Source organism: Carassius carassius, chromosome 34 (assembly GCF_963082965.1).
Source record: "Carassius carassius chromosome 34, fCarCar2.1, whole genome shotgun sequence".
Taxonomy (NCBI): domain Eukaryota; kingdom Metazoa; phylum Chordata; class Actinopteri; order Cypriniformes; family Cyprinidae; genus Carassius; species Carassius carassius.
In genome coordinates this window covers 2,349,921-2,422,009 of record NC_081788.1, presented here as the reverse complement: position 1 = coordinate 2,422,009, position 72,089 = coordinate 2,349,921, and the positions used below count along the sequence as shown (strand labels likewise).

At 39.8% G+C, this 72,089-nt stretch overlaps 2 protein-coding genes across 4 annotated transcripts; both read right to left on the bottom strand.

The window, feature by feature from the left end:
- Window positions 1–17,436: 17,436 nt before the first annotated feature.
- On the bottom strand, window positions 17,437–40,201 carry LOC132115317 (rabenosyn-5-like). 3 transcript variants are annotated; one of them, XM_059523713.1, is made up of 12 exons: window positions 39,974–40,201; window positions 38,810–39,066; window positions 36,422–36,553; window positions 36,194–36,294; window positions 23,188–23,233; window positions 22,943–23,104; window positions 21,442–21,695; window positions 20,499–20,569; window positions 20,292–20,378; window positions 20,092–20,194; window positions 19,834–19,938; window positions 17,437–18,808 (listed from the first exon to the last, which is right to left on the bottom strand). In XM_059523713.1, the coding sequence occupies exons 2-12, from the start codon at window positions 38,970–38,972 to the stop codon at window positions 17,780–17,782; spliced, it is 2,253 nt and encodes a 750-aa protein (XP_059379696.1). In that variant the 5' UTR covers window positions 38,973–39,066; window positions 39,974–40,201; the 3' UTR covers window positions 17,437–17,779. The 3 variants fall into 3 exon arrangements, with proteins under 3 accessions (XP_059379696.1, XP_059379697.1, XP_059379698.1); XM_059523714.1 differs by lacking the exon at window positions 39,974–40,201 and having other exon boundaries at window positions 38,810–39,149; XM_059523715.1 differs by lacking the exons at window positions 22,943–23,104; window positions 23,188–23,233; window positions 36,194–36,294; window positions 36,422–36,553 and having other exon boundaries at window positions 39,974–40,197.
- A 7,643-nt stretch (window positions 40,202–47,844) lies between these two features.
- LOC132115315 (cytosolic sulfotransferase 2-like) lies at window positions 47,845–62,226 on the bottom strand. Its single transcript, XM_059523712.1, has 8 exons — window positions 61,994–62,226; window positions 60,768–60,906; window positions 60,468–60,596; window positions 49,797–49,903; window positions 49,059–49,185; window positions 48,735–48,832; window positions 48,478–48,652; window positions 47,845–48,394 (listed from the first exon to the last, which is right to left on the bottom strand). The coding sequence occupies exons 1-8, from the start codon at window positions 62,015–62,017 to the stop codon at window positions 48,285–48,287; spliced, it is 909 nt and encodes a 302-aa protein (XP_059379695.1). The 5' UTR covers window positions 62,018–62,226; the 3' UTR covers window positions 47,845–48,284.
- Between the last annotated feature and the right edge of the window lie 9,863 nt (window positions 62,227–72,089).

The window sequence follows — 72,089 nt, the reverse complement described above, 5'->3', positions numbered from 1 at the left end:
TATATATATATATATATATATATATATATATATATATATATATATATATATATATATATATATATATATATATATATATATATATACACACACATTGTGCATTCAGAATGTACTCTGAACCCTTTATTAAATTAAGACCCCTTAATTTCTTTTCTTTTTACTGATTTTTATGCTGTAACCTTATGCAGCATATAAAATAAGACAATTTATTCAGTAATGTCATCATTCATGGTATTTGGATCTAAGATCTAATCTTTTTTCTATTGATCTAAGAAAAAAGCTTTACATTTTTATTATCACTGGAGAAAATTTTATAAAAGATAAAATACCACATAAAATTCTAAATCAAGGTAAACTGAGCCAATTAATTTTAAATGTGTTATAAGTATTGAAATTTGGAGACCCCATCTGAAATCCAAAAATGGTACTCTAAAAGGGAGCTAATTCTTCCCCTAGTGAGCATTTTCAAGTGTCATATTACAAAAATTACTATATTTTATAATCCAAATTTTCTAATCTTGAAACACATATGGGGTGAATCCTAAACAGCTTTTTGTGCACACTTGAAGGGCACTTTGGGAGGGGGATGTCATTTGTAGGGACAAAACGAAAGTGAACAACTAAATCCCTTCCAGAAGTCCGCTAGCGAAGGGACAATGCGATGATGGTCACTTCACGGAAGTTATTTCCGTTTGTGATCACGTGATCTTCAGTTGGGAGATCTTGCAATGCTTTTTAAAGCAAAGTTGGGATTGATTTTGAGTTTATATACAAACGAAAATAGAATAGGCTAATTCAATTTGTCTATTTTAGTGTAAGACAAAATATTGTTCATCAGGGATACAAATATGCTTTAAAATGGTAATGTAAGCAAGTTTAGTTTGAAAAAGTTTAATCGAAAATGAAATAAATATTTATTTGCAACAATTGACTGCTTAATGCTACATGCACACGCAGTGTTTTCAAGGTTACATTTGGTCTGTCATTTCCTTCGTCAAGGGAGTTCCAAACGCTTACAGGAGACAGTAATGCCCTAGACCCGTCAAAGAACACACTTCGAGGGCTCTGTAGGGATAGGGATGCTCACTTCCGTTTGGAATTCGCCCGTGGTTGAAAAGGTCTGAGTCTCAATAGTCAGAATAGTGTGACAGAAAAAAATAATAATAATTGGGAGTTTGTCTTTTTTTGAACAACACCTACACAAAATCTTACAGGAACCTCAAATGATGTGAAATCAACTTTAAATTGTGATCATAACTTATTTAGACATATGGCTTTAATTTTATAGCAATTTATATATTCCAAAACTTCTATAACATTTACATTTTAATTTTTAAAATGCTTTCACATTATTTCTTGATGGTCTTTGTTAAAAAGAGACAAACCTTAGGTCCATATTCCAAAGCGTACATGAGAAAGAGAAAAAGAAGTTGTTAAAACTACTGCACTATTAAGATTAGGTAACAAGAAACAACTTATGTAAAAAATGAAAATAATAATAATAAAAAGAGAGAGAGAGAGAATTTTAAAAAAGAATAATAATAATAAAAATCAGTGAGGAACAACAATGTTGCTTTGCTTCATAAGTCCACATTGCACCTTGACCAGATGCTACAGTTTAGCTCTAGCATCAATGTCTTGTTTAAGAGTCCTTTGTTGCTCACCACATCCTGTCTGTAAAGATCAGCATGGTAAAGCACATGGTTATATTACGGTGCGTTCCAACAGATCGCCTTTGTCCCAGAAGGTTGTAGTCAAGTCACCTTTATTTATATAGCGCTTTATACAATACAGATTGTGTTAAAGGAGCTTAACAGTGATATACAGGAAAATTATGTGCTTGATAATCCAAGAGGACAAAAGAAAACATTCAGTTTATCAGTTAAAGTCAGTTCATTGTTGATTCAGTGATGTCATCATCCAGCTCAGTTCAGTTCTCTTCCAACAGTGTCTGTGCAGTCAAGTCAACAATGCTGCCAGAAATTGTGTCTCCAACTAAGCAAGCCAAAGGCTACAGTGGGACGGAACCAAAACCAGTTACAGAAATGGAGAAAAAAATAATAATTTGGGAAAAAACAGTGGGGGGGGGGGCAGTTCTCCTCTGGCCAGGTGAAACCAGCATGGTGTGGTTTAATTCCAGGCTGCAACGCACATCAGATTGAGCTATACTAGTTTGGTTCTCTTGGTCTTGAGCCGACGGCTGACAAGGTTTACCAGGGGTTCTTTCTCGATTAATCTAGCAGTCATATGATCTCTGCTAACATTCAGGGCTGTAGAGGTCGTTTCTAGGTGGTGATCCTTCATCTGATCTGGTTACAAACTGGATCCGTATGGCTACGGTGACTTCGGAATAAGAATGAAAGAGACTAATTTAGCATAGATGTTACCCTTCTTATGATTTAACTAGTACATTGGATGTTATGGGAAGTGTTCCTGGGTTCCGGTTGACCTTATCAATGCTGTCTAACAATCCTTTAATGCAGTCGTTTTCAAATCGGTCCTTCGAGCACCCCCAGCACTGTACATTTTCTGTTTCTCCCTTATCTATCACACCTGATTCAAGTCACCAGTTCATTCAATTCATATTTTTAACTGGAAAAAGGTAGTTTTACAAATGCATTACAGTTTTTCAGCTATGCATTCTGTTGGTTTTGCGAACTGGTACAGTATGTTACATCAGGCCATAACGAAATATAGCGCTCATATAGAGATCATCAGCATAACAGCAAACGCTAACACCATGTTTTCCGCATGATATCTTTCAAGGATAGCATGTAAAGCGTGAAAAGCAACAGTTCTAGTACTGAGCTGTGTGGTACGCCATACTAAACTTGTGAACAATATTTCTTCATTCACTACTACAAATTGATAATGGTCAGATAATTATGATTTGAGCCATACTAATGCAATTCCACTAATGCCAACAAAATTTTCTAATCTAACCGCACAAGTTTGTTTGTTCGTTTGTTTATTTGTTCTATTTGAAGCTGCTCATTGAAGCTGATCATTGTATATAACACCAAAATACTGGGAGAGCAATTTGAAAGCATAAGGAGCCGTCTACTCTGCTCTCTATAGCACTTGTGAAATAATGTCATTAAACGATTGATCAGCACAGTGCATCCCAAAAAGTCGGAAGGGAGCTTCATCAGAGAAAATAACTTTGAACCAGTCTTCTGCTGTCCGGTCCTTGTACTTCCTGCAGAATTTCAGTCTGTCCTTGTACATTGTACATGTACATCGGGTGTTATGGGAAGTGTTCCCGGTTCCGGTTTACCTAATTAATGCAGCCTATAAATCCTTTAACTAATTTGGATATTAAAAGCATATTAGTATGTTATGTGTAAGCCAGGTTAAAGAGATGGGTCTTTAATCTAGATTTAAACTGCAAGAGTGTGTCTGCCTCCCGAACAATGTTAGGTAGGTTATTCCAGAGTTTAGGCGCCAAATAGGAAAAGGATCTGCCGCCCGCAGTTGATTTTGATATTCTAGGTATTATCAAATTGCCTGAGTTTTGAGAACGTAGCGGACGTAGAGGATTATAATGTAAAAGAAGCTCATTCAAATACTGAGGTGCTAAACCATTCAGGGCTTTATAAGCAGCAATATTTTAAAATCTTTACGATGTTTGATAGGGAGCCAGTGCAGTGTTGACAGGACCGGGCTAATATGGTCATACTTCCTGGTTCTAGTAAGAACTCTTGCAGCTGCTTTTTGGACTATCTGTAGCTTGTTTACTAAGCGTGCAGAAAACCACCCAATAAAGCATTACAATAATCTAACCTTGAGGTCATAAATGCATGGATTAACATTTCTGCATTTGACATTGAGAGCATAGGCCATAATTTAGATATATTTTTGAGATGAAAAAATGCAGTTTTACAAATTCTAGAAATGTGGCTTTCTAAGGAAAGATTGCGATCAAATAGCACACCTAGGTTCCTAACTGATGACGAAGAATTGACAGAGGAGCCATCAAGTCTTAGACAGTGTTCTAGGTTATTACATGCAGAGTTTTTAGGTCCTTTAATTAACACCTGTTTTTTCAGAATTTAGCAGTAAGAAATTACTCGTCATCCAGTTTTTTATATCAACTATGCATTCCATTAGTTTTTCAAATTGGTGTGTTTCACCGGGCCGCGAAGAAATATAGAGCTGAGTATCATCAGCATAACAGTGAAAGCTAACACCATGTTTCCTGATGATATCTCAAAAGGGTAACATATAAAGCGTGAAGAGTAGCGGCCCTAGTACTGAGCCTTGAGGTACTCCATACTGCACTTGTAATCGATATGATACCTCTTTATTCACTGCTACAAATTGATGGTGGTCATATAAGTATGATTTAAACCATGCTAATGCACTTCCATTAATGCCAACAAAGTGTTCAAGTCTATGCAAAAGAATGTTGTGGTCAACTGTGTCAAACGCAGCACTAAGATCCAATAGAACTAATAGAGAGATACAACCATGATCAGATGATAAGAGCAGGTCATTTGTAACTCTAAGGAGAGCAGTCTCAGTACTATGATACGGTCTAAATCCTGAATGGAAATCCTCACATATACCATTTTTCCCTAAGAAGGAATATAATTGTGAGGATACCACCTTTTCTAGTATCTTGGACAGAAAAGGGAGTTTCGAGATTGGTCTATAATTAACTAGTTCTTATGGGGTCAAATTGTGGTTTTTTGATGGTTTTGGGGACATATCCTAATGACAATGAAGAATTAATAATAGTCAGAAGAGGATCTATGACTTCTGGAAGCACCTCTTTTAGGAGCTTAGATGGTATATGGTCTAACATACATGTTGTTTGTTTAGATCAGGGTTGCCCAACCCTGCTCCTGGCGATCGACTGTCCTGCAAAGTTTGGCTCCAACCCTAATCAAACACACCTGGCTTTAATTTTTAAGTGAGCCTGAATACCTTAATTAGGTGTGTTTGATTAGGATTGGAGCTAAACTTTGCAGGACAGTCGATCGCCAGGAGCAGGGTTGGGCACCCCTGGTTTAGATGATTTAACAAGTTAATGGCTAAATGGTTAAAATTTTATCTCTAATAGTATCGATTTTAGAAGTAAAGTAGTTCATAAAGTCATTACTGCTGTGATGTTGGGAAATGTCAACACTTGTTGAGGCTTTATTTTTGTTAATTTAGCCACTGTATTGAATAAATACCTGGGGTTATGTTTGTTTTCTTCTAAAAGAGAAGAAAAGTAATCAGATCTAGCAGTTTTTAATGCTTTTCTGTAGGATAGGTTACTTTCCCGCCAAGCAATACGAAATACCTCTAGTTTAGTTTTCCTCCAGCTGTGCTCAATTTTTCGGGCTGCTCTCTTTAGGGTGCGATTATGCTCATTATACCGTGGTGTCAGACTGGTTTTCCTAACCTTCCTTAAGCATAAAGGAGCAACTGTATTTAAAATGCTAGAAAAGAGAGAGTCCATATTTTCTGTTACATCAGCAACTTGTTCTGAGGTTTTGGATATGGTAAGGAATTCAGATACATCAGGAAGATAACTTAAAAAGCAGTCTTTTGTGGTAGAAGTGATGGTTCTACCATACTTGTAACAAGAAGTAGAATTTACAATTTTGGCTATATGAAGTTTGCACAAATCTAAATAATGATCTGAGATATCATCACTTGGCTGCATAATTTCAACACTATCAACATCAATTCCATGTGACAGTATTAAATCTAGAGTATGATTTCGACAATGAGTACAGTAGGTCCTGAAACGTGTTGTCTAACTCCAATAGTGTTCAGAATGTCTATAAATGCTGATCCCAATGTATCTTTTTCATTATCAACATGGATATTAAAATCACCAACTGTTAAAACTTCTGCAGCCAGAACTAACTCGGATGTAAAATCAGCAAACTCTTTAATAAAGTCTGTATGGTGCCCTGGTGGCCTGTATACAGTAGCCAGTACAAACATAACAGGGGATTTATCATTAACATTTGTTTCTTTGGATAATGTTATATGAAGCACCATTACTTCAAACGAGTTATACTTGAAGCCTGCCCTCTGAGAAATCCTGAAAACGTTATAAATTGAAGCAACCCCTCCCCCTTTGTCTTTTAGACTCGGCTCATGTTTATAACAGGAATCTTGGGGGGTGGACTCATTTAAAATAATGTAATCATCAGGTTTTAGCCAGGTTTCTGTCAAACAGAGTACATCTGAATTATGATCAGGGATCTTATTATTTGCAAAAAGTGTTTTCGTAGAAAGGGATCTGATATTCAATAAGCCAAGCTTTATCATTTGTTTATCTGTATTGCATCTGTTTTTTGTTTGTTGAACCTCAATTAAATTGTTACTCTTAACTTGGTTTGGACGTTTTTTGTATTTTCTAGTGTAACGGATATGCAAGTCATCGATTCATGGGTTCTGAACTAATGAATCAAGGTTCGTTGAATCTAAAACAATGCAAACCCCAAAGTTTGTAGATTTTGAATCCAGGCATATAAACCCAACTCTTTATAAGCTAAAAGCCTGGCGCCAGCCTGGCTGGATTTAAATTATTTACGACACTGGACAAGACATTCCAAAGTCACGTGAGCAGCCTCAAAGAAGAAACGACCACATTCCTAAACACACACACACCCACAAATGTGTTTGGTATCTACTTAACCGTTTTGCTTTGAATCAAACATTCATAAATAGGAAATTACAGTAAAATGTATTATTCTGGAATTACCAACTTGCTGGAATAAAACTGCTGAAATCTTATAAGCCAGAACTTATTAGAGTGGGTGTCTCCCCAGAGACAAAGGAACTTTTCCCGCTTCAGATCTTTGGACATTCATTGGTTGTTCGCGCGAACAGAGGCCTGAACCAAGTCCCTCTATAAAAGGACTAACACGAAAAGTTCGGAGAGCACTTCATCTGAGAGAACAGCCATTCCCATGGCTCCTCCGGGAGCTTTTATTTCTTTCCTTTTCATTTCTTTTCTTTACTAAATTTTACTCTCATATTCGCATCCCTACAAGAAAGAACTCTGAATCACTTCTTTGAAGTGACTCGCACGCTCATCTTTCGCATACACAAAGAGAACCGTGCAAGTATCATTCTCTATGGAGATTTAAATGCTGCTTAAAGTTTGTCTATGATTTGATTCGTTGTTGTCTTTCAAGGGTTACTGTCTGTGAGTTTGCATAACTGAGCGCGTGATTCTGTGATCGCCTATTCTCTCATTCATCCTCTCTCACTCATTCTCTCTCTCTTTCTCCCTCTCTCTCTCTCTCTCCCTCTCCCTCATTTGAATTCAGTTATGTCTTGTACAAAGTTTACTGTCTATATTGTCGTACGCGTATTTACTCTGTATAAATCGTAGGTTTGATGTATTATTAGTTCAATTATTAAATTCCATATACTCCAGATTGTCTGTCTAAGTTGCTCATGTTACAAAGTCAATGAAATGTCGATCTTAGCTACAAAGCTTATTTGTTACTTTTAAGTAATCTAAATTTTATAAGGACAGGAGAATGGTTTCATGGCCAGAAACTATTTGTCCTGGAATTATAAGAAGTGATAGCGTTATTGAGAGTTAATAAGTTAATCTTACGGCCGTTTGCTGGATGAACCACGTTTGATATACATTAGTTTCTAGTAAAAGATATCACAATAATTGATATGAAGAATAGAATATTGAAATATTAATGAGTAAATTACAGTGCCTTGTGATGAGTTATTAATATATACAATTGACCTATTTTTCATCTTCAATAATTTTAATGCAACTGTAATATGATATATATATATTAATCATATTCCTGATTAATTATTAAAATTCCCTATATATCATTTGAGTTAATTATTATGTACAAGCCAGTGCGGCTACACTAGTTCGGGGAACAGACACAGTCTCTATAGTGTGATATCTAGGTGAAAGAGTCTCTATGTGCTGAGAATTAACTTACCTCTGTGACGTGAGGCAGCTAGCAGACGGTCGGTTTAGCCAGTCTGTCTGCTTCCTGACCTGGGCCACAGTTATTCAAGTGTAAACTCTAAGACTATTTGCCATATTTCTAGAGAGAAGAGCGGCGCCACCCCAGGAGGGATGAAGACCATCTCTTTTCAACAGGTCAGGTCTGCCCCAAAAGCTCGTCCAATTGTCTATGAAACCTATGTTATTCTGTTGGCACCACTTAGACATCCAGCCATTGAGTGATGACAATCTGCTATGCATCTCATCACCACGGTAAGCAGGGAGGGGACCAGAGCATATTACAGTGTCTGACATCATGCTTGCAAGTTCACACACCTCTTTAATGTTATTTTTAGTGATCTCCGACTGGCGAAGTCGAACATCATTAGCGCCGGCATGAATAACAATCTAAATGTATTTACGTTTAGCATTAGCCAGCACTTTTAAATTTGCCAAGATGTCAGGCGCTCTGGCTCCCGGTAAACATTTGGTGGTGTCTATGGTGGCTGGAATATCTATATTCACGTTCCGTACAATAGAATCACCAATAACTAGGGCACTTTCATCAGGTTTCTCAGTGGGTGCATCACTGAGTGGGGAGAACCTGTTTAATGTTTTGATCGGAATAGAAGAACGGTGTTTTGACCCACGACTACGCTGCCTCACTGTCACCAAGTTGCCCTGCTGCAGGGGCTCTGTTGCCAGAACCAAACAATTTGAACATTTGTAATGTCATTGATGCTATTACTTCCATTGCATATTTGTTAATATTACTTATGTAGCCTCATCTCAATTTGCACATCTGTTACTGTTGCTATTGTTATCATGTAGTTGCACTCAATTTGCATGTTACTGCATTATTGTTTTTTTGTTTGTTTTTTTGCACAAAATTTGATACTGTACATTCGCATATATGGATATACATAGTTAATATTTCTATTTAGCAGTTCTATTATAGTTTTTATTATGTTTATTGTGTTGGTATGCATGCATGTGTATGTGTGTATAGTTTTGCACTTGTCTTGGCATTCATTGAGGACAGCAAAATAAGAATGTCATTGCTTAGGGAAAGTTGTTTTCCATATTGGGCACATGACAATAAACGCTTTAAAACCTAAATCTTGAAGTTTTTTATTGAATCTGAATCTTTATTTTTTATTTTAATAGAATTAAATTATTTTACAAACAAATCTAAATTAACATATAAAATATATATTTTTACTGAGATTTGATGCAGACACACAATTTTGCGCCGTTATTACATGATGACATCATCACGCAATGACATCTAACAACTTTTAGCAACAAATCGAACTTCCTTTAGCAACTTCTCCCTAGATCACGTCTCTGGATCATTTAGTTACAATTGACTGAAATTAATAATTTAATAATGCTGAATTCCCAATATGGAGGACACTGGAGTTCCCTTTCAGTCGGTCACATTCTACATTATGTCAGAAAGAGACTGACGAATTGGGTCTTGCCCGAGAGCCCAATCAACTTTGAGTGGTAACAAAACAAGCAAATGGTACACAGAGTACCTTGGTCTGTGGAATTTGCATCGCGAGCTCCGCCCCGCTATGCGGGTATATAAGGAGCAGAGCGAGCAACTCGCACTCAAGCTTTCGCTTCGGAGCCGAGCACATCGCTTGCTGCTTTCACCGGAGTGTTTACAAGCGAGTCAGCTGGTGTTGCTGTGACGGCGCGATTCAGTGGTTTAACTGGGTTTCCTGCATTCAGCTCCCGCGTTCCCCTGAGTGATTCAGCACCACTGAAAGAGCTTTTTCCATCTCAAAAAGAGTAATCGGGCTGAGTTTGCGTCTTATTAAAGATGTCATTTTGCCCATGTGTTTCTGGGTGCGGTCGATATATGGCTCGGGAGGAAGACCTAATGTCGATCGCCGAATCACAATGCAGGCTTGAGTCCTCGGGAGAGGAGGATTCGGCTGCGTTGCCTCCTTCAAGAGTGCCAGCATTGCCCAAGTCTGATCCCGAGCTGACACCTGGCTTTCCCGGGTGGCTGAAAGCATCAGGCTTGAGTGGAATCCTCCACCCTGTCCCGAGTGCTCGAGGCTGGATGATTGGTTCCTGCTGATCCTGGATGATCGTGCTGATTGCCAGCACCCCCTGCTGGTTCCTTTCTTTCCGGAAGTGCACCAGGAAGTGACCAGTTCATGGAAGGCACCTTTAACTGCCCAAAACCGTTCTGGTGCTTCCTCCGCCTTCACAGCCCTCGATGGCGGAGCGGCTAAGGGGTATGCTGGGATTCCCCCAGTGGAGCGTTTTGTTGCGATGCAACTGTGTCCTCAGAGCACCTCCGCATGGCGTGGTGGTCCCAAGCTTCCCTCCAAGGCCTGTAAGTTCTCATCCACGCTTTTGACCCAGTCTTACAGAGCTGCGGGTCAGGTCGCTTCTGCCCTGCATGCCATGGCCACCCTTCAGGTCTACCAGGCCAAGGTGATCAAAGAGCTGCTGCATGGGGGTAGTGCTGACCCAGGAGTTTTGCAGGAGGCACGTAGTGCTACCAACCTCTCTCTGTGGGCGACGAAGGTTACTACGTGCTCCTTGGGTCAGGTGATGTCCACTTTGGTGGTCCAGGAGCACCACCTATGGCTAAACCTGGCAGACATGAGGGAGTCTGATTGCACTCAGCTCATCAACTCCCCAGTCTCCCAGGCTGGCCTCTTTGGTGACGCGGTGGAGAATTTTGCCTAGCAGTTCTCTGCCGCCCAGAAGCAGTCTGAGGCCATCAAACACATCATGCCCTGGCGGCCTGCTGCTGCCTCCACACTGCCACCGGTGCAGCCACCTCAGCCTGCTCATCGCTAAGGGTGCCCCCCTGTGGTCTCCTCCACTCCCGCTCGGCCACAGCAGCAGCCTTCACCCTGGCCATAGCGAGGAGATGGCGGCAGAAGGGCGGCACAGCCCATCTCTGCCCCTAAACCTCCCAAGCGTCAGGCCAAGTGGCGTTCCTGGGACAGAGTTAGGGATGTCAGCTCATCAGGTAGCAGGACCACTCCTTTCCCCGGAGGAGGGCCGAGGGAGAATCCTTTGTTCTCGTTTTCTTTTTGTTCAGCCAGTGGTACCCAAACCTTCACTAAAAGAGCTGTTTCCTCTACCTCCGGGTCCCAAGAGGCCGCGGACGACAGTTGGCAACGTGCTTCCTCGCCACTCTCGTTCCCCTCTCCCCTTGCAAGTTTCCATGCAGAGCCAGCTCGAGAACGCATTGCCTTCTCATGCCCTCTTTGCCACTTGGAATCAGACGAGTGCTTGCACTCTGCCCCCGCTAAGGGACTGGGGTTGTCTATTCCACCTCACTGCCCCACTGTGGGTACACCTGTAGTTCCCTTGACCCCGCTGGATCGGTTTCTGGGAGCCTGGCTAGAGCTCCCCAGGCCATCCCGCTGGCTCATCTGAACGATCAGGCTCGGCTATTTGATTCAGTTCACCCGGCTTCCCCGCAGGTTTTGGGATGTTCGCGTGACAATGGTGGGCAAAGATGCTCCTGTCATGCATGTGGAGGTCGCGACCCTACTGGTAAAGGGCGCGATAGAGCCAGTCCCTCCTCTTTTACAGCCCATACTTCATAGTACACAAGAAAACAGGTGGGTTACGGCCAATCTTGGACTTGCGTGCCTTGAACCGAGCTCTTCACAGACTTCTGTTCAAGATGCTGACACCCAAGTGCATTTTCGTATGCATTCGTCCATTGGATTGATTTGCAGCAATCGACCTGAAGGACGTGTACTTTCATGTCTCCATTTTTCCTCGTCACAGACCGAGCAGAGGGATCTGGTGCTCAGACACCTCGCCTGTCTGGCTCTTCGGGTCAACTGGGAAAAGAGCAAACTCTCCACTGTGCAGAGGATCTCTTTTCTCGGTATTGAAATACTGTGTCCAGACATGTTGTGGTGTCAACAGATGCCTCTGCCACAGGCTGGAGTGCCATGTGCAACAGGCATGCTGCGTCAGGTTCCTGGACAGGACCCCAACTTCAGTTGCATGTCAGTAGCCTTGAGTTGCTAGCAGTATGGCTTGCTCGGCACCGCTTCAGGGCCCTGCTGAAGGTCAAGCACGTTCTGGTCCGTACGGGCAACACTGCATCCGTAGTATACATCAACTGTCAGGGCAGTCTACGCTCCTGCCGCATGTCGCAGCTTGCTCGCCATCTCCTCTTGTGGAGTCAGAAGCATCTGAGGTCGCTTCGTGCCATTCACATCCCAGGCAGGCTCAATTGTGCAGCCAACGAGCTCTCACGCCAGCAGTCTCTTCCCGGGGGAATGTAGACTCCACCCCCAGTCGGTTTAGGTAATTTGGGAATGCTTTGGAGATGCTCAGGTAGACCTGTTTGCCTCTCCAGAAAATTCCCACTGCCAGTTGTTTTACTCCCTGACCGAGGGCACCCTTGGCACGGACACTCTGGCGCACAGCTGGCAGCTGGGCCTGCGCAAGTATGCGTTTCCCCCAGTGAGCCTTCTTGCACAGATGTTGTACAAGATCAGGGAGGACGAGGAGCAGGTCCTGATGGTTGGGCCCTCCCTGGCAAATTCCTCTGAGGAAAGACCTTCTTTCTCGGGTAACGGCAAGTTTAGGTACCTTGCCACCTCAGGTGGTAGAGCTAAAGTTTTTATCATTGAAAACTGCACTCCTGACGGCTTTGGCTTAGGTTAAGAGGGTCGGGCCTTGCAGGCATTTTCAGTTTACGATGCATGCCTGGAATTCAGGCCGGCCAACTCTCAAGTTATCTTGAGACCCCGGCCTGGGTACGTGCCCAAAGTTCCCACCACTCCTTTTAGAGATCAGGTAGTGAACTTGCAAACGCTGCCCCTGGAGGAGGCAGACCAAGCCCTGGCGCTGCTCTGTCCAGTATGTGCGGTCCGCACCTACGTAGACAGAATTGAGTGCCTTAGGGACCTCAGACCAGCTCTTTGTTTGTTACGGAGGCCAGCAGAAGGGAAAGGCTGTCTCCAACCAGAGGTTATACCACCGGATAGTGGAAGCTATTGTCCTGGCTTATCAGGCACAAGACCTGCCATGCCCCCTAGGGGTGAGAGCTCACTCAACTATGAGTGTAGCCTCCTCCTGGGCACTGGCACATGGCGCCTCGCTAACAGACATCTGTAGAGCTGCCGCTGGCCTATGTCACATTTGCAAGATTGTATAATCTCAGTGTAGAGCCCGTGTCCTCCCGGGTACTCAACCCTTCGGGCCAGTAAGGACCTGCTCGGTGTCAATCCGCTTGCTGCGCCATTCCACTTCACGGACTGGATGCGTGCGCTATTCCCCTCAGGTGAGTTCCTCAGTTCAGAACCCTGGGTTCCTCCAGCACTGATGATGTCCAGCACTTGTGGGCATGCCCTATCGGTCAGCCCTGTGTGGGACTAGGCACCTCCATGTGTTATGATTCCCCTTTCTGGGCAATCCCACGTGTGTATTTCCACAGCAAGTCTCTTCGTAGCATGTGTCTTTCCCTTGGCAAGCACCTTGCCAGCTCTGTCGTTGAAACTTCCACCCTGCGGGCTGGTACCTCAGAGTTCATGTTTATCACCACCTCTCTGTTGATACCTCTGTTAATAATTAGAACCAGAAACGTCAAAACATTAGCTACATGTAATCAAGAAAAAGAACAAGACGTGGTTATAATTAGTCAGTTATGCATGAGAAGCTTGATGTTAATGTATTGTTTGACAGGAAGTTTGTGTTCTTCAATATTCCTCAAATCCAGTACAAAAATCCCTGGGTTCAAATAATGATGTTGAAAAACATGACACCCTCACCCTTTCTACGTCATTTGTTTATTTATTTATTATTTTTCAATATTGTTATCACTTGCTGTGATAGGCTATATCTTCTCACTTTAACGCTGTATGTAGATGATGGAGAGCAAGTGTTGGTGGACATAGAAAGGAAAAGACCACAAAGAAATTACGAACCATGTGAAGATAATCCTTGGCAAGTCAGAGTAAGTACATTTACATTTGTGCATTTGGTTGATGCTCTTAGCCAAAGCAACTTATTGCGTTCAGGGTATAGATTCAGTCAGCTCATGCATCGAACCCATAGCCTTGGCATTAGTGGTGCCGTTCTCTAAGGTTACTACATTAAGTAGTGTTTATGTGATTTAAAGATAAAAATAAATCAAACTTTTGTTAATAAAATACTCAGCATATAAGAGTACATCCCTTAAGAAACTTAACTAATATGTCTAATAAGTAAAGCGTAATTGCTAAATTTGTATTAGATATTATGTTCCAGCAAGTCTGCTTGATCAATTACCAAAGAAGCATGTCAAAATTAACATACTTTAGTTTTATTTTAATGCTTTTAGTCAAAAAATGTAATAAAAAATAATCTGCCTTGAAGTAAACCCCATAGCACCCTTTTAGGCGGTTTTAGGGTGAGATCATATCCAAGTTGGGTATTCCTGCAATACAGGAGACTGCAGTTTCAGGACCACTTTCCAGGACCCTACAGTTTTTTTTGTTTTTATGCATATATGTATTAGCAGTTTATACCCTTTTATAGCACTTGCTATTCAGTTCTGTATTTGTATTATTGTTTTCAAGTTATTTATTTGTTTAATTGTATACATTTAATTATTGTCCTCACGATCCCCTAACCCTAAACATACCCTTCTTGAAATATTAACCTAATTTGCTAATATATCAGATAACCTAGCTAGTTGTTATAATTGATGCCATTTTATTCCAAAATAATATCACAATGTTTGAGACAACAAAAATAAAACACTTTTAGATATCAATATCTGCATATGTGATGAACATCAGTTATTATCATCTTTGGTATCTCCTTTGTTTAGTAGGTATCTTGAGTAAAACAGCCCTATATGGGAAGTCGTGGCCTAATGGTTAGAGAGTCGGACTCCCAATCGAAAGGTTGTGAGTTCGAGTCCTGGGCCGGCAGGAATTGTGGGTGGGGGGAGTGCATGTACAGTTCTCTCTCCACCTTCAATACCACGACTTAGGTGCTCTTGAGCAAGGCATTGAACCCCCAACTGCTCCCCGGGCGCCGCAGCATAAATGGCTGCCCACTGCTCCGGGTGTGTGCTCACAGTGTGTGTGTGTGTGTTCACTGCTCTGTGTGTGTGCACTTTGGATGGGTTAAATGCAGAGCACAAATTCTGAGTATGGGTCACCATACTTGGCTGAATGTCACTTCACTTCACTCACTTCACTTATATTTAACAAAGCATACACAGAAGAACCGAACTGGAAGTGATGTTTGTTTTGACCTGTTTTACAGAATACAGAAGTTTTCTGTGCACAACCCCTACACATGCAGTGTTCTATAGACTATATGTTGTATAATTTGGAATATAGAAATATGTAATGACATATATTTAAAGACAATATAGAATGACACTTTTAAATGTGAAACTGTCAGGTGGCGACAAGTCATTTATTCGTTCCATTTGTTTAAAACAGCTGATTCATTCAGGAACAAAGAAATGTTTTATTAATAGGCCCAATGAATCATTCACTCAGCCTTATTCTTAAAAAAAAAGAAGAAAAAAAGAAAAAAGAAAAGCAAATTCATGAAGTAACAAAACTGCTGTGTGTTGCTTGCAGAGATGCACAACATGGCTTTGATTGGAACCCTTTTTGTTTTGCTTTTTGCGAAACAGAGCGAATTTCAATTCAGTCTCTACAATTTAAGTCACTTGTTATTAACTTCTTGTTAGTATTAATATTAAATTGTTTTCCTGACATGAAGAAAAGTCTGCCACAGACCACGCTAACCAGTTTATATAATCACTCTGAATGTGTGTGCGTGTCCTAAGAAGACTGCACTGCAACCTTTAAATGCTCAAAAATGCAAATTGTACACATAATAATAATAATAATGACGAAATGAATAGGAAATATTATACTTTGATTAAAAATCTATATCGTTTGCTTCACAGTGACAGGGCTCGGTAACAAATAACCTAATTTGATCCATGAAACAGCTGCATCTTGCCATTTAAGTGCTGGCTTTGTGTTTTGTTTATTTTTGAAGAAGTGAGTGAATGACAACCTAAGTTGACACTGTTAGATGTGCAAACAGCAAATCAGCGGTTCTAACAAAAATGATGCCTACAAGGTATAGTGATAAAAACATTTATGAGGCTTCAGCCCTTAGCCCACCCCAGAATCACATAGTGTACAACCAGTGCTAATACCAGTATTACCATTTGAAGGTGCATCCTAACCTGATTACAATGACTGATAAATGTGTCATTAAAACACATGTGCCTGTACTCTGCTCTTATGTCTCTTTCTGTCCACAGTAAAGTTCTTGAAGCTGAAGCTCTGTCTAAAATGGAGTTGTGCTAACTTTGGGCCCGATAAATATTTCCTGTGGGAGAGTATCAGTGAAGTGTAGGGTCAAGTTCCTCATCCTGGTTTTGTCCCACTTCCCAAAGAGATGACTGGTAAATACAGTGCTAAACTTGCTGCAGACTCTGACGAGTAAAGACTGTTTGGTAAGAAAGTGAAAATGCTCAGGACTCTTTTTATACCTAGGACTCAATTTTATATATATATATATATATATATATAATCTTTAGGGTGGATGTGATTTGAAGTTTTGTGACTTTCACTCAGACTTGCAAAAAAAATTAAAATAAACACATTTGGTGGCTCATTCTTGAGTGAATAGCTACAAAATTAATCACCACATTTTCATTCAGTGAATTTTATTAATTATTAGTGTTACATGTATAATACCTGATATTGCTCAGGTTGTTGGTCACTATATGTTACTCTGATGACAAAAAAAAAAAACAATACCAAAAAGCATTACATTCAGCCACAGTCTGTTCTCTGTAAAGGAAAGCCTTGAGTTAATAGAAGACAGAAGTCACCAGTTTTGATGTCTTTTTGTAGGACTGATAAAACATGCTAGAAAAATCCAGGAGATTATACATACAAATGGTACAGTTTTGCAAAGCTATTTAGAGGCGCAGCAGGCAATTATATTAACTAATGCATAAGTTTATGCCAACACTGGTTTCCATAACATTTTATGTATCTGTATAATTGCTAAGTCATTTAGATGCAATAGATATAAGTACTTCTAATTGGATAAAACAATGTATACAAACTCCGAAACAGACATCATTTTCATTGTACAAGCCCAAAAAAACAAAACATAATTAATAGATTCTTGGGTGAACGATCGGTTTAGTATTACAGATTTGCTGAATCAGAGTTCAGATATTGTTTTTGACAGCATCAACTTCAATTGTATGGAAAAAAAGTTGAAACATTCTTTTCCTTTCCTTTTCCAAAGTGAAAATAAAATACAATATTTTGGAACAGCGAGTAATTAGTGAAAAGACTTTCATGTTTGAGTGAACTATCCCTTTGATGTTTCAAAGATAGAAACACAGGAAATCAGTGTTTCCATCTAGTAAAGTGCTGGTTATCCATAAAATAAAATAAAAAGTTCAAATCTGCAGGTGTGCATTCGAGATATAATTCTAGAGCCAAAATGTATTCTGAATCAAAGTAGCTATGAGGATGAAATACTGACTTTGCTGAACAGAAAATTATTTACTTCAGATATTTCAACCACTTCCATAAAACCTACCTATTTATTTGACTTGAAACTACATAAATGTAAGATTAAGATTTTATTCACACAAATATTTGAGTATTTAGCAGTGCCCAGACTCACTGTATTTTATGTTTATTATTCAATTACAAATTTAAATAAATGAAACAGATGTTCAGTTGTTCTGATCATGAACTGTCCTACTTCCTGCATAGAATATTTGTTTTATATTTTTGTGTAATGCTTACATTGTTATTTGTAACCGAAAACAAGCCTTATCAATTACAAAACGAGTTTGTGATGGCCACTATTTTTTATTTTCTGCTCTTGTAGTGTTTGTTGCAGCTCCTTTAGGTTCTCAGACAAAAGCTTCACTTCATCAGAACGTCCACTTAGCTTGGCGTCAAAGATATATGCCCGGATATTATCGATCTGTTGTAGAAGTAGCTCTTCCTCAATCATGCCATCAACTGCTGTGCCATCTTCATCAACTTCTTCATAAAATGGATTGGTTGAGGCAGCTGGAATCTCACCAGAAACCCCTTTAAAACGGTTACCTCCATCTCCATAATCTTCATCTTCAAATGGATTTCTAGGTGACTTTACTTCAGCTGTATCTGTATCTTCCATTTCATCATTTTCTTCCTCAAACGGGTTGTACACTTTCTTTCCATTGGCGGTCTGTGAGTTTGTTGGTTCTTCCTTATCAGGAGAGAAATGCTCCTCATCAAAGGGGTTTCTGGTGGGTGGAGTTGGTGTATGTTTATCTCTTTGCCTCTCTAAGGGAGGAGAGTTTCCTAATAGAAGTGATAAAGACTTAGGAGAAGATTTGATTGGAAGCCCTGTGTCTTCAAAGTCACCTTCGGCCTCTTCTCTTTTCAGAACATTTTCTCTGTCTCTGAAATCCAAGGTGGAGTTTTTTGATTGGTTCCTGTTCTCGAGCTCTCTTTGCTGCAGATGTTCGATTTGTTTCTGCTGTAGGTCTGTCTCCTCAGCCAACCTCTGTGAAAGCTGCATGGCTCGACTGGTCTGCTGAGCGTCAAACTCATCCTGCAGCTGCCGCAGATTTTCCTCCAGCATGGCCACTTCATCGGTGCGGTTTGCAAAGCGTGCCTGCCGTAAGAACGACTCGATGTTTTTGATCTGTTGCAGGAGAGGGTCATCCAGCTCAGAGCGAGTATGTAGAGTGTCTGATTGTGGCAGCCAGCCACCAGCTTTGGTAATGCGTGGACCGGAAACATTTTCATTTGCACCGAGGGCCACTCGGTCATGTTCATTTTCCATTCTACATTTTTGTGCCTCCAGACCTGCCTAGATAATGTAAGACAAGACAAGAGTTACATTATGACCTGCAAAATAATTAATTTAATCAGACCAGTTTACTATCCCGCTATTTTAGAATAATTGTAAGTACTTTATTAACAAGTGTTATTGAACAAGAATTTTTACATTCTTTGCCTCTTGATTTTTTTTTTTTTCGGTGTAACAATACGGAAAAAGACAACACATACTGTGCATTTAATCTACAATATACCCAATGAATAATTCACTGGAATGCATGCATGGATCTCTTGTTTTTCTTCCCAAATCCTTGTGTCTCTTTTCAGGTTAGTTTTCACGTAGATGCTTTAAAATGTAACTGTCCCCCCTTTTCATTTCTAATCCTTATTAGCAGTGTTGGTCATGGTCTGTTGAAAGATATTTGTTGATGCATTTACAATTTTAAAGTGACATAATAATTTATTGTTGAAGGGCGAGAAGAACAATGTCAAAGTTTTTTTAATGAAAATACTTTTTATTGTGTTCATATTGCAAACCTTTAACTGCTTATTAAAGTTTAACGGAAGTTACTCATTATATGAGCATACTTATAGGGCATAATTCATATATATTGCAAGGATATATATGGCTGGATGGCATACAGTCTATAAGCTTCTGCTGATTCGTAATTCTGCAGCCTTCTAGGTCTTTCCTGATATAAACAAAATCTTATTTGCTACATTGGGTAAACAGTCAGAACACAATATATTTAGATAAAACTGATTCTACAACCCACAATAAAAATAGTGCCCTCAGAATACAACCTTTCAGCAGACAAAATAGAGATATTAAACTGTTGTAGAAAAGTTTCCTAGGAACTTAAAGCCCTAAAACTGAGAAACAAGGAAGAATACTCAGATGGGTAACATGACATATAATACAAACTCAAAAGGTTTAGGAGTTGAGACATCAGAATCACCAATGATTCAATTAGGTTTTTGTCAAATAAAGAAAAACTGTTTAGCAAATTCGATTGATATAAGAAACAGAAAATGATCATGTTGTCATTTATTCACCTGTCTCTCCTGCTGCGCCCTTTTCTCCTGCTCCTCTCTTCTCTTCTTTTTAAGCTCCTCATATTTCTCCTTGGTGGGGAGCGACGTCAGACCTAACAGTTTCTCCTACGGGTATAAGAACGTAAGAGTACTGAATGGATAATTTGAGTTTCTACCCTTATAGTTTTTACTTTAATTTTAATTTAATTTAATATAGTTTTACCCAGTAAAAGTCTGTAAACCTCTCAAAATTGTAAAGATGTGTATATAAAATTTCACCTGAATAAAAAGTGTAGCTGTGTAGCGCACCATCCTTTGCAGCTGCAGGGCTTTGGGGTGAGGCTGGACCTCATCTTTTAGTCCGAGTGTGAGTATCTTCTTACTAGTGCCAAAAAACAACAACACAGAAATGCATTCTGTGAATCCTGATTTAGAAATGTACATCACGTCACAGTATGTGTCTTTAGTCTGTTGCCTACCTCAGAACGTCAATGAGCTCATAGTATTTCTGTATCTCCATCCTTAGTGCAGCAGCACTCTCTAGATTACAGGTTGTCTCCCCAGCACTACACAATACAGAGAAAAAGTCTGGCAATGTTTGGGATGTGGCACCAGGCATTTAAATATCATTAAAGAAGTGAACAAATGTACATTTGTAGTGCATTTCTTTCGGCTTGAGGGCTTACTTGAGAGACTCTGCCATGCGCGTGTACTCTGGAGCCTTAGCTTCAACTTTCTCCATACACATCCTTAACCTCTGCACAGCGAAAACAAACAATACTGACTAAAGACTATGCTTTATATTAAGAGCTACCATACAATACATAGCTGCAAGCAGCAATCATCAGGGTCCAATCATCAAGCACTAATGGCCGATGTGGATGTGGAGGTGATACCATTGCCATGCATCTCTTCCAATATGTGTTTTTACTGCAAAATCAACAAACTTTGAATCTTGAAAGGTATAGAAGTTTATAATGAAACAATTTACAAAAAACATGCTATTCTGAAGAGACGTAAAAAAAGATATTAATGTGCAATAGTTTAAGTTATTCAGGATTTTTGTACAGCATGATCTTGTATGTATTATGAAAATGTATGATGCATATTTGTTATATTAAACTATGGGGTACATGAGACATTACTGGTCATTAAATGTTTAATTACACCAAACAGTAAGAGTAAAGGCTGTGTTACTCATGAATGTTAAACATCTCTGCATTCGCTCAAACCGATTTGCTAAAATCAAAACATGGATAGTGATAGAGGAGCATTAGCGATTGTAAGTGCCAATTGTGCAATAACTCACAAAGTGGCTAATATAATAAATAACAACGCCATACAAACTCGTATTGACAAGACAAAATAAGAAATAATACCATTTAGCAAGTAGCATATTAATTCTAGCTGGTAAGACTCTTTCTTTTTATCTCTTTTAGTGTGTGAGAGAGAAAATAAACAGCATGAAGAGAGCCGATTTCCACTGAAAACATCAAGAAGTGGTCTCCCAAAACATTCACTTCTGATAAACAAAGTTGTAATAAATGTCATTTACATATTTGTTTACTCTAGGATAAAATTAAGCACAATGTTTAACAAAAAATGCTTGATTCTTCTATTTTTTTTTACCTCATAGAGTTTGACGATGTCAGGCACGTGGTCTTTTTCCTCCAGTTTGTGCTGTTGCCAGAGTAGTGCCTCCATGCAGTGATGGCAACAACGTACACGGTCCTCATCCTTTTCCTCCAACACAGATGTGACAGATGAGATGCTGTTAATAGAGCCACGGCGAGAGGTCTGCTGCATCACTGGGCCTGCAGATCCAGGAGACCCACTCTGGCCAGGAGCCCACAGGGCCTCCCTGGTTCCACTAGTTAATTTATCTGAAAGCACATAACAGTACGTCCTGAATATCTGACTACCTGCTCAAGACAAGACATTTGTTACATTTATGCGTATTAGAGTAGCATATTGTCAGGTTTCTGCAGGTTTTATTAAGTAATTTTTATTTTAATTTTAGATCTTTCAAATATCTTTTTTAAGACAAATTAAAGAAATCTTAGGGGATAAATTAAAGGGACCAAAATACGTAAAAATGTTCTCTGAATGTAAATGTCTATGGAGCACAAAATAAAATTTGTATTAGCAGCACTTAATGCCATGACTGCTCCAATTCAAATTGTTAATTTGTTGAAGGCTAAAAAGGGCAGGGTAAGTAATTTGTTTTAAAAACACTTTTTGTTATGTTGGTTGGAAATTCTCTTCACATCCTGATAGTGATGTCAGGATCATAAACAAACAGGTTGATTCAGTACACCAGTACATCTAACTGAATCATTAGTAATACTTTGCATCGCGTGTCAGCAATCAATTTACTGGTCTATCAAATGTTTCTGATAATTTGACTCTAAAGTAATTTATTCTAAAGTCTAGTGATATCTGCCTTTGCTAACTTTTCTCTACAATTAACTGCTCCAACCAGTTTGCAATTGGTATAGAAGTAGTTTTCTTGAAGCAACAATACACTGAACTAAGAACAGTCTCTTTCAGTAATATTCGAAATACTGAGAACCGATGAGTGTGTGGACACTATAAATGTAATGCCTGGAATCTGTCTGAGGAGACAAAATGTAATGTATAAACAAGTCATACAAGAAATATGTTTATGACCTGATTATTTTATGTGGTGGGGAATACTGAGACTAATATAATAGCTGAAAGGAGCAAATAGATATTTAAACAAACTTAAAGACTAGGGGGTATGACTCTGACTAACGTTTGATATATTTAACGTTTTACAAAACCAATGTACAAAAGCACCAAATCCCCATTTTAGGTACCACGAGTTACTGTGTCAGATATTTCACTTTACTCACATGTGAAATGAACTTCCTGAAAGAACTGCTTCACAGAAATTAATTGGACCTCCCATCATTACTGTATAGACTCTCCCAAATCAGTAACATATTGGACTGCATTTTAGTCAGAATGTTGTCTTGTATCTGACAATTGCAGTATACAGAAAGGCACATAACTATTTAAAAAAAATAAATAAATAAATAAAAAAAGGAAAATCTTAATGTATAGTACTTTCCACTTGATCTATCATATCTACACACGTGTAACTCACATGCCAGTAGCAGAGGAATAAACTCTGTGCACTTTCTGCACATAATGGACCCACAGAGTCTGCAATGGTGGCGGCGGTTGCGGATGTTGAATTTGCCCCCACAATCAGGGCAAAATGGCACATCCTGATCATTAACCCACGATACCACCGACTTCTCAAGTGCTGAGAAAAAGTAGCATAGTAGTCACATTTTAAGTCATTATTTAAACGGTACAAAGCACATGTGTGATATTTTGTTCACATACATCTTATTTGCGCTGCATCCATGTTGGTTCTGTCAAAGGACGTAAGCTGGCAATGAAAAGCAAAGTAGTAATGTGAAAAAATTATCAAATGGACAGTTCAATTTAAAATTTAATCCCTTTATCAAAATTTATCAGATTGTCAAACTTTAAGCACAAAAAAATCTGCTTATATATCCGGACAATTCTATCTATGCAAGCCCACATGTTCCAAAATGTGTTAGACCACATTTCAGGTATTTGTTGCATTTCAAGGTTTGGCCCAAGGGGTGATTTTGCATAAAGGCCTTCAAACGAGGTACGTTTTCGTTCTTTATTTTTTGGGGCAAAAAGAAGTTTGAAAAGGCTGACCGACAGTATTCTGTTTTTGAACAATCCAACACCCCAGCGCTGCTGGAGGTGGGCTGTAGATTAATGTAAACATGTGTCGCGCTGCTGGAGGCGGGGTGTAGATTAATGTAAACATGTGTCGCGTTGCTGGAGGCGGGGTGTAGATTAATGTAAACGTGTCGCGTTGCTGGAGGCGGGGTGTAGATTAATGTAAACATGTGTTGCGCTGCTGGAGGCGGGGTGTAGATTAATGTAAACATGTGTCGCGCTGCTGAAGGCGGGGTGTAGATTAATGTAAACGTGTCGCGCTGCTGGAGGCGGGCTGTAGATTAATGTAAACGTGTCGTCCTGCTGGAGGTGGGCTGTAGATTAATGTAAACATGTGTCGCGCTGCTCGAGGCGGGGTGTAGATTAATATAAACGTGTCGCGCTGGTGTAGGCGGGGTGTAGATTAATGTAAACATGTGTTGCGCTGCTGAAGGCGGGGTGTAGATTAATGTAAACGTGTCGTCCTGCTGGAGGTGGGCTGTAGATTAATGTAAACATGTGTCGCGCTGCTGGAGGCGGGGTGCAGATTAATGTAAACGTGTCACGCTGCTGGAGGCGGGGTGTAGATTTATGTAAATATGTGTCGCGCTGCTGGAGGCGGGGTGTAGATTAATGTAAACATGTGTCGCGCTGCTGGAGGCGGGGTGTAGATTAATATAAACATGTCGCGCTGGTGAAGGCGGGGTGTAGATTAATATAAACGTGTCACGCTGGTGGAGGCGGGGTGTAGATTAATGTAAACATGTGTCGTCCTGCTGGAGGCGGGCTGCAGATTAATGAAAACGTGTCGCGCTGCTGGAGGCGGGGTGTAGATTAATATAAACATTTGTCGCGCTGCTGGAGGTGGGCTGTAGATTAGTGTAAACATGTGTCGCGCTGCTGGAGGTGGGGTGTAGATTAATACACCGTAATTCCTCAAATAAAAACCGGTAGTCAAACGTGTCGCGCTGCTGGAGGCGGGGTGTAGATTAATATAAACGTGTCGCGCTGGTGGAGGCGGGCTGTAGATTAATGTAAACATGTGTCGTCCTGCTGGAGGTGGGCTGTAGATTAATGTAAACATGTGTCGCGCTGCTGGAGGCGGGGTGTAGATTAATATAAACGTGTCGCGCTGGTGGAGGCGGGCTGTAGATTAATGTAAACGTGTCGTCCTGCTGGAGGTGGGCTGTAGATTAGTGTAAACTTGTCGCGCTGCTGGAGGCGGGGTGTAGATTAATATAAACATGTGTTGCGCTGCTGGAGGTGGGCTGTAGATTAGTGTAAACATGTGTCGTGCTGCTGGAGGCGGGGTGTAGATTAATATACCGTAATTCCTCAAATAAAAACCGGTAGTCAAATAAACACCGGGCCTCATATTTCGGCCGGGGGCGTGGGCAACACGGACAAATAAAGTCAGGCCTTAAATAAAGGCCGGGGGAAAATTTGTGCAGCAGAGCCAGATAACGAACGTACACGCCCATTGTCGGAGCGTTTCTCGTTCTCGAGTCAAGAACCGGTTGCATCGGTTTTTGGATCACCAGTACACTGAACCAAGAAGCGTTTCTGTCGGACGCGTCCGATTCGAGAACTGAGGAGCTGATGATACTGCTCATGTGTGATTCAGCGTGAAGCAGACTGACACAGAGCATCTGAAACGAACTGATTCTTTTGGTGATTGATTCTGAACTGATTCTGTGCTAATGTTATGATCTCTGTCCACTGGAACATTACATTACATTACATTTACATTTATTCATTTAGCAGACGCTTTTATCCAAAGCTACTTAGTGGAAGCAATCAAAAACAACAAAAAGAGCAATGATAAATAAGTGCTATAACAAGTCTCAGTTAGGTTAACACAGTACACCTAGCATGGGATTTTAAATAATATAAAGAAAACAGATAGAATAAAAAAAGAATAGAGCAAGCTAGTGTTAGAGGTCTTTACACATACAGACACAGACATACAATTGCATAATTAATGAAAAGAAAATAGAACATAAAAAGATTAGAAAGGTAGTTAGATTTTTTTTAAAGAATAGAATTAGAATAGTGAGTGTTAAAGTTAGAGGGTCAAATAAAGATGGAAGAGATGTGTTTTAAGCCGATTCTTGAAGATGGCTAAGGACTCAGCTGTCCGGAAAGAGTTGGCGAGGTCATTCCACCAGGAGGGAACATTTAATTTAAAAGTCCGTAAAAGTGACTTTGTGCTTCTTTGGGATGGCACAATCAAGCGACGTTTACTTGCAGAACGCAAGCTTCTAGAGGGCACATAAGTCTGAAGTAACACATTTAGGTAAATGGGTGCAGAGCCAGTGGTAGTTTTGTAGGCAAACATCAATGCCTTGAATTTTATACAAGCAGCTATTGGAAGCCAGTGCAAATTGATAAACAGAGGTGTGACATGTATTCTTTTTGGCTCATTATAAATTAATCTTGCTGCCGCATTCTGAATTAATTGTAACGGTTTGATAGAATTGGCTGGAAGACCTGCCAAGAGGGCATTGCAATAGTCCAGCCTGGACAGAACAAGAGCTTGAACAAGGAGTTGTGCAGCACGTTCCGAAAGAAAGGGCTTGATCTTCTTGATGTTGAATAAAGTAAATCTGCAGGATCGGACACTTTTAGCAGTGTGGTCTGAGAAAGTCAGCTGATCATCAATCATAACTCCAAGGCATCTAGCTGTTGTTGAAGGAGTTATGGTTAATGTGCCTAACTTGATGGTGAAATTGTGATGAAACGATGGGTTTGCTGGAATCACAAGCAGTTCTGTCTTGGCAAGGTTGAGTTGAAGGTGATGGTCCATCATCCAGGAAGAAATGTCTGGTAGACAAGCTGAGATGCGAATAGCTACCGTCGGATCATCAGGATGGAATGAGAGGTAGAGTTGAGTGTCATCAGCATAGCAGTGGTATGAAAAGCCATGTTTCTGAATGACAGAACCTAATGATGCCATGTAGACAGAGAAGAGAAGTGGTCCAAGAACTGAGCCCTGAGGCACCCCAGTAGTTAGATGATGTGACTTGGACACCTCACCTCTCCAAGATACTTTGAAGGACCTATCTGATAGGTAAGACTCAAACCATTGAAGTGTAATTCCTGAGATGCCTTTTGCTAGTAGGGTTGATAGGAGGATCTGGTGGTTAACCGTGTCAAAAGCAGCGGACAGATCAAGCAGGATAAGTACTGAAGATTTGGATTCCGCTCTTGCCAGTCTTAGAGCTTCAACAACTGAGAGCAAGGCAGTCTCAGTTGAATGTCCACTTCTGAAGCCAGATTGGTTGCTGTCAAGGAGGTTGTTGTATGTGAGAAATGTAGAGACTTGGTTGAACACAGCTCGTTCAAGTGTTTTTGCAATGAAAAGAAGAAGGGAAACTGGTCTGTAGTTCTCTAAAAGAGATGGATTGAGGTTGGGTTTTTTAAGTAGTGGAGTTATACGTGCCTGTCTAAATGATGAGGGAAAAATACCAGTGTGGAGGGATGTGTTGATGATGTGAGTGAGTGCAGGTACAACTGCAGGAGAAATGGCTTGAAGGAGATGAGATGGAATAGGATCAAGCGGGCAAGTTGTAGGGTGATTAGAAAGGATGAGTTTTGAGACTTCTGCCTCAGAGAGTGAAGAGAAGGATGTAAATGAGTGTAAGTTTGCTGGTGATATGAGCAGGAGGGGGAGGAGGAGGACATAGAAGTGAGGAAAATGTTTTAAAAAGCATGCGAGAGTTAGACGAATTGTTAATTTTATTATGGTAGTATGTCATTTTAGCAGTGGAGACAGTAGCAGAGAAAGAAGATAGGAGTGACTGATACATATTAAGGTCAGTAGTATTTCTGGATTTGCGTCACACCCTTTCAGCAGCTCTAAGCTTAGAACGGTGTTCGCATAGAACATCAGATAACCAAGGGGCAGAAGGGGTGTTACGGGCTGGCCTGGAAGATAAGGGGCAAACAGTGTCTAAACAAGATGTAAGAGTGGAGCAGAAAGTATCAGTAGCACTGTTAGCATCCAAAGATGCAAACAGTTTAGGGGAAGGAAGTGAAGATGAAACCATTGCAGAAAGCCGGGAGGGTGAATGTGTGCGTAGGTTACGTCGAAAGATGACATGTGGAGGGGTAAGTGAAGTGTCAGGGACCATGTTGAGGTTAAGAGTGAGGAGGAAGTGATCCGACGTGTGCAGTGGAGTAACCACAACATGATCAGTAGAGCAGTGTCGTGTATAAATAAGGTCCAGTTGGTTGCCTGATTTGTGAGTAGCAGTAGTTGACACTCGGTTGAGATTAAAAGAGGCAAGCAGAGTGTGGAAATCAGCATACAGAGGTTTATCTAGATGGATGTTGAAATCTCCAAGCATAACTAGGGGAGTACCATCCTCAGAAAAGGTTGAGAGCAACACATCTAATTCATCCAAAAAGTTACCCAGTGGTCCTGGGCGTCGATAGACAACTACAAAATGTATTTTAAAAGGGTAGGTAACAGTAACTGAATGAGATTCAAAGGAGCTGTTGATACCCAAAGATGGTAAAGGATTAAATTTCCAATCATTAGAGATGAGCAGACCAGTACCTCCACCTCTTCCAGTCAAACGGGGGGAGTGGGAAAATGAGAAATTATTGGAGAGTGCTGCAGGTGTAGCAGTGTCCTCTGGTTTGATCCAGGTCTCTGTTAGGGCCATGAGATTAAGCTTTGAATGACTAATAATAGAAGTAATGAAATCGGCTTTGTTTACAGCAGACTGGCAATTCCAGAGACCAATAGAAAAAGAAAGTAGTGTATTAGCAGATATAGGCAAAGTGTGCAGGTTATTAAGATTGTGCTGTCTACATTGTGTGATGTGTGGTTTGCGAGTGGTAGTGATAGTAGGGATCTGAAAACACATAGTAAGATTTGGTTATAAACCAAAAAAACAACTGAAACAGAAATGAAACAAGAAGGAAAAAGATTAATTGAAACAATACTTATATTCCCTGCCGGTGTCCCTGCCCGGTGGAGTCGCACGGTAGAGTCGATGGTCTTTACAGTCTTCGGTCTTCACTCGAGGAGGGCTTAACTGGACAACTGCGCACAACACTGACAACGTATGTGATAGAGTACGAGACCAAACGCAGCAAGTCTCAACACAGTAAACAAACAAGTGTTTCCTAGCAACGACAACTGCGCTAAAAGCTAATGAGACAAGAAATAAATACACTTACGATCTGCTTTTAACTCCCACTGATTTAACTGCTTCTCATAAAGGGTATTTCTTTACACTCTCTTGGCTGGCGCTTGAACACACTTTACTGTTTATCACAACAAAGGTCTAAGCAAGTGCACAACACTGACAACATATGCGATAGAGTACGAGACCAAACGCAGCACGTCTCAACACAGTAAACAAACAAGTGTTTCCTAGCAACGACAACTGTGCTAAACACTAATGAGACAAGAAATAAATACACTTACGATCTGCTTTTAACTCCCGCTGATTTAACTGCTTCTCATAAAGGGTATTTCTTTACACTCTCTTGGCTGGCGCTTGAACACACTTTACTGTTTATCACAACAAAGCTCTAAGCAAGCGCACAACACTGACAACGTATGCGATAGAGTACGAGACCAAACGCAGCACGTCTCAACACAGTAAACAAACAAGTGTTTCCTAGCAATGACAACTGCGCTAAACACTAATGAGACAAGAAATAAATACACTTACGATCTGTGGCGAGTGGGGCGGGGCCGAGGGATGTGGGAACAAGGAGGGAGGCTGGCAATGATTGGGAAATCAGTGGCACCTGCGACCCACTGCCGGTCTCGAGTCCCACGTAGGAGATGAAAGGATATAAAACTGGAGCGACGACAGTGAAGGACGAGAGAGGACCAGGCCTGGGCATTATTTTAGGTTTTGGTTTTATTTTGTGCGCACCAGTCGTCCGTGAGGGGCTGGTGCGCTGTTTTGTTTATTTTGTGATTATTAAAGTGTTGTTTGATTGTCCGCCGGTTCCCGCCTCCTTCTTGCCGATGACTAGGATGTTTTAATCCATTACAGTGGTGCCGAAGCCCGGGAGAAGGAGGGACGCGCTGCTGAAGATCCCTCGCCGCTGTGGGGAATCCGCGGTGCCACAGAGCTGGCGAGGAGGATGCCGCCATGGACGCTCGAGGCGGTGGACTGGAGCGAGTTGCCGGGGACAGGTGAGCTCGCTGCCGACCGCCCGCTATCTGGAGGGGCGGCTGCCGTCCGTGAGGGAGCGGAGGAGTCGGCGCCGTTCGCCAGAGAGCCGGAGCCTGCTGCCGTCCGCCTGAACAGGGAGGAGCAGGGAACGGGGGACTCCTGCCGGCTGCCCAAAACCGGAGGAGTGTCGTGCCGTCCGCCGAGGGCCGTCCAGTGCCACCGCCAGGCACCGCGGAGGAGATCGCCCAGCCGGAGGAGGGCCGAGCAGCAGTGCGTCTGGGAACCGGAATTTATTATTATTATTTTTTTCTCTCCCCTCTCTCGTCTCTGTCACTCCTCCTTCCATCTCCTTTTCTCTCGCCTCGTCTGTCCTACCCCCAGGTTCCCGCAGGTCCCCGTGAGCGGTCCCCCCCGGAGTAGAGCGCAGTCTCGAGGGTACCCCCCGGCCTGCGAGGGGTGATGGGGGTATGTGGCGAGTGGGGCGGGGCCGAGGGACGTGGGAACAAGGAGGGAGGCCGGCAATGATTGGGAAATCAGTGGCACCTGCGACCCACTGCCGGTCTCGAGTCCCACGTAGGAGATGAAAGGATATAAAACTGGAGCGACGACAGTGAAGGACGAGAGAGGACCAGGCCTGGGCATTATTTTAGGTTTTGGTTTTATTTTGTGCGCACCAGTCGTCCGTGAGGGGCTGGTGCGCTGTTTTGTTTATTTTGTGATTATTAAAGTGTTATTTGATTGTCCGCCGGTTCCCGCTTCCTTCTTCCCGATGACTAGGAAGGTTTAATTCATTACACGATCTTGTAATGAATTAAAACTTCCTATTCATCCGGAAGAAGGAGGCGGGAACCGGCGGACAATCAAATAACATTTTAATAATACAAATTAAAGACCAAACAGCGCGTCAGTCGCACCAAAACACAACTAAAAGCCCAGGCCTGGTCCTCTCTCGTCCTTCACTGTCGTCGCTCCAGTTTTATATCCTTCCATCTCCTACGTGGGACTCGAGACCGGCAGTGGGTCGAAGGTGACACTGATTTCCCAATCATTGCCGGCCTCCCTCCTTGTTCCCACGTCCCTCGGCCCCGCCCCACTCGCCACATACCCCCCTCGCCCCTCGCAGGCCGGGGGGTACCCACGAGACTGCGCTCTACTCACCCCCCCCCTCCCTCCGGGGGGGACCGCTCACGGGAACCTGCGGGAACCTGGGGAGCACTGCTGCTCGGCCCTCCACCGGCTGGGCGATCTCCTCCGCGGTGCCTGGCGGTGGCACTGGACGGCCCTCGGCGGACGGCACGACACCCCTCCGCTGCCCAGTGGACGGCGACAGCTCCTCCGGTTTTGGGCAGCCGGCAGGAGTCCCCCGTTCCCTGCTCCCCGGATACCTTCACGAAGGCAGCAGGCTCCGGCCCCCAGGCGAACGGCGCCGACTCCTCCGCTCCCTCACGGACGGCAGCCGCCCCTCCCTATCGTGGGCGGTCGGCAGCGAGCTTGCCCGTCCCCGGCAACTCGCTCCAGTCCACCGCCTCGAGCGTCCATGGCGGCATCCTCCTCGCCTGCTCGATGGCACCGCGGATTCACCACAGCGGCGAGGGATCTTCAGCAGCGCGTCCCTCCTTCTCCCGGGCTTCGGCACCACTGTAATGAATTAAAACATCCTAGTCATCGGCAAGAAGGAGGCAGGAACCGGCGGACAATCAAACGACATTTAATAATTCAAAAATAAACACAAAACAGCGCACCAGCCCCTCACGGACGACTGGTGCGCTCAAATAAAAACCAAAACACAACTAAAAACCCAGGCCTGGTCCTCTCTCGTCCTTCACTGTCGTCGCTCCAGTTTTATATCATTCCATCTCCTACATGGGACTCGAGACCGGCAGTGGGTCGCAGGTGTCACTGATTTGCCCAATCATTGCCGGCCTCACTCCTTGTTCCCACATCCCTCGGCCCCGCCCCACTCGCCACAGATCTGCTTTTAACTCCCGTTGATTTAACTGCTTCTCACAAAGGGTATTTCTTTACACTCTCTTGGCTGATGCTTGAACACACTTTACTGTTTATCACAACAAAGGTCTTAGCTAGCGCACAACATTGACAACGTATGCGATAGAGTACGAGACCAAACGCAGCACGTTTGGGGACACTTCATCTACAGCGACATCGTTGACTTGATTGCAAATAAATGCACAGACACTAGTGTTGTCAAAAGACCCGGTACTTCGGTACCAAGTCGGTACTAAAAAAATTTAAATGTGACGGTACCAGGTTTCTTTAAGTACCGGTAGTACCGAGGTCCCGTTCAAACCCGGTTCAGCGCTATGATTTCCGCGAAGCAGAAAATGAGGACGGAATCTCAAAATCCAGTCATGAAAATGAAACTTACATTTTAATATGGACAGTCATAGAATTTGTCAAAGTTAGCATAAATTAATCAAATCAAATCTCCATATAGACCAGTATCTGTAAATGTTAAGCCGCAAATGTTGCCTGAAATATGAATCCGTGTTCTGCGTGTCTCTGTATGAATTAATGAATGGCAGAGACGTGCGGGTTTGTTTACTATGTAGTAGTTTGGCAATTTCATTGGCTGGCGCTGATTTAGTACCGTCCCTGTTTTGATCTCAGCAAATCAGTTTGACCGAACGCAGACAACGTGATTAATATTCATGAACCCAGCAGCTCATCAATTCATAGTGCATTGTATATACATTAGTATGATAGTAGAATTAGTAGTAGTATTATCTTTTAATAATTATTGATATGAATAATAATTAATATGATCTATTACTATTTTTTTACAGAAACCATCAATGACCAAAAATATCTTAAGCATCACCACCAGTTTTAAGTTCAGTTAAAATGACAAATATGCATTCATTAGGCCTAAAGGTTAATTTTTACATAAAGGCATTGTGCTAGAAATATTACTATTATTTAGTAAAATGTATGTGATAATGCTACTACTGTTGATAACATTTATAAAACTTTATTTTTTAAAGAAATAAATCACAATATTTCTTACATGTTTTAATTTTAATAGAAAATTCCCTTTATTTACCAGAAATAAAATGTGTTTAAATTTCATAAATTAAAAGACAAATTAAATTTAGGTGAAACTTGTTTACTGTTTTTCATAAATATATAACTTGTAGAAAAACTTGAAACACAATTGTAAATAAGTATAAAGAATGGCATTGGTTTTATTTTTAGTGCTAAAAAGTTTTTTTTTTAATTAGCTATTTTCGTGTTTTGCTTTGGTACCGAAATTGGTACCGAGAACCGTGGATTTTCACTGGTATCGGTACCGAATACTGAAATTTTGGTACCGTGACAACACTAACAGACACTATTTAACTGAACAGAGATGACATAACTGAATCCAATGATGAACTGCCTTTAACTATCATTTTTGCATTATTGACACAGTTTTCCTAATGAATGTTGTTCAGTTGTTTTGACGCAATGTATTTTGTTTAAAGCGCTATATAAATAAAGGTGACTTTGACTTTGACGTCTCAACACAGTAAACAAACAAGTGTTTCCAAGTGTTTACGCTATCGCTTTTGATTTAAAATGGGTTATTTAAAACAATTACTTATCAAACACATGAAATTAGAAATAAAGGCCTGCCTCTAATAAAAGCCTGCTTCAAATAAAAGCCTGTAATGTAAACGTGTCACGCTGCTGGAGGCGGGGTGTAGAATAATATAAACGCGTCGCGCTGCTGGAGGCGGGGTGTAGATTAATATAAACATGTGTCGCGCTGCTGGAGGTGGGGTGCAGATTAAAGCAAACGCGTGGTAGTGCTGTCGCGTATCCCCTAAACAAAACGATGTAATGATTTGTAGACAATCTAGGTGTGAGACGGGCACCAATGGTCAGAATTTCATAGACAAAAGAATAAGGATTAGCATCAGTTCAGAGTCAAGTTTCATGTTTGCAATACAAAAGAACCATTCCATTTCCATAATCAGTCCTTTATGGGAAATGTGAACGTCTCATAGTTTGAAAACATTAGTATGATGTGGAAAAAAATCAGTTTGTTACTTTAGCTCCGCAGTAGGAGCAAATTTGGTTCTCAAAAAAGGCAGTCCGGTACTAAAATCGCACCCAGTTCCAGTGGTGCGAAAATGCCAAAAAGTGGGTAGTTCCAAAATTAGTTATGGTACTATGAAAAGGCCCTAATGATAGCTCAAATGTGTCTAGGAGCCAAAACAAACTCCCCCAGAAAGTTTGCTTTGGTCAGCTGTTTCGAACTGCCAAAATTAACTCAAAACGAACTTTGTTTTGCCTTGATTTTTTTTAAATTATGTGATATTTCGTGTAATCTGAAAAGTCAGTTTTGACTTTCAGATCAATTACTGACATAGCAAGTTTGAAGAGAATTTACCTAAGCAAGCCATTTATAGTTAGTCAAACTGTTATGTTTATCGCTAGCTTCCTGAATAATAACATATTTGTAATATTTTCTAAATACAACAAAGTTTCTTTGAGTACTGAGGTTTTTTACAGCCATAGTAACACAACAACAGAGATTAAGTATTTACTGTAAAAACCAAAGCCATGCACATGCACTATGCATGGCAAAGCATTCATGTCTGTTTTCCAACACTTGCTTATAGAAGTCGACCGATGTATCAGTTTTGCCGATTAATCGGCACAGATAGTTGATTGCTGGAACTATTGGCAAAAATACATCATGTCCATATTTTTTCCAGATTGCATCTGTTCCTGAAGAGGCTGAGAAGCTCCTCTGTGATTATACAGCACGAGAGCAACCTCTAGAGACCAAAATCACTGACAGAACGTGCTGTTTGTTTTGAAACTTGAGGCTGCGTGCTGCACAGTTTATTTTTTTATGATTTAAAGCCATACCTCGGCTATATTCATGGTGGTAACCGGGTTAGTTAAGTTAAATTAAGTTTTTTAATTTGATCTTATATTAAATTCTGAAACTAAATCAGGCATTACTTAATAATAAGTCTGTCCATAAAAGTCAACAGAAAAATAATGAGCTCTGACAGACTTTAAACTATAACAATTCATCAAAATATGCTTCAAAGATAATGGATTCTGGCATAAACAACATAAAAAGGATCTTCACCTTCTCTGGAATGTCTTATTGGATAGCAAGTGTAGACAATATGATCCCATTGATTTGCGTGCTGCACAGAGCGGACACTTCAGATGCAGATTTAAAACATGGACAACTAAATGGTGTGTACACATTATACTGTAAGGCATGTTTTTATTTAATTATTAAGTCATTAATTTGTTGACTAGAAGTCTGACGCAAATGCTTAATGTCATGATTGTTACCATCTGTTTGCATTAGTTTATATCTGGTCACATTAAAACATTTTTTAACCAGCAAAGTTAAAGATTTAAAGCTAGTGACATGAGAAAGCAAACTGATATGTTGATTTAGTGCCACAGATCGCCATTCACATTGTTTCCATTCAATATTTTTTTTTCCAAATCATTGTTAATTGAACATTATGACCAATAAAATTTTGTATTTTTCAGAGAAACATCTGTAATTCTGTGGCTCTAATAAAGACAATAATAATATAGATTGCAATTTTTCTTTCTTTTTGCTCAGTTTTTTTTTTTTTTTAACCACTGAACTTCAAATCTCACCTATGTTGCTTTTTGATCATTATTCTTGAGGTAAACTTTTGCCTGTTTGGTGATTAAATAAACGGTTTTAGACCGCTGTTTGAATTGAACACGACACGTCTGGTGTGCGATTCCCGATAGCTGTGAGTTTTCCACGTGGTGATGTGCTTTTTGCCAGGTGTGCAACTGCCATATTTTGTTTCGTTATTTTCATTAAGTGTTCTAGAATAGAAGCAATTAAAGTGTGTGAGTATCCATATATATGTAAGTTCATGATATGGTGTAGATCGGTGGTTCTCAAACCTCTCCATGAAATACCCCCAGCACTGCACATTTTGTATGTCTCCCTATATCTGAAACACTCACTTCAGGTCTTGCAGTCTCCAATAATGAGCTGATGAGATGAATCAGGTGTGACAGATGAGGGAGACATACAAAATGTGCAGGGCTGGGGGTACTCCAGGACAGGTTTGAGAACAAATGGTGTAGATGTTTAAAGATGCCCATCTAGTAGAGTCTGTTAATTTCAACATCTACAAATTTAATTGAGATGTTGAATTTTGAAATTTTGAAGTTGCTTCTGTTAACATTAGTAAATGAACTATCTTTAATTATCAATATAAAATTAATATGAATATTTTTTTATTATTGTACAAAGTATGGTTCAGTAATTTTTTTTAAATAGTAAAGCATTATTTTAGTTTTTGTTCAGTATCCATTTTAGAAGTTATCGGTTGATTAATCTTTATCGACCAGTGTGGTCTAACCTAGCTATCAGTTTCGGTTTTAATCAATTATCGGTTGACCTCTACTTGCTTAGAGTATATCAACAATCATATAAGATGCAACTGAAATTACTAGGAGCATAACAGACAAATATTCACCTTTTCCAGTCGTATAATGGATTTGTTGACTTCAATAACATAATGATCAATTCTTGCAGCTCTTTGCTTCTTGAAAAAATCCAAGTGACTGCGGGTGGCTCCTATTTTAACAGAAAATATTAACTAGCTTGGAATCTTATATATATATTTTTTTTAATTTGTACTCTTAGCTTTATTTTTATTTTTATTATTTTTTTATCTGTAGTAATTTGGTAGTAAGAATCTTACCGAGCTCCTGTGGCTCCCACATGTAGGGGTCCACTCCTCCATAATAACACGATTCATAACTGCTGCCTGTCCTCTCATCTCCATCCCGCTTTAATAGCTTGTCTGTGGCTTTCTTTGCCTTTTGCACCAGGCCTGAAAAAAACATGAAAAATGCTTAATAACTGAACATGTCAGTTCCTTCACCTGTCCTTTGTACCTCATCTAACACACCTGATTCCACTCATCAACTTGTTAGCAGAGATTTCTAGACCTTAATTACATGTGTCTGATAAGGGCTGGGGGTCCCTAGGACTGGAATTGAGAACAACTGTTTGTCTAGAAGAAGAATCAGCTGATGCTGCCTAAATACATTACCTTTTGCATTGGTTTTGGTCCTCAAGCTTTGTTTGTATATAAAACAACAAGCTTATACCAATGTCCCCATTTACTATGCCTCAGGTCATGAACTGTTTTAGATGGATGCTGAAGCTTTTTAGGTTGGGTGCGATATGCTATCTCTGGTCCAGTTTATACTGGCTTCCATGGCTGCAGAACACTGTGTTTTCCTGCCAAATGGCAACCCAGTGAGTCAAAATACGATTGGCAGCAGTGGGACCACATAGGCCTTGGCTATGTACTGATGACAGAATTTGGCACTTGGTGATAAGGAACATATATAACATACATTTGCAACACAGAAGCAAGCTATTTTCTTAAAAAATACAAGATATCCACTTTGTTAGCGGTTACAGGTAACTATAAGAATATCAAAGTCCATTAAACTGTTAAACTATTTGTGCTGCAAACCAGTGTGTTTAAGATTATGATAATAATTTCGCAATATCACACGACATAACAGACTGTTCTTGATTGATTAACTGAATATAACTTCTTTTAAAGGGGTCATATGATACGATTTAAATGTTTTCTTTCTCTTTGGAGTGTTACAAGCTCTTGGTGCATAAAGAAAATCTGTAAAGTTGCAAAGACTAAAGTCTCAAAAACAAAGAGATATTCTTTATCAGAGTTAAGATTCGTTCACACACCCCTAAAATGTGTTTCAGAAGGCGGGGCATAGAGGAGAAACAATAATGTACAGTATGTGGAAAATAATGTTTTTGTTTTTTTTTACCATTGTGACGAGTGGGGCGGGGCTGAGAGACATGGGAATGGAGCGAGGCTGGTGGAGTGATTGGAAATGAACGACACCTGCGACACTCACCGGTTTGAGTCCCATGGAGGAGATCGGAAGGATACAAAAGAGGAGCGACGACAGTGAAGGACGAGAGAGGACCAGGCCTGGAGTTTATTTTGTGTTTTGATTTTGTTTGTGTATGACAGTCGTCCGCGAGGGGCTGTCACGCTGTTTTGTATTTATTTTATCATTAAAGCTTCATTTTGATTGTCTGCCGGTTCCCGCCTCCTTCTTCCCGTGGCGATGAAGCTTTACCGTTACAACCATAAACAACATAAATACATTTCATTTCACCAAATAATGTTCTTTTTAGACAGCATCATATGACCCCTTTAAATAAGCATGAATTAACTACCGAGTAAGCCCTTGGAAATTATAACAAGAAATTTTATTATTTGTCTTGTGTTTTATTAAGCCAACCTGCATCTAGGATTGGGCGATAAGATTCCAATTAAAATTCAAGTCGATAAATATGATAAGCTCTGGACAGTTTTACTAAATGTGGATTGATCTAAAAGTCTATTACACAGCCTGAATATTGTGTGTCCCTATGTGAACCAGCGTAACAGTTTCGTCTACTACACAAACACATTTAACACTTGTGATAAAAGATCTTCATGACAAATCGCCAATAGTGCTATGAAAGGAATATATTACAACTGTTTACTAAATACTTTTCAACGATGATAATAATGTTTTGTGAGCGGAAGAGACTTCTTTTAAAAACATTAAAAATCTTACTGATCTAAACTTTTTAACGCTAGTGTATAATACATCAATGTGCATTTATATGATTATTATATACAGTTAAATCAAATTGAAACATGATCATGATAGCTGCACTGTAAGTCAATCTCGTCCACTTTATGCCGATGAGCAACTACATACAAGTCACACCTGGGTCTAAGTATAGACTACTCAATAAAAGAAGCTTCACTCAAAGCCTCAAATCATTTTCACTGCCTTTATTTTAGACAAACTTCTTGCAGTTCTGGGGTAGTGCACAATGGCTGATGGGTAAACTGAACATGTACACTCCCTACGGACGGGAATAGATGGCAGACTAAACTGTGTGTGAAGTCCACTTCGTATGGCACTTTTGATCGAATGGAACACCTTTTATCACTTTTATCACTGTGACACAGGAGACACCCTATTCATGTTTATTTCCCTGAGTAATGTGAGAAATGGCAATCAATCCTATTCCAGCTTACTTTTCAGCTGACCACCAACATGCCGGTTGTCACCAGAGTGTTCGTCTTCATAGTGGCCTTGTAGTTGGTAGAACGACTGGAGGTCCTTCAAACAAAGAGGACACAGGAAGCCCTCCTTCACGTCAGGTGTGTCCTCTAATGAGGCCGGGTAGATGGAGGCCATAAGATGGGTTTGGATATGAGAGGCTAGATCCAATGCTTCTCAGTTTATGAAGCACCTGTGTGACAGCACCAGCCATGCCAGACCCTCTCCATCACTCAAACAATCATACATGCAAAATATATTAAAATTACATAACCATGTGACTTCTTAAAATAAAACACATTTACATCATGTTAAATATTCATGTTAAAAGAGTACCCAAGGTATTTCCAAAAAAGGAAGATTTTATAAAAACAGACACACTTGCCTGCATATTAAATGCTTATTTTTTTATTCAGTATTAAGCATTAAGTAACATTATCAACAACCCTGAAATATGAATGCATGGTTTATCTGTTAATCAAATCCATGTTCATTAAGTGTCACTGGTTCAATTCATTTATAACAATGCATTAAAGTAGCATCATTAAAACTGACATGATCTAATGGTAAAGAGTAGAATGTATTCATAATTTAACGTTAACCAAAATGGACAAATGTGTATAAAAGATTAATTCATGGAATTTAATCAAATGTTTATGTATACATCTTTGTAGTAAAGCGTTACTAGTCACACAAAAATCATAAGCCCCATCACAAACCCCACTGCTTAAATCTAGACCGGTTTCTAATGCTAAAACCTTTATAATCACAAATATGTGTTTTCTGCTTGGATCAGCAGTTTATTTATTCATTGTCTTTTGGTGTTTGTTAAAAGAAATAACAAATATACAAAACTGTGTCTTCTTATAATGTTTTTATGCATGTATTTATATACACAATGAACATTTTATTATATAGGCACCTGTGAACATCAGAACAAGTGATGCACTGGATTTCATAAAGGCTGGACAGTGTTAGTGTTGAAATGGATACCTTACTCTATTTATTTATTTTTAATTGTGTGCCTAAAATCAAATGTGCAGTCTGTCCTCTATTGTAAACATGCTTGCTTGTCTGGTAGTTTGTCAGCAGACCTAACTTAAATCACACTGAACTGAGAAAGGAATACGTTTAGCTACCTTTTTCCTCAGCGATGGGCTTTCACATCCTTAACAGCCTCTTAACAGAGATATCGAAATTAAACGCGCTATAAATGAACAGAAAAGCGTTGATCAGAAAGACCATCGTGTGACTCGGTTTGTTAGGCGTGATCAGGAACACTGATCGTCATGTCAAAATAAAAGTCCTCTCAATGTATAAACGTCTTGCTGAATTTACTGTATTCTCTTCTTCTTCTTCTTCTTCTTCTTCTTCTTCTTCTTCTTCTTCTTCTTCTTCTCCTCTCTTTATATGGGTTTTACATTATAAAATGTTATAACTAATCAAACGCTTATTTGTCAAAAAGTTGAAATAAATAGATGTCAATTTAAATAAAACATGTTTATTTAACTTAGTTTAGCATTTTAAACGCGTTTAATTATTATTATTATTATTATTATTATCAAGAGAGCTGAAAAAAATTTGCTTGACTGGTTTTAGCTGGTCTTCCAGCCTGGTCATAGCTGGACATAGCTACTTTGCATGCTGGTTTTAGAGGGGTTTTGACCAAATCTTTAGCTGGTCAGGCTGGGAGACCAGCTGAAACCAGCTACTTCCATCTTAAACCCGCTGAGACCAGCCATCCAACTTAAGCTGCTTGTAGCGTTTTTTTTTTCTTCTTCTTCAGCAGCAGCTCACCTTTTGATGTTATTTTCACTGACAAAAAAACAACTCAATACAGGGTTACAAGTCCCACTCTCTAACAATTAGGCCACGACTGCCCCCTATAAATATGAAGAATTTAAAGCCACAGAGGTACATCAGGACAACAGACAATTAATAAATAAATTAAAATAAAATTATACACATACATTTTATACTGTTTTTGTATTATTAACACAAAAAAACACATTATTGTTTTTAGATTTAGCCTGTATAAAAATAAGATAAAATAAAAACTGACACAACAGCCTTTTAGACTTGCACTCTATTTATTTAATAATTGGTTGTTTTCTTTAAAAAACCTATCACTAGCTTCTCTAATCTTTTTGGGATCTATCTGTTTTCTTTTTATTTATTATACAATTAACAAAGGGAAAATGCCTCTAACATTAGCTTGCTCTATATTTTTTTTTATATTCTATCTGTTTTCTTAAGCTAACTGAGACTTGTTATAGCACTTGTATATCATTGCTCTTTTGTTGATTTTGATTGCATCCATTGTCCTCATTTGTCACTTTGGATAAAAGCGTCTTCTAAATGTCTAAATGTAATGTAATGCATTGCTAGGAATTCATTTGGGCAACTTCAAAGGCAATTTTTTCTGCATTTTGATGTTTTTGCAATCAGATTTTTTAATAGTTGTGTTTGGCCAAATATTGTCCTCATAGCGAATCATACATCAAAGGAAAGCTGGCCCAGGGTTCACAAATCATTATTTGGGCCTAAAAAGTGCATGTCATCATCTCGGAGAAGGGAAAGGCGCTGACATGCAACTACATCTTACCAGTTGTCTGATTTCCCTACTACCCAGAACTCAGCACAAAACTGGTTCCATACAGAGATTATAAAATCTTGTGAAGGCGTTGGGTCATAACCCTGTCTCTGTGTGTCTGAATTTCTTTTTAAACAAATGCTCAGTGTTGCCGATGCTCAGTTATTCATGGAAAAACAGTTTCATTCATATGGGTCTAAGTGTTTATTTAAATTTTCTGAAGACTAATGACAAGGAGGATGTTTCAGCCTCATGTCTTTGGGAAACCTGTAAAGTAGTGTTAAGAAGCCATATTGTCACATATGAATCGTCTGTGAAGAGGGAGAAGTGTAGACGTTTGTCCGAGATAGAAACTATACTTTTATATGTAGAACAAGTGCTTTCCACATCTAAATCTTTGTGATCTTAACACTATTCTTAAATTAAAATATGAATACAACTCTTTCTTGAGTGATCAGGTTTCTAATGTGTTAACTCAAACAGAAGCAGTTTGAACTGGGAGTCAGGCAAACAAGCTTCTTGCCAATCAAATAAGAGGCATGCAGCCTTTTATACAAATAAAATATATTTTCTTATATATTAACTATTTATACTGTATATTACATTTCTTAATGTATATAACATATACAGAATAATATATTGTGTTAATATATTACATTATATTATATGCATAAGAAACTGCTGCTTTTCACACATTGAAAAATATGTGACAATGAATTTACTTATATATTTTAATGTAAATGAATAATCAATTAATACACTTCATAATGTACAAAAATAAAAAAAAAGTCCAGTTTTCAGGATACTGTATTTTAAAGATACTCCAAATAAACATTACAGATCTTATTTTAAAAAGAGTTTAAACAATAATTTTAACAATTTTTACACATGCAAATGTGGAACAGTCCTTAAGACATGGTTTATAGGCAGGAGAAAATTAATGTCACAGTTCCATTAACTCAGGTCATCAAAGAGACCTTTCTACTGACTCTGAAAAACACCAGAAGAAAGATGCCCAGGTCTCTGATCACCTGTGTGAACATGTCATCGTCCTGCTGCAGATGTGGCCAGAACAATAAACTCCAATGTCCGTAATGTAAGATGCCTAAGACGTTGTTAAAGGATGCAGGAAGGACAGCTGATTGTCCTTCTAATGCCAGACTAGAGCCCTGCACGGGCCTCAAATCTAGGCCCGAGCCCGGCCCTGGCCCGAGACGCTCAGGCCCTAGCCCGACCCGTGTCCGACAGCTCATCAGAATTATCAGCCCGAGTCCGACACGAGCCCATGTTTTTGTTTATTTATTTATTTATTTTATTACACAGCAGAAGCCTGCCCTATTTGCAACAGTTAAAAAAGGGGTCAGTTTTGTGTTATGTTTCTTTTCATTTCTTTATCAAGTTAATTTAGAAAAATGTTTGGAGCATTTTTTTTTTAATGAAGATTTACGTTAATCAGCCGAGCCGACAGTGAGTAGCCTATATTTAATCAATTAAGCCTCTTAAATTAACACTAATACTTTACTTGGCTACAATAAAATCCATAGATATAAAACACTTCAAGCATATCACACAGACAGTTAGTTTATTATATGTTTATTTATTAAACCACAGTGAGTAAAAAAAAAAAAATTGAAATACTGAGGCAGGCTCGCAACAGCGCTCGCAAACGAAATGAGAAATAGCCTACAATATAAACAAATTAAATTAATTAAAAACAAACTTGCAGGTTATCTTACCTCAAAAATGCACCACAGAACATGTCCATTCTTTTTTCCATTAGTTTCCAACAGTTAAACGAAAATAAAGTCCAGTCAAATGAAAAGTTGGAACAGTGTCTTACGGAGCATCGTGGAGAAAAAGAATAGCATCCAGAGTGGAAGGTTTTAACCCAGTCCTCCTCTCTTCTATCACTCTTCCCGCTGCGCTGAAGACACGTTCGCTGCTGCTGATGGCGGGACACTAAACACAGAGCGAGCCAGTCTTGACAGTTGCGGTAGCAGGGTCTCGTGCTGTTTCCACCATAGCAGCACATCTCGTCCATCACCTTCCGTGTTGTGATTGAGGCGCATGTATTGCTGTACTTCGTCGTCATCCTCGTCCTGCTCCACAATGTTTTCAAACTCGGCCAGCGCTCTCTTCTTTCCTGCGTGGCCCGCAACAACAGGTGCAGACACAGAAATGCTCGCCGCTGCATGAATCATCATTTTATAATTATTAGTTGGCCAACTAGGCTATGATTAATACATTAATTTAGAGGCCTATAATAGCTACTACTACAGTAAGTGGATATAAGTGAAGTATAATCGTGGGTCGCGCTGACGGAAAAGCGTGCGTGCGTGAGACTGTCATGTCAGTATGTCAGTATAATTATAACGGGTTGAATTATCAAATTATGAAAGTTATGAGGTTATGAAATGTCTATGTTTGTTTTTCTATCGTCGACGTCAACTTCTAATTTTTTTTTTTATTAATGTCTAAAAATATAAATAGAAGGATAACCCAAAAAAGGCCCGAGGCCCGGCCCGCATGTGAGCTATAACGTGAAAATTGGCCCGAAGCCCGGCCCTAGGGGCTTAAATAAGTCGGGGCCCCTCGGGCTCGGGCTGAAATGCAGGGCTTTATGCCAGACCACATGTGACCATATAGTCATGGGAATGCACACAAACAGGTAGATCCAAACGCAGTGTTTATTAGGGTAATCCAGAATCTTTAATCCAGCCAGGCAAAGGTCAAAATCCAGGTAAGCAGTCCAAAACAATAAACACAAACATAAGCCAGGGAACACAACATAACAGGGTGACATTAAACAAGGACTCTATAACAATGACAGAAACAAACAGGGTATATATAGGCAGGTGCAAACAATGTGAGTGGTAACAGCTGTGTGCAATGAACAGTGATGAGTCCAGAACAAAGGCTAGTGGGATACGCAGTTCCTGAAGTGAGGTGACGATATGGGGAAGTGAGACCTCTAGTGGACACCCAGGGATACACGAACCAGGCACTGTGACACATATGCAACCTCAGATGAGTTTGTAAACTTGCATGTGCCTTGGTGGAAGAGTGAAATAAAATCTCACTGCTCAACTTTTTGTCCAGACCCTTGTCATTTCTAGGCTGGACTTTTGCTACTATTGGACTACTTTGGCAACCCAGAGTTTCACTGGCATTCATTTATTTATGGGGGAGCTACAAACACGATACCTTAAGTGTCCCACATTAGGCAGTGTCCCTCTTTAGGGCAATTCACCTAAATGTAATTTGTGACTTGATTTTGATATTGACCCCTGCCCTGTTCAGGTGCTCTTTATTATCTTTTATTATCAGTTCATCAAATGTGTGTGAAATTTCATGTCACTTTTGTTGAATCTTTTTATTGTTATTCAAGTATTTACACACAATAACAAACTTGATGGAAAGTGGGAGGAAATGTATTTATTTAATTATTGCTGTGTTTAGATGTACATGTGCTAAAATATGTTACAATGAATGTGTGAATATGTGTTCACCTTTATGGAAACCCATGAATTAACTCATGCAAGAGAGATTAATTACATGTTTCAATAAAGCTATTACATATTATATTTATGTATCAATATATAGCCATACATGGACCAGGCATATATTGCAGTATTTGAAAAAAAATATGTAAGCACTTCAGGGTGTTTTAATACCATTCTTTATTCATACCAAAACCATTGATTGGAAGCACTTCTTCCCTCCTTTTCTAGCAATCAGTTTGCTCTTATAATCTATTTAGAATGATAGTGATTTTAACTGACTAGTACTCATTCACACTGTCAAATGTGCTGCTGATATGATTAGTCAATTAATGTTACCTGGTTATTTTGTGTCAGGATAAAAAATCTGGATAATAATAATATACAAAAACACAAAATGTCACTGCCAAAAAAGGTGGCCATGACTGTACTAAGGTTTAGTCATTCTTGAAAATTCAAAACATATTTTTGGTCTTAGTTTCACTGAAGCCATTAAGACACTAAAGTTATCCATTGAAAAGTGGAGAGGTCTTCTGTTTTCTTAAATTGGTCAATGCTATTAAAATTGGTCTCTCTGCCTCATTTTGTCTTTCTTTTTCAGAAGCTGACAATATATTAGCTTCATTCTTTTTCAAACAGCTAGATTATTTTGCCATTTATTAGGGAATATAGAGCACATCGAATCTCTAAGGTCCACACACAGAAGCCTAAGGGGATGACTGGTCTAGCACTTCCAGTTTTTCTTTTCTAAATTATTACTGGCCTGCTAATGCCAGGGCTATGATGTTCAGGTAAGTTATTTTTACTGTGGAGCTCACTTTGGTAAATGATTTTTATAAAGATGGTAAATTTGCCACTTTTGACCAGATACAAAACATCTTTCCCAATCTCATTTTTTTCCTGATACTTCTAATACATAAAACATTCTTTACCTGATTTTCAGGATTTACCTCAGGAACATTGTACTATGTATAACCTTTTGAGTCAACCACCTATGGCCGAGGATTTGGTGACATGGTTTGTTTTGCACTGTCCTCAGATCATCAGATTATCTTAAAGCAGCATGACATCGGAAAATGATATCAGAGTTAGTATCCCGAAGTATATTTGGAAAGAGGGATTGAAGAGAATTCATATCTACTCAATGCAAGATTACTTCTAAACTTATAAAGCTTAAAGTGTTACTTGGGTTACTTTATATTCATAAACAGAACTTACCCTTCAGTTTGCCCTTTATCTGACAGATGTGAGAGTTCAGAAGGGCCTAATGCTGACACTTTTTGGTTTTACAGTAGGTATCTGAATTTTGGATGAAAGTATTTCTTTGAAAATTTGATGATCTACTCTTATCACCTGATCGTGGGTGTTTTTCTCTATTAGTTTTATTGGATCTTAGTGCTGCGTTTGACACAATTGACCACAACATTCTTTTGCATAGACTTGAACACTTTGTTGGGATTAATGGAAGTGCATTAGCATGGTTTAAATCGTACTTATATGACCGCCATCAGTTCGTAGCAGTGAATGAAGATGTATCATATCAATCACAAGTGCAGTATGGAGTACCTCAAGGTTCAGTACTAGGGCCGCTACTCTTCACGCTTTATATGTTACCCTTGGGAGATATCATCAGGAAACATGGTGTTAGCTTTCACTGTTATGCTGATGATACTCATCTCTATATTTCTTCACGGCCCGGTGAAACACACCAATTTTAAAAACTAATGGAATGCATAGTCGATATAAAAAACTGGATGACAAGTAATTTCTTACTGCTAAATCCTGAAAAAAACAGAGGTGTTAATTATAGGACCTAAAAACTCTGCTTGTAATAACCTAGAACACTGTCTTAGACTTGATGGTTGCTCTGTCAATTCTTCGTCATCACTTAGGAACCTAGGTGTGCTATTTGTTCGCAATCTTTCCTTAGAAAGCCACGTTTCTAGCATTTGTAAAACTGCATTTTTCCATCTCAAAAATATATCTAAATTAAGGCCTATGCTCTCAATGTCAAATGCAGAAATGTTAATCCATGCATTTATGACCTCAAGGTTAGATTATTGTAATGCTTTATTGGATGGTTGTTCTGCACGCTTAGTAAACAAACTACAGCTAGTCCAAAATGCAGCAGCAAGAGTTCATGTTTAGTTGGGGTCACTTCATCTACAGCGATATCGTTGACTTGATTGCAAATAAATGCACAGACACTATTTAAACTGAACAGAGAAGACATCACTGAATTCAATGATGAACTGCCTTTAACTGTCATTTTGCATTATTGACACATTGTTTTTCAAATGAATGTTTTTCAGTTGCTTTGACGCAATGTATTTTGTTTAAAGCGCTATATAAATAAAGGTGACTTGACTTGACTTGAATAAAATAGTAATAATTATAATAATAATAAAACAACAGGCTTTTGTGTCTTATCAACAGGGATAAATAACATTTTAACCCAAAAGGTTAATTATAAGTATGAACAATACAAATCTTAGCTGTCAGACCAACACTCATCTAGCACATGTTTGGTGAGAACGTAAATAGACGATAGTAAGATATTATTCTCTTGGCTAGATAATATCCTAATATCCAAACATGTTTGGAGTTAAGGATAATATCCTAATATTCACATTTTCTAGTGCCAAATTTGATCAGAAATGTCCATTTTCCATTTTAAGGACTCTCTGCTATGTTAGGTGTTATGTTGGCAGTGAGGGTAGCAGTGGAATTAGCCTGGGATGGATTCAAATTCCAGGCCTGAATTACTGTCTTACGACCAGATTTACTAAACGGGAAATTAGCAAGTGACCGCATTTCCAAAACAATTGTTGGAAATTTCTGAGGGTGATTAAATGAAAATACACAAATTAATGAACACAAACGCAACCTCTCATTTACATATCAACCAATTCAGCCATTTCAAATGCAAAACATTTAAGACATACTTTTTTGGGGTGTTAAATAATGGTGCAAATACCAGTAATTTGACAAGGGCAAATGTTAGTAAATCTCGTTGCATGATTAATTTTAATAATCTCCTCCCATAAATTTTGCGTCTGAAATGGAAATTCCAACAAATGCATATTCAATAAAGTCAGGCACAAAAATAACTGTGTCCACATAATTTCAGAGCTTATTCTTCACTGTACATCTTTAGTAAATCCTGATGGTACTATTTTAACCCCAAAAGACTGTTTGCACTGGCGCAAGCTGTTAGTAAACCTGGCCCTTAGTCTGCCACTGGTTAAAAAACTTCTGAGGTTATTCTATGTCTGTCCTGAAAGTTGTACACATCACTAACAATCAATTTCTAATAATCAATATCACTAACAATCAAAAAGATCTAGAACTCAAATATTAAATCTCAGTGCGAAACTTGAGAGTGGTATTCATCTTCTGTTTGTAGACCTCATCAAACTGTTCATTTTGTGCCACAGTGAAGTGACATTTCCAGTCTCCAACTTTACCTTTTGGAACACAAACAAAAAGAAGATAAAATCCAAGTGAAAGGGCAGAAGAATGACATTACATAATTTAGTGGTTTATTAACCTTTTCGCATGAAGGGTGAGATCTTGAAGTCCATGAAAGGGATTGTTTCATGGTTGATCATCTTGTTCTGTTTCATAATGTCAAACTGAACCACTTTTGTAATTTTTTCCCTCTCTTCAACTGAAGTGGACAAACTCAAGAATGAGCACAAACGTTCCACCTCACGTCCAGTGTCCTGGAAAAGACAAAGAAAAATACACACTTTAGACACATGTAACATTGATTTCTAAGATTGTCACTTCATGAATTTAACTTACTTCAACCAAATCCTCATAGAACAAGTACAGTAGGTTAGAATATGTCTGTTTTTTCTCCCACCATCCACTGACATGGTCAAACCAAGGACCAAACACATCTGATGAGAAATTATTAACGTTAAAACAGTGCCTCCAATGATAAAGTTATTTATTAATAATGTAGGGATTGTATATTAGAAATTTACACACACACACACACACACACACACACACACACATATATATATATATATATATATATATATATATATATATATATGTGTGTGTGTGTGTGTGTGTGTGTGTGTGTGTGTGTGTGTGTGTGTGTGTGTGTGTTTAACTTACTTTTTCCTTTCATAAATTTCTCTAAGAAGTGGTTCCAGTCCCCTGGTTCAGGCTGTACCATGTTCATTCGATCAAAATGAAAGTAGGAAACGGCATTGTCTTTTGCATTACGTGCTACATACACAATCTGGAATGAGTGAAAAAAAAATAAAATAAAATAAATAAATAAATAAATATATATATATATATATATATATATATATATATATATATATATATATATATATATATATATTATGGCATAATACAGGACATGTTTTGTCTTAATCAGAGAGTTATAATTTCATAACATTTGTTTCATTAAATCTGCAGTGTTTAATTTCTACTACCAGTTCCACACCTAACTCCAAACATGTCTATTTTCAATAAAATTTCCCAAACTTGTCCCCATCTGCTATTTGTAGATTACAAGGGTAGTGTTTATTGTACTTTTTTTTTAACGTATTATTATTTATTTTATTTTTTTACTTTTTACACTTATTTACACATATTTAATTTTTTTTTTTAAAGAAATCAAGTTACAAATTAGTTACTTATAGTCATCTTTGCACATAAATCTTTGATAGAATAAAGTTAGGAAATTATTAGGAACCTATAGACATAAACTATTTCAAAAGCTCACCTTTAAAGTACAAATGAGAAAATGATGAAGGTAATATACAGTCAGACCTAGGCAGATTGAATTACATATCAGCTAGCAGTCACATCATACAATCAAAAGAATCCCCAGTACTTTACCCTTGAGTTCTGATCCCAGAAGGACTTGGGTACTAACTGAACAGGTAAATGAGTTTTGATGAGACGAGGAGTGGTGGTCAGACTATCTGCCATTTCTGTGCCTGTAACTGATAAAAAGATGTTGTTCTATTTGAAGTGTCATTGCTATCATTGTGGCTATTCCAAAACCCAGTTATTGACTTCTAATTTACAAAGCACAAGTCAACAATGTAGGAGTAGATAATTCTGTGAAATATTTTAAAGAATTTGTAATTATATTGTTATATAAAAAAGTCATTTTTAAGTTCAGCCTGAAATAGTTTTGTAGGACCAAAGTCAATTTCCAAAACATTGATGGTTGATTGTCACAAAAAATTAACAAAAAATGTCATTTTGATGCTATCTGTGGCATGACTGATCACTGTAGCCTCCTCAATTCAAGTGGCAAGTGACCTAATCATGTCTTCTTTACTTCTACTTTACTTCTGCACAAAATAAACATGAATGAACACCAGAAGGTATGTTAAAAGAAACAGTACAACTTACTGCAATGTATCATGTCTCATATACTGTAAACACTCATTTAAACAAGGAAAGACTTCATTTTGTAAACACCGCTGTTAAAAAAAAAAGGATGATCCCTTGTGTTTTCCTTTTTTATCCAACGGGACTTACAAATACAGATGTTCCGATACCCTTTTTCTCTTCCCGATACCGATTCCGATATCTGGGCTCAGGGTATCGGCCGATACTGAGTACTGATCCGATAACTGGGTGTGTATCTGTATACACAGCTGTAGTTTATACTACTAGCCCTGTGTAAATTGCTAGAATTATTTTTATGGTGTGCTTCAGACGTATCCCTTAATAAAACATGAATAAATACATGGTGAACTACTGTATTTATTACAGTATTATTATTATCTGACATCAATTTGACAGTAATATTATTTATTTTCTTAAGCGAAAAAGAACTTCAAATGCAGCCAAAAATCTAACATGCAAACAAAAAAAGGTATTTTAGTTTTACAATATAATTGTATAAAAAACTGCAACAAATAAGTCTAGGAATATAAAAAATTATATATTAATCAGATAATCTCTTTACAACAAAACAAGTAAAAAAACAAGCAACCGTCTAGGCATAATTATTATTATTAATAGAGACGTATTATTATTATTACATTTTTGAGTGTCTGTGCTTATGATATGACAGTTTTCTCAAATGAAACGGTAAATTCACATGAAGTGACGGTTCATGCGTTCGTGTCCTCATATAGTGACACACGGCAGAGGCTACAAAACAGCAAGCTCCCGCGCATCTGTGCCGATCACCCACAGAGATGTAGAATTTGCAGGAGTAATATTTAAATAGTATTTTGCAGTTTAATATTCACAGTCACTAGTATGTATTCGGCTACAGTCTGGAGCCCTGCGCTTAGACTAACACAGAAGCGACTGAATGCAGCTGCGGGTACCGAATATACTCGAGAGTGGGTAACTTACTACCGGTTCTACAGAGACGCTGGTATCACATTTTTTAATTTTCAGCACCGACTTGGTAGTGAAGTGCCAGTACTTGTGGCATCCCTAGTCGCCGTTTTACTGTCTGGTTGGTCCAGTCTGAAATACTGCTAAACAGCGGACATACTGCTAACACGTTTTCATTTCTTCTTCGCTGCTCTAAACAGGGGTTGCTTGTGGCAACATAGCACAACTTCCTGTGTTTGCAATGCATTCTGAGCAGCGAAGAAGAACCATGCAGCGGTTAAGCAAAGCTAGCGGTCATAACTAGGTATTATTTAAGAAAATGGTATCGGATCGGTATATGGGTTCATGTATTCGCCGATGCCAGAATTAGTTGTGGTATTGGTGATATTTCTGAAACTAGTTTCGGAATCGGAACAACTCTGCTTACAAATGAGGAAAATGGAAGCAATCAAAATCAACAAGAGAGCAATGACATGCAAGTGATATAACAAGTCTCAGTTAGCTTAACGGAGATCATGTAGCAAGGGTTTTTTAAATAATATAATAATAAGAAAATAGATAGAATACAAAAAGATTAGAAAGCTAGTGTTAGGTTTTTTTCTTTTTTTTTTTCTTTTTTTTTTGTTCCTAAAGAAAACAAGCAGTTAGTAAATGAATAGAGTGCAAGTCTAAAACCAGACAGCAAGCAGTTTCGGCCCAGAACCGGCCCACATCTGGCCAACGTGAAATCCATGCGGGCCAAATGTGGGCCAGATCTGGGCCGAAACTGCTTGCTGTCTGGGATAAGGGACATGTTTTTTTTTAGTGCTAAAGTTAGATGGACAAATAAAGATTGAAGAAATGTGTTTTTAGCTGATTCTTGTTGAAATTCTGATTGCTTCTTCTTTTTTATTTCTTTCTTTCTAGGTTTTTTTTTTGACAAGCACCAGTAGTTTTGGTAAATGTATATGCCCCAAACTTTGATAATGCTCTTTTTGATCAAAATTTGTTGTCAAAAACCCAGCACTGAACAAACACATATTTTGATATGGTCTGCTATTTGATCGCAATCTTTCCTTAGAAAGCCACGTTTCTAGCATTTGTAAAACTGCATTTTTCCATCTCAAAAATATATCTAAATTACGGCCTATGCTCTCAATGTCAAATGCAGAAATGTTAATACATGCATTTATGACCTCAAGGTTAGATTATTGTAATGCTTTATTGGGTGGTTGTTCTGCACGCTTAGTAAACAAACTACAGCTAGTCCAAAATGCAGCAGCAAGAGTTCTTACTAGAACCAGGAAGTATGACCATATTAGCCCGGTCCTGTCAACACTGCACTGGCTCCCTATCAAACATCGTGTAGATTTTAAAATATTGCTTATTACTTACAAAGCCCTGAATGGTTTAGCACCTCAGTATTTGAATGAGCTCCTTTTACATTATAACCATCTACATCCGCTACGTTCTCAAAATTCAGGCATTTTGATAATACCTAGAATATCAAAATCAACTGCAGGCGGCAGATCCTTTTCCTATTTGGCGCCCAAACTCTGGAATAACCTACCTAACATTGTTCGGGAGGCAGACACACTCTTGCAGTTTAAATCTAGATTAAAGACCCATCTCTTTAACCTGGCATACACATTACATACTAATATGCTTTTAATATCCAAATCCGTTAAAGGATTTTTAGGCTGCATTAATTAGGTAAAACGGAACCAGGAACACTTCCCATCATCAGAAGAATGGCATCTATGCTAATATTTGTCTGTTTCTCTCTTATTCCGAGGTCACCGTAGCCACCAGATCCAGTCTGTATCCAGATCAGAGGGTCACTGCAGTCACCCGGATCCAGTACGTATCCAGACCAGATGGTGGATCAGAACCTAGAAAGGACCTCTACATCCCTGAAAGACAGCGGAGACCAGGACAACTAGAGCCCCAAATACAGATCCCCTGTAAAGACCTTGTCTCAGACGACCACCAGGAAAAGACCACAAGAAACAGATGCTTCTTCTGCACAATCTGACTTTGCTGCGGTCTGGAATTGAACTACTGGTTTCGTCTGGTCAGAGGAGAACTGGCCCCCCAACTGAGCCTGGTTTCTCCCAAGGTTTTTTTCTCCATTCTGTCACCGATGGAGTTTCGGTTCCTTGCCGCCGTCGCTTCTGGCTTGCTTAGTTGGGGTCACTTCATCTACAGCGATATCATTGACTTGATTGCAAATAAATGCACAGACACTATCTAAACTGAACAGAGATGACATCACTGAATTCAATGATGAACTGCCTTTAACTTTCATTTTGCATTATTGACACACTGTTTTCCTAATGAATGTTGTCCAGTTGCTTTGACGCAATGTATTTTGTTTAAAGCACTATATAAATAAAGGTGACTTGACTTGACTTGATATTTGGGGGAGATCTAAACTGTGTTATTGATCCAGATTTGGATAAATCAAGTACTGTTGTGAAAGCTCCCTCTGCCATGTCAAAGATTTATTCTGAGTTCATGGTGCAGAATGGTTACACTGACCCATGAAGACACTTTTAATCCCAATTTTCAAGATTTAGATTACCAATATGCTCACAGCCTTTTAAATATGGAAGCATATGGGTAGCGATATTCAATTTGCAATGTAATATGCAAAATGACAATGCAAAATGTAAAATGGCAATGCATTTCTGTATTTACATTTACATTTTCCAATACATTTGTGCAACGTTTGGTGCAAAATGAAAATGAAATTAAATAATTTTCATTTGGCATTTCATACACCAGTTTTAATATGCAAAATTAATACTAATTTTAACGCTTTATAAGTTGCAAAATTAAAATGAAAATGTATTACAGAAATGATTAGATATGTATAACATGTTCAAGCAAAAACTGTGGCAAAATTATAATTTAAATGCTATTTTTCTTAAATGCATTAACAGTCACAGTCAAGACACTTACGATTGCATTTTCATTCAGTGTCCCGCAATGAATGTAGCAAAATCCAATGTGCACATTGAAAATGCATTCCGAGCCAATCAAGTCTCCGCCCCCTCGTGCCATGTCAATCACTGCGTGAACAAGGCGGGGCTTGCAGAAGGTCAAGAGACTCAAATCTCAACAGAAGAGGATTCAAGTGAGAGAACATGGACAAGACCGTTGGTCCGTGTACGTTTTGATCATTTCAGTTTATGGCTTCAATATTTCATTCGCACCTGTGGGCAGGGTTGAAACGCTGCTTTCATCTGATTGGTCGAATCGCTCCACCTTCAACTCGGTCTTTTCATTCTTTCAGGCAGAATAAGAGTCAGTGCGAGTGAAGCACTGTAATGTCTGAAACTACACTCACTGTTAATTAGCATAATATTTGAATCAGATGAAGCTGGCCACATAATTCATGCTGCTGCGACTTGCAAGAGACCCTGTTAAATTATTTCTAGGTTATAGTATTGTATAAATATTGTCCCACTGATAAAAATAGTGCAAATAGTTCTGTCTCCTTGGATAACAGTGAAGTGGAAATAAATATAGTTACATTTATGAAATAAAATTAAATAGGATTTTTTTGGGAAGGTAAGTCTGGCCAGTTATACAGCAACACGAGTCAGACGAGTCTGAAGATCTGAGCTGAATTTGGTGAAACATTAAAGTTCTAGTCTGTGTCAATTACTCTCATAATAAATAATAATAATAATGTTACCCGTATTTTTCGGTATAAGTTGCATCAGTCCAAAAATACGTCATGATGAGGAAAAAAACATATAAGTCGCATTTATTCAGAGCCAAGAGAAAACATTACCGTCTACAGTCGCGAGAGGGCACTCTGGGGTAGGCTACAGGAGCACTGAGCAGCGTAGAGCTAATTTTACTATTTTTATTTCAGAAATTTAACAATATTAATTTTTACAATTATTTATTAATGTCACACACACTTACCTAGGGCCTTATGACTTAAAAGATGAGAGTGGTAAATGTTACAGACATGGAACTGTTCAGTCTATTATTGATTTTTATTTCCACTTCACTTTTTTCCAAAGAGACAGAACTATTTGCACTGTATTTATCAGTGGGACAATATTCATACAATACTACAACCTAGAAATAATTTGTAGGTCTCAGCAGCACGAATTATGTGCCCAGCTACATCTGATTCAAATATTATGCTAATTAACAGTGAGCGGTGGTTTCAGACATTACAGTGTCACACTCGCACGACTCTTATTCTGCCTGAAAGAATGAAAAGACCGAGCTGAAGGTGGAGCGATTCGACCAATCAGATGAAAGCAGCGTTTCAGCCCCGCCTACCAGTGCGAATGAAATATTAAAGCCATAAACTGAAATGATCAAAACGTACACGGACCAACGGTCTTGTCCATGTTCTCTCACTTGAATCCTCTTCTTGAGATTTAAGTCTCAGACCTTCTGCAAGCCCTGCCTTGTTCACGCAGTGATTGACATGGCAGGAGGGGGCGGACACGTGATCGGCTCGGAATGCATTTTTAATGTGCACATTGAATTTTGCTACATTCATTGCGGGACATTGAATGAAAATGCAATCGTAAGTGTCTTGACTGTGAGTGTTAATGCGTTTAAGAAAAATAGCATTTAAATGATAATTTTGCCACAGTTTTTGCTTGAACATGTTATACATATCAAATCATTTCTATAATACATTTTCATTTAAACTTTGCAACTTATAAAGCGTTAAAATTAGTTTTCATTTTACATACTAAAACTGGTGTATGAAATGGCAAATGAAAATTATGTAATTTCATTTTCATTTTGCACCAAACGTTGCACAAATGTATTGGAAAATGAAAATGTAAATACAGAAATGCATTGTCATTTTACATATTGCATTGTCATTTTGCATATTACATTCCAAATTGAATATCGCTACCCATATGCTTCCATATACAACCCGAATTCCGGAAAAGTTGGGACGTTTTTTAAATTTGAATAAAATGAAAACTAAAAGACTTTCAAATCACATGAGCCAATATTTTATTCACAATAGAACATAGATAACATAGCAAATGTTTAAACTGAGAAAGTTTACAATTTTATGCACAAAATGAGCTCATTTCAATTTTGATTTCTGCTACATGTCTCAAAATAGTTGGGACGGGGCATGTTTACCATGGTGTAGCATCTCCTTTTCTTTTCAAAACAGTTTGAAGACGTCTGGGCATTGAGGCTATGAGTTGCTGGAGTTTTGCTGTTGGAATTTGGTCCCATTCTTGCCTTATATAGATTTCCAGCTGCTGAAGAGTTCGTGGTCGTCTTTGACATATTTTTTGTTTAATGATGCGCCAAATGTTCTCTATAGGTGAAAGATCTGGACTGCAGGCAGGCCAGGTTAGCACCCGGACTCTTCTACGACGAAGCCATGCTGTTGTTATAACTGCAGTATGTGGTTTTGCATTGTCCTGCTGAAATAAACAAGGCCTTCCCTGAAATAGACGTTGTTTGGAGGGAAGCATATGTTGCTCTAAAACCTTTATATACCTTTCAGCATTCACAGAGCCTTCCAAAACATGCAAGCTGCCCATACCGTATGCACTTATGCACCCCCATACCATCAGAGATGCTGGCTTTTGAACTGAACGCTGATAACATGCTGGAAGGTCTCCCTCCTCTTTAGCCCGGAGGACACGGCGTCCGTGATTTCCAACAAGAATGTCAAATTTGGACTCGTCTGACCATAAAACACTATTCCACTTTGAAATAGTCCATTTTAAATGAGCCTTGGGCCACAGGACATGACGGCGCTTCTGGACCATGTTCACATATGGCTTCCTTTTTGCATGATAGAGCTTTAGTTGGCATCTGCTGATGGCACGGCGGATTGTGTTTACCGACAGTGGTTTCTGAAAGTATTCCTGGGCCCATTTAGTAATGTCATTGACACAATCATGCCGATGAGTGATGCAGTGTCGTCTGAGAGCCCGAAGACCACGGGCATCCAATAAAGGTCTCCGGCCTTGTCCCTTACGCACAGAGATTTCTCCAGTTTCTCTGAATCTTTTGATGATGTTATGCACTGTAGATGATGAGATTTGCAAAGCCTTTGCAATTTGACGTTGAGGAACATTGTTTTTAAAGTTTTCCACAATTTTTTTACGCAGTCTTTCACAGATTGGAGAGCCTCTGCCCATCTTTACTTCTGAGAGACTCTGCTTCTCTAAGACAAAGCTTTTATAGCTAATCATGTTACAGACCTGATATCAATTAACTTAATTAATCACTAGATGTTCTCCCAGCTGAATCTTTTCAAAACTGCTTGCTTTTTTAGCCATTTGTTGCCCCCGTGCCAACTTTTTTGAGACCTGTAGCAGGCATTAAATTTTAAATGAGCTAATTAAGTGGATAAAAGTGTAAAATTTCTCAGTTTAAACATTTGCTACGTTATCTATGTTCTATTGTGAATAAAATATTGGCTCATGTGATTTGAAATTCCTTTAGTTTTCATTTTATTAAAATTTAAAAAACGTCCCAACTTTTCCGGAATTCGCGTTGTATAAACGAAGGCTTAATTTTCAGGCAGAATTCAATCTGTTGTCCACAGGTGAGGCAGAGAAACTTTTGTTACACAAGTGTGGAAAATCCTGGCCCAACAGCTTCACGAGCAAGCAGCTTTGTGCTTTATTACTCTAATTGTGCAGCTCGATGGTGCATTAACCTCAGATACTGTGGAGATTAATTTGACTTTTAAACACTTTTACTATCTTCTGTATAAAACTGAAGCTTCTGATCATTCAGAAGAAATGAAACAATTTTTTAGGCTTTTAATTTTTAATTTTTTAACTTTTAGTGTCTGAACTTGATGGACCCATTGTCTTAGAGGATATTATTGAGTCAATTAATTTGTTACAATCTACTGGTACTTTCTGCTCCACTCTTACATCTTGTTTAGACACTATTTGCCCCTTATCTTCCAGGCCATTCTGTAACACCCCTTCTGCCCCTTGGTTATCTGATGTTCTACGCGAACACCGTTCTAAGCTTAGAGCTGCTGAAAGGGTGTGGCGCAAATCCAAAAATACTACTGAACTTAATGTGTATCAGTCACTCCTATCTGCCTTCTATGCTAATGTCTCCACTGCTAAAATGACATACTACCATAACAAAATTAACAATTCGTCTAACTCTTGCATGTTTTTTAAAACATTTTCCTCACTTTGTTGTCCTCCCCCTCCTGCTTCATCTCTAATAGCTGACGACTTTGCCACATTTTTCATTAATAAAATTAAACACATCAGTGCACAATTTTCCACACCACAATCAGTCAAGCTCATATCACCAGCAAACATACACTCATTTACATCCTTCTCTTCACTCTCTGAGGCAGAAGTCTCAAAACTCATCCTTTCTAATCACCCTACTACTTGCCCGCTTGATCCTATTCCATCTCATCTCCTTCAAGCCATTTCTCCTGCAGTTGTACCTGCACTCACTCACATCATCAACACATCCCTCCACACTGGTGTTTTTCCCTCATCATTTAGACAGGCTAGTATAACTCCACTACTTAAGAAACCCACCCTCAACCCATCTCTTTTAGAGAACTACAGACCAGTTGCCCTTCTTCCTTTCATTGCAAAAATACTTGAACGAGGTGTGTTCAACCAAGTCTCTACATTTCTCACACACAACAACCTCCTTGACAGCAACCAATCTGGCTTCAGAAGTGGACATTCAACTGAGACTGCCTTGCTCTCAGTTGTTGAAGCTCTAAGACTGGCAAGAGCGGAATCCAAATCATCAGTACTTATCCTGCTTGATCTGTCCGCTGCTTTTGACATGGTTAACCACCAGATCCTCCTATCAACCCTACTGGCAAAAGGCATCTCAGGAACCACACTTCAAAGGTTTGAGACTTACCTATCAGATAGGTCTTTTAAAGTATCTTGGAGAGGTGAGGTGTCAAAGTCACAACATCTAACTACTGGGGTGCCTCAGGGCTCAGTTCTTGGACCACTTCTCTTCTCTGTCTACATGGCATCATTAGGTTCTGTCATTCAGAAACATGGCTTTTCATACCACTGCTATGCTGATGACACTCAGCTCCTACCTCTCATTCCGTCGTTTCATCACAATTTCACCATCAAGTTAGGCACATCAACCATAACTCATTCAAAAACAGCTAGAAGCCTTGGAGTTATGATTGATGATCAGCTGACTTTCTCAGATCACATTGCTAAAACTGTCCGATCCTGCAGATTTGCTTTATTCAACATCAAGAAGATCAAGCCCTTTCTTTCGGAACATGCTGAACAACTCCTTGTTCATGCTCTTGTTCTGTCCAGGCTGGACTATTGCAATGCCCTCTTGGCAGGTCTTCCACCCAGTTCTATCAAACCTTTACAATTAATCCAGAACGCAACGGCAAGATTAATTTTTAATGAGCCAAAAAGAATACACGTCACACCTCTGTTAATCAATTTGCACTGGCTTCCAATAGCTGCTCGCATAAAATGCAAGGCATTGATGTTTGCCTATAAAACTACCACTGGCTCTGCACCCATTTACCTAAATGTGTTACTTCAGACTTATGTGCCCTCTAGAGGCTTGCGTTCTGCAAGTGAATGTCGCTTGATTGTGCCATCCCAAAGAAGCACAAAGTCACTTTTATGGACTTTTAAATTAAATGTTCTCTCCTGGTGGAATGACCTCCCCAACTCAATCCAAGCAGCTGAGTCCTTAGCCATCTTCAAGAATCGGCTTAAAACCCATCTCTTCCTTCTTTATTTGACCCTCTAACTTTAACACTCACTATTCTAATTCTATTCGTAAAAAAAATCTATCTACCTTTCTAATCTTTTTGTATTCTATTTTCTTTTCATTTATTATGCAATTGTGTGTGTGTGTGTGTAAAGACCTCTAACACTAGCTTGCTCTATTCTTTTTTTTTATTCTATCTGTTTTCTTTTTATTTATTATATTATTTAAAAGCCCATGCTACATGTACTGTGTTAACCTAACTGAGACTTGTTATAGCACTTATATATCATTGCTCTTTTTGTTGTTTTTGATGGCTTCCAAAGTCCTCATTTGTAAGTCGCTTTGGATAAAAACGTCTGCTAAATGAATAAATGTAAATGTAAATGTAACAATCTAAGAAATCTCCTGTCCCAAATCCTTGGATCTAGGTAAAAAAACAAACAAACAAACAAAAAAAATATATATATAAAACTAACTAAACTGTAAGTCCCTTACCCATTGAAAACTCTTGAAAGCATGACTCTAGGAATGGGATTCTCATATTGAGAGGCTGGGAAGTCTGACACTCTGGATCATCATTACTGAAATACAGAAGGTCCAGGATATAGGAAACCCATGTTGTACCTAGCAAAGTGATGGAAAGCGAGTTTTTAAAACAAATGTTTTAAAGGTCATTTTGGAAAGAAAATACATGGACCTGTTTTATAGTGTTATCTATTGAAACAATAAGAAATTTAATAGCGTTATTGTGCTGGCTAAAATGATTTAAACAAAAACTTAATGAAGCAGTCTCACCTGCTTTGGGATATGTGGCGATTAGTATGTCATCAGGTCTTGACTGAAAATTTTTCACTTTTTCCCAGTTGTCAGTGAAAAAGGTAGTCATAGAAATACCCTCAAAATCAAACATCTCTGGCCGACAAGGATGTTTTTCCTGCAGTATAGAAAAGTTTCAGTTTGCAGTTGCACCGAATAATCATTAAAGAATTATCATTGGCCATAAACAGAATGTCAAAGCCTGTTAACAAGCAAGATATCACATACATGTGCATTGCCAGTCAAAATATTATTAAAATAAGTATTGATTCAATTTTCCTTTTTGATCTATTCATTTAAGGATTACAAATCATACTTAATAGAATGCATATATAATGTTGAATACTAAGAGTATTACTAATAAGAGTATTACTCTGAAACGTCATGATAATAAGAGAAATTTGCATCTACTTAAGGTATAGTCTTCTAACGCATTCTCATCCCAAGGCGTCATATACTGACCCTCTTGACATTTCGTCAACATCCTACGCATATGGCACCCTCTAGCGTCAATATGAGACACAGATTATGGGTTAAGGTTAGGGTCAGGGTTAGACCGCTAGGAGGCGCCTTCTGGCCCATTTTTATCTGCTTCTAATATTGACGCTAGAGGGTGCCATGTGCGTAGGATGTTGACGAAATGTCAAAAGGGTCAGTATATGACGCCTCGGGATGAGAACGGTCTGAGTCTTCTGTATGTTCTATACAATGCAATAGCAAATGTATATCAAGCACTCATAATTATTTATTTGTATGTTTTATTTTTTATATGTATATTAATTCACATTTTTAACTTATCTCTTTCCTAAGTGTTCACAAATTTAATATCCAAAGGCTGGAATACACCACACGACTTTTAAAATCTGAATATATTTTAAAACACTTGGCATCATACACTCTCTGACTCAATAAATGGGGATCACACTAAAAGATGTTTAAGTTGTTCCAAACACAGCAAACTCAAGCAGAAACACATGCCTTGTTGCTAGAGGCATGGCAAATGAAATCTATGTGTTTTAAAATCAGCTAACAATATCAAACATGACTGATTTCCTCCAACTGGTTGGAATCAAAGTCTAAAGTTAAAAAACAGCAACTAGTGTTGCTGACTGTAAATTGGGGTAGAAATATGAGCAAACGTCAAATAGTTTATTCTAGTCTTCATTCATTTCTTAAACTATAATAAAAGAGAATTAGTTACTTACTGAAGCCATGTCAGGGATTTCCATAATGGTGAAACGTTTTTAAATTTCTTTCTAAAACCCTTTTTTTAACACTGTCTTCTGATTCTACTATGCTCAAAGGTTTCTACCAGTGCTCTTGTGCTCTACAAATGCATTTAGGATTCCATGCTATTAAGTGTTGTCATAGTTATCAAGCCACAGTGTATACCACTGCTTTTCTCTGTGCTTTGCACTCAGCCTTAAATATGTTACGAAAGTTCAAACAACCCTCCCCACAGTAAAGAAATGTTACAGAGGGAAAAAAAGAGTAAAAGTCCACGCCTTCTTTAGCATTTCAGAAAAGATCTCAACATTGCCTTAAACCCTGTTTTTCATTTTGTTGAGTAATTTCCCCTTGTTAAGAGGGTAATATTTCACATTAACTAGCATTTGTATTATTTTTGTTAAACTGCATAAACTGGCTGCATGTACTTTGCCCTTACTGAGGTGAAATATCCTTGAATACTGTGTTAACAATTTACAGCAGACAGAGTCATTCCTAGAATTATGTGACTTTTGGACATCATAAAATGTTGGAAAGCACTTTTTAAAATAAGTTTTTGTAATCATGACAGAGAGTGCAAATTTCTCTCTCTCTCTCGCTCTCGCTCGCACCCATCTCTGGTGAAATATCCATGGGTGTAGCGTTGTCATCAGGCATCGCCGGTAGGGTCTCTGTGTTGCTGTAGCAGCAGGTCAGTGGAGAATCTTGAGACATGGTGGAGCTGTAGTAGCAAATAGGTGAACAACCTTGAGACATTGTGGAGCTGAATGTTGTGAGCATTCCGTTCTTTAATGGTTGTAGTATTTAATGGTTGTAGTATGGGGGCGGAGAAAAGAGGGGGTCTCTGGTCTTGGGAACGCCCTGTTCTGGGTGGAATAATTTCACCTTTACAGACGTGTAACCATCAAACATGTCACACCTTCAAAACATCAGGTCGATAATTTAAAAAATATTGTCGATTATACTGTACAAGTACCTTTCCACTGAAATAAGAATCTCACATCATAGTGCATGTAATGCTCAGACTCGGCGATAGGCCATACACACTCTTGGAGCTTTGTCTTGTCATTGCAGCAAAGAATATAAGCTCCATCATCAGGCATTTTTTTTTACTACGATCTCCAACCGCACGAAACCTTGTGTCAGGAATCACACCACCCCACTCTGCTATGTACAATGTAGCGTCATCACAGTCATTCAAATCTCTCCAAATGTGATTGTAGAATAAACACCAGTCCTTAGCTGGAAAAAGTAGAAAGCCACATTTGGATGTAAAATTTTCTTCAACATCCCCTGTGTAGAGTTTCACAGTCCGCATTACTTTGTCAAACACAAATCATCCCACACGGCCATCAGACATAGAGAAATCATGTTTCACTACATCCACATCTTCATTAAGAAACTTGATCAAGTTAGCTCCTTGTCTTTTCCTTTGTGCAAAAGTCAACTCTTCTCTCATTTCAGCAGGTCCTTTAGTTGGTGAAATAGGCATTATCTTTCTGACTGTTTTAGGGGTTTTGGGAGTCACGGAAGTCGTTGTAACAGGATAAAGAATGTCTTCTGTGTCTTAACCACTATATCCTGAACCTTATTTAAAACATAACCCAGAAAGCTTGAAGGACCACCCTAGATTGCTCTAAATTCATAGCACATGGTAAATCACGATGGCTGAATTATATCCTGATCGCAAAATGGCCGCTGCCATTAAACATCAAGGAACAGGATGCCAGAGGTTCTCAATTCGACACCTCGGTTCACAAAACATCAAATAAAAAAGGAACAGGAACTAGACATCAGACATGTCAGTTTGAGGGCAGGGGTCATCAATCTATCAATTATGACAGGTTGTCCCCCATATTTTCTTCTTATGCTTTTTGTATCAGACATTCAGCCAATGGTCCATAGAGCCACATACAATATGTATACTTTGTAGAGTAGCCTCTTACAAGGTAAGTGTAATATTAAAGATATTTAAATTTTTCATTGAATGACTCCTTATTTATTATTACAATATTTCGAAAATAAACAAATAACTGCTGTAAAACTATTTCTCAAAGTTAGTTTATGGTTCCTAATGTATTAACCAATGTTAACAAACTGAAATTTAAATAGTGAAAAGTAGTACGAATTATATTTAGGTTTAGCTTTCACTTGTGCTAACTTTATGAGAGCAGTGTTCAGTCCTGCTCAAGGTAGGTTATGTTCTGAAGTTTAGCTCCACATTTGCCTGAAGTAATCTTAAAACTTTGATAAGGTGTGTTTAATTAGGATTATACCTAACCTCTGAATGATAGTGCCCCTCCAGGAGCAGGACTGGACTGGACACCCTTGTTGTGACCAAGTGGTTAGAGAGTTTGACTCCTAAGGTTGTGGGTTCGAATCTCAGGTTGGAAATACTACAACTGAGGTGCCCTTGAGCAAGGCACCGAACCCCCAACTGCTTACTGGGCGCTGCCGCATAAATGGCTGCCCACTGCTTCAGGTGTGTTTGTGTGTGTGTGTGTGTGTGTGTGTGTTCACTGCTGTGTGTGTGCTGTGGATGGGTTAAATGCAGAGCACAAATTCTGAGTATGGGTCACCATACTTGGCTGCATGTCACTTCACTATGAAGTAATTTTTGTTGAGCAGGAGTCTTTAACCCTCAAGCTGGGTCAAGGACCCCTTGGTAGATAGAGAGACAAAGTATTGTAACATGATGTATAATACTGAGTGTTGCATTGTAGGTGTAGCCCAGTGCTTCTCACATCATTCCTGGAGGCCCCTACTGAGATGATGTGCTGAATCAAGTGTGTTAGATGTAGACGTTCAAAATGTGCACTGTAGGGGGCCTCCAGGAAAGGTTTAGCATGCATTGCTCTAAGTTCATATTAACTCGAGTAGGCTTAACTAGTTTGCCCTATAGTACATTTTTGTTAAGAACCTTACAATGAAAATCCATAAATAATATAGTCATGGGCCAAACATGTACCATTATAGTCAATGTGTGATAATATATGAGTTAAATATGTTACCAGAATTGCAAGGTTAAATGAACCTAGCATGCATTTTGTTGTATATTTGCTTAGCGGTCTGGTTATAATTTACCCAGAGTTCACACACTGGGAAATCTTATTTTCCTTTATTTTCTTGTTTGACACTGTAAAGCTGCTTTGACACTAGGTATTGTCAAGTCAAGTCACCTTTACTTATATAGCGCTTTAAACAAAATACATTGCGTCAAAGCAACTGAACAACATTCATTAGGAAAACAGTGTGTCAATAATGCAAAATGATAAAGGCAGTTCATCATTGAATTCAGTGATGTCATCTCTGTTCAGTTAAATAGTGTCTGTGCATTTATTTGCAATCAAGTCAACGATATCGCTGTAGATGAAGTGTCTGGATCTGTAGCTGGGGCTCTAGTTGTCCTGGTCTCCACTGTCTTTCAGGGCAGTAGAGGTTCTTTCTAGGTGCTGATCCACCATCTGGTCTGGATACGTACTGGATCCGGGTGACTGCAGTGACCCTCTGATCTGGATACAGACTGGATCTGGTGGCTATGGTGACCTCGGAATAAGAGAGAAACAGACAAATATTAGCGTAGATGCCATTCTTCTAATGATGTAGCAAGTACATAGGGTGTTATGGGAAGTGTTCCCGGTTCCGGTTTACATAATTAATGCAGCCTAAAAATCCTTTAACGGATTTGGATATTAAAAGCATATTAGTATGTTATGTGTAAGCCAGGTTAAAGAGATGGGTCTTTAATCTAGATTTAGATTATTGTATTATGCATTATACAAAATAAGGTGATTAAAGAATAAATCTAACTTTTTTACATTAAGGATAGTTCACGAGTACATAAATAAAGATTATGCATATTTGGTGTGCTGTCCGAGGAGAGAGCTCCGAGCCCGGCAAGACTCCCGAGCCCGGGGCACGATGAAAACGATGAGACATGTTTAGTCTTGTAACACATTGTACCAACAGACAATGTTTATAGCAGTAACATTAATTTGCAGCTATGTGCTATTCACTTTCACACTGTTTCTAAAGATATTTAGTTTGCATGTTTTTCATATTACAGTCCAAAATAGACGGCAGAAAATGTACTCACAATTGCTGTCCTGTGGAAAACACAAGGGCAGTTGCATTTTAGATAAATTCTGAGTGATCGGGCCAGTAAATGGTGAAATTTCCATAAATAAATAGATCCTGCCAGAATAATTACATGACACTTATGTCTGTATCATCTCAGTGAGGTTTGGACATGCACAGTAAGGCAAATGTAATGGCTTCAGACATTGCAGTGTGGATGACAACTCTGGAAAAATGCCTTGTTGGCTTCATGGTTAAAAATGGCATTGACATCCGACAGAATTACGCCATAACGTCGTTTAACAAATTTTAGCCGCCAAACCTGCATTTAGCATCTTCACCTGAAAATGTATTAATTTACAACACACGATCTTCGCCACTAGTGGAGGCAGCCTCAAACTGTCTTGCAGTCGGAAAAGCAGCGGTGAAAGGGTGAGCCACAGCAGGAAAGTGAGTGGGCTTTGCTGCAATGAGATCTGGGGCGCGGCCCAGGCTCGTTGAATGCCTACTGCGATCCAGCGTTCAAGGAGAGCCGGGTCTTGAGGGGGACAATGGTGGTGTTGAGCGAGGCGAACTCGGGGCTTTGCATTGTCTATTGGCCACAGCGTGTGGCTGGTCGAGAAGAGCAGCTGTTGCGATAATGCTTGGTGCTCGGCGGCCGTGTCTGGCGGTAAAGGAGTGATCATGGGGCCGGCAAATAGCAGCAGATCTGAAAAAATCCCCGGTACAGACCTCGCTGGATGGAAAATTGGGTCTGTGATTAAGATGGCAAACAGAGCGAACCGAATGCTGAAAGTCGAGAGCTGACGAAGTTAGGACTTACTTGATTATTTATAGGTGTTTTCTCTTGAGCTGATTGGTAAACTGTCGCTAATGATGAACTGGCCGTGTTAAATATCCGTGCATGCTCCTCCCGAAATTTGTTTTAAGAAACATCACTTAATTGTGTTATTAGTTTAAATTAATATTTTGTTTTTATTTTTAATTCTTGAATTTGACCTCTTTAGTAATGTGTTTCACTGACTCAGCATGATTTATAAACGTGAATAAAAAATGTCTTGGTTACATATGTAATGTAGGTTTGTGTGCTCCTTGAAGGGGTCATATGATGCTTTTTTTTAAAGATCATTATTTTGTGTATTTGATGTGATAGAATATGTTGACATGCTTTAATGTTCAAAAAACACATTTTTTTTTTTAATACTGTACATTATTGTAATTCCTCTATGCCCCGCCTCTCTAAAACATGTTGTTTTCTACGAAGTCCCTCCTTTCGACAAGCGCAGTCTGCTCTGATTGGCCAACAGACCCAGTGCATTGTGACTGGCCGATCACCACAAGCACTCGTTGGACATATAATGCCCCTTTCCATAATCATGAGCTTCTTGTTTCAAAATAAATGTAAAGTCAGTTAATAATGTCCTTAGTTTTATAATCAGTTCAAGCCAGAAAGAGGAACATAGTCATGTGACAGACACGGTGATGAAGCTTGTATGTGTTTGCAGTACACAAGCCACTGATGGTTAAGAGAGCTGACTCCACTGTGTGACCGTCTCTCTCTCACACACGCAATGTACAAAACTCTGCATTTGAACAGTCAATAGCAAATACTTAAACTAATAACCAAACATACTTACAGTAGCTGATTCATTGTCATAGCGAAGTCAGAATTACCTCCTCTCCTGGGTTCAAGAAACGGTCATCCATAAAATGCGTTGCTGTTCTTTAGTAAGTAATCTTAAAGATTCCTAAATGCATCTACTTTTGTAAGGCCAAATAAAGTACTTTCACCTAGATACACACAGCATATCCCTGAAATGGCTGCTTCAACATTAACTGCAGTTACTGAAACCACGCCTTTTTTCTTTGCATGAACATTTTGGCAGCATTATACAAATATTTCTACATAGTGACGTAGATATTAAAGGAGGCATTTTAAAGGGGCGTGAGACTTTAGTTTTTGCAACTTTACAGATCATTATTATGCACCAAGAGCTTGTAACGCTCCAAAGAGAAAGAAAAAATTAAAATTGCATCATATGACTTCTTTAAAGCACTCACAGGACAAAGGGAGAACAACTGCAATGCTGCACACTGAATGTAGAAAGAATTAGCAACCCTAAGTTAGGTCACAGTAATACATTAACTAAACTGGAGACCTTTAAATGCTCAATAATAGCAACTTGTCTATTGCAATTAACCAGGATTGGGTAACTCCATTGCTTATTGAACAAATAAAATCCTACATGAACTGAAAATTAGTCTTTTTTTTCCTTTGGAAAAGGTGTCAAGAGTAGCAAAGATAGAGGAAGTGGCAGTGTGGAGGCTGACCGCAGTTTGGTGACAACCGATGGAGATGAGGCCGATGGCTCTCTGGTGGAGCCAAAGGATTGAGAAGCCAAGGTGGAGCTAAAATGTTGACAGGCCGAGATGGAGCAAGGGGACAGAGGCCAGAGGCCAGAGGCAGAGCTGCAGGATCCTTTAGCATGAGTGCTGCTGGTGATTGCATGACTTCTGGCTTAATGTTAAAGCAGGGCTTCCCCAGAAACTTCACAGGACTGCAGCGGTCAGGTTGGAGGACTGGCCGAGCTCTAAGGTGATGGTGCTGAAACAACACTCTATAATACCACAGTCCAAATTCGATGATGGTGAGATCAGATCTCCATGTGGAGCACCGGCTGTTGTCAGACTGCTTGTGCATTCAAAAATCTCAATAGATTATTATTCAAATTAATTAGGGCTTGCATAGACTAGTCGAGTAGTCGAGTGATCGACTACTTCAACCACTAGTCGGAGCTGTCAGAAACAATCGACTACTCGAGCATGCATTGACCATAATGCATACAAAGGGTTTGCAAGTACGACGTGAATATTAGGATTACAATATTGAGTGTAGCTATTACTTTCTATGACCTTATCTATGTTGCATGTAAAATTAAAATATGTAAATAGGGGTGTGCCTGAAGCCGAATACCTTATTCCGAATGGCACGGATAATGGCTTCAAAAATGAATAACAGACAAGGAATAATTCTGCCTGAATACTCGGCTGAAGCTAGCACAGTCCGGAGTTTGCTAGTAACAGGTGAGCCAGGGGATCAACGCAATATTATACGGAGAGCTCTTAAGTCACGAGTGTGAAGTGAATCAATGTAAACGTTGAGTTTTATGAGTTATGAGTGAAAAGAGCGCAAATCAAATACAACATTGCTGTTGTCTCTCCGTGCATCTCTCAGAAATCAGAGCTTGGAAAGAATAATATCACCTATAATAATACTGTCACGTTTATGAACTTTTGGTTTCCTTATTTGGTCATCTTCCTTTTCTTGTTTTAGTTAATTGATTGATCCTCACCTGTCCCCAGTTCCCTCATCACCTGTGTGTTTAAATACCTGGTCTGTTTAGTTCTCCCTTGTCCGTGATTATTGTCGATGTTTAGCGTTGTTGAATATCGTATGTTGAATGTATACTGAATGTATTGTTAATATAGTCTGTACCTCCTTCGTTTTCTAAGTAAACTCCTCATTTATTCCTTATCCTCCTCTTGCACTTTGTTTTACGTTTAGCACTACACCACAGCTGTAACAGAATCACGGACCTCAACAGTTTAGTTATATTAGCGGCGTTTTTCTCTCTTTTTGGTTTTTTATTTTTGTTTTCCTCCCTCTCCCGGAATGGCCATCCCAGCAGTCCGTCTCCTGTGCCTGGAGCAACTGGACCGTTCGTTGGAGGACCATACCAGGGACTTTTTAGATCTGGCGTGCCTTACCCACTTCCCCGACCGCTCGCTCTCTAACTTTTTCTACACCGGCCTGAGCGAGCGGAGTAAGGCACGCCTACCAGCGAACGGTCCCCGAGAGGATTTCGCCGCTTTTGTGGAGTGGGTGCTGGAGAAGAATGGATCTTCGTGGACCATCAGCACCGCCGAAGAGGATATCTCCAGCCCCACTCCCGACCCAGAGACCAGCCAGCGCCCATCAAGCCACACGGAGCCAGAGCCCACCGCAGCCGCAGAGCCCGAGCCAAACCAGGACCTCGAGAGCGCGACTGACCAGGTGTGTGAGCCGACAACACCGTGCATCGTGGGAGTCCTCGTGGAGATCGAGGGCGTGGAGGAAAGCCCTGCCCACACTCCTGCGACTGAGGGTGAGCTGTATCCGGTCTTGGGAAATATGGAGCAACTTATGGATCTTATGGACTGGTCTATGGAGGTAATTCCGGTATCCCCTGTTTTTCCGCTGGTTCCATCCAGCCCTGATCCCCTTGTATACCCCCTCAGTCTCCCTCTCCTACCTCCTCCAGTCAGCTCCTCTGCTCCATTTCCGCTGGTTCCGCCCAGCTATGAATTTTCTGTTTCTCCGCTGCTTCCGCCCAGCCCTGAATTTTCTGTTTCTCCGCTGGTTCCGCCCAGCTATGAATTTTCTGTTTCTCCGCTGGTTCCGCCCAGCTATGAATTTTCTGTTTCTCCGCTGGTTCCGCCCAGCCCTGAATTTTCTGTTTCTCCGCTGGTTCCGCCCAGCCCTGAATTTTCTGTTTCTCCGCTGGTTCCGCCCAGCCCTGATTTTTCTGTTTCTCCGCTGGTTCCGCCCAGCCCTGAATTTTCTGTTTCTCCGCTGGTTCCGCCCAGCCCTGAATTTTCTGTTTCTCCGCTGGTTCCGCCCAGCCCTGAATTTTCTGTTTCTCCACTGGTTCCGCCCAGCCCTGATTTTTCTGTTTCTCCACTGGTTCCGCCCAGCTATGAATTTTCTGTCTCTCCGCTGGTTCCGTCCAGCTCTGAATTTTCTGTCTCTCCACTGGTTCCGCCCAGCTCTGAATTTCCTATGTCTCCGCTGGTTCCGCCCAGCTCTGAATTTCCTATGTCTCCGCTGGTTCCGCCCAGCTCTGAATTTCCTATGTCTCCTGTACTCCCTCCCAGCCTCCCTCTCCCACCTCCTCCTAAACCTGCCAGTCCCTCTGCTCCACTACTGCTGGTTCCGTCCAGCCCTGATCCTCCTGTGTTTCCTCCCATCCTTCCTCTCTCTCCTCCTCCTAGACCAGCCAGTTCCTCGTCATCCCTGCTGGTGCCAGTCAGTCCCGCAGCTCACCCTCAGTCCGGGCCATCTGGGTTCGCTGCTGGACTGCCAGTCTCCAGCTCCGCCTTGGCAGGTTAAGGCCCTGTCTCCGCCACCAGCCTCCGAGCCCTGGACTCCTCCTCGGTCCTTCGATCCAGCGGCTCCGCCTTGGCTCTTAGCTCCCTCGTCTCCACCGTGGCCTGTCATCCCACCTGCTCCACCGGGCTCCCTCGTCCCTCCGGCTCCACCTTGGTCTGTCGTCGACCATCCGCCGCCTCGGGACTCCACTCCTCTGGTTCCACCTCATCACTCCATCCCTCCGGCTCTGTCAAGCTCCTCCTTCCCTCTGGTTCCACCGTCATCCTCCGTCACTCCGGCTCCACAGCGGTCATCCAGGACCCCCGTCTCCGCCTTGGTCGCCAGAGCCTTCTGCTCCACCTAGGCCCTCCGGATCCTCGACGTCACCCTGGCTCTGCGGCTGTGCTGCTCCATCTTGGGCTCCTCACCCACCGGTGCAGTCTCCTCCTGTCGGCCCCCTGGTGTCGTCGGCTGCTTCTCCACCGTGGCTCCTCCCGCCGTCGACTCCACCGTGGATCTCCGTCCTGGCTGGTCTCTGGTGGACCATCTGGCTCCTCCTGCTCCGGGTTCCTCCCTGGCTCCTCCCTCCATCCACTCCGCCCTGGTCCCTACCTCCATGCTCCCTCGTCACCTGCTCCTGGCCTGCTCCTCGCCCGCCTCCAGAACCCCCACCCTCCCTCCGCTGGTATTCCTCTTGCGGTGCGAGGACGCACCTTTCCGGGAGGGGCGAACTGTCACGTTTATGAACTTTTGGTTTCCTTATTTGGTCATCTTCCTTTTCTTGTTTTAGTAAATTGATTGATCCTCACCTGTCCCCAGTTCCCTCATCACCTGTGTGCTTAAATACCTGGTCTGTTTAGTTCTCCCTT

What these genes read in the sequence shown, in the direction of transcription:
- LOC132115317 (XM_059523713.1), bottom strand. Translation starts at nt 38,972, where the DNA reads ATGGCCTCCATCTACCCGGCCTCATTAGAGGACACACCTGACGTGAAG. An exon ending in GTGGGAGCCACAGGAGCTCG is followed by an intron (nt 36,295 to 36,421) that starts GTAAGATTCTTA and finishes CTGTTAAAATAG; the next exon opens with GAGCCACCCGCAGTCACTTG. An exon ending in CGCATGGCAGAGTCTCTCAA is followed by an intron (nt 20,379 to 20,498) that starts GTAAGCCCTCAA and finishes TGTATTGTGTAG; the next exon opens with TGCTGGGGAGACAACCTGTA.
- LOC132115315 (XM_059523712.1), bottom strand. Translation starts at nt 62,017, where the DNA reads ATGGAAATCCCTGACATGGCTTCA. An exon ending in CGCCACATATCCCAAAGCAG is followed by an intron (nt 60,597 to 60,767) that starts GTGAGACTGCTT and finishes TCACTTTGCTAG; the next exon opens with GTACAACATGGGTTTCCTAT. An exon ending in TCTGGGATCAGAACTCAAGG is followed by an intron (nt 49,186 to 49,796) that starts GTAAAGTACTGG and finishes CACTCATTCCAG; the next exon opens with ATTGTGTATGTAGCACGTAA.